Source organism: Callionymus lyra, chromosome 19, assembly GCF_982586985.1.
Source record: "Callionymus lyra chromosome 19, fCalLyr1.hap1.1, whole genome shotgun sequence".
In the NCBI taxonomy this organism is placed as follows: Eukaryota; Metazoa; Chordata; class Actinopteri; order Syngnathiformes; family Callionymidae; genus Callionymus; species Callionymus lyra.
The window spans coordinates 16,799,793-16,871,488 of NC_141836.1; the positions used below are offsets into that span (position 1 = coordinate 16,799,793).

Sequence of the window (71,696 nt, forward strand, 5' to 3'; positions counted from 1 at the left end):
TTCCTTAAAAGTATAATACATGCCAAAATATGTCAATGTACAACTTTCCTATCCAATTATCTCATCAAAAAAACATGGCGTTGTGCCTGTCTAGTGAAAAAGAGATTCTGGGTTTCCCAGTCATGCCTTAGGGGCCCTATATCTTACACTATATTATGTACATAAAAACTAACTTTAATATCCTTTTATTTACTCAACAAACCATGGTGCTGTGTCTTACCTGGTAAAATTGTCAAATGTGGCTCTTTTCAAAACTAGTTTCGACCCGGCTGAGTTACGACGCGGCTTTTGACAGTTGCATTGTGGGACAGTTTAATAGTGGCATTGAAATTCGTGGTAAATAAGGTAAAACAACCAAACCCATTGACTAAGTTGTTGCCAACTAATAATAAAGTTAATGCTGGTCCTTAAATAAATAATGCCTCAGAACACACTGTGGATTGTAGTAGCCGTGACCTTTGACATCACTGGTCGTCGTAATGATAAATTGGTGATTATGGATTACCAAAAACTGTTAAACCTGAATCAGTTTTATGAAAGAGTGTAACATTATTAAGTGGTGTCATGTGCATGAAAGGTGTAGCAACAATATATTAGTGTACAGCTTTAATATCCTTTTATTTACTAAACAAAACATGGCACTGTGGCTTTACTGGTCAGAGTGCCGGTCTCATAAACAGGAGATGCTGAGTTCAAATCCCAGCAGTGCCCTAGGAGCCCAGTGACTGCCAATATTATAAGTGCATAAAAACCTTGTCCAAAAAAAAGAATCAGTGTGAAACTTTACTATCCTTTTATTTAATCAGCAAAACATGGACCAGTGGCTTACTTGGACATGGTGCCTGTCTAGTAAACAGGAGATCATGGGTTCAATCCCAGCAGTGCCTTAGATCGCTTATATCTCGCAATATTTGACATGCATATAACTTTTTCAAAAAGCATAGAGTGAAAAACTCTACTTTCTTTTATTAAATTAACTGGTGCTGTGGCTCAGGTGTTTAGGTTCCTCCCTGGTAAACAGGACATTCTCAGTTCAAATCCCTGCAGTCTCTCACATCCCTTATATTTCTCAATACTTTATGTGCAAAATAACTTGAAAATGTTTCAATCTACAACTTAAATATACTTTTATCTGATAAAGAATACATGGCACCGAGGAAATTCTGAGTTCAAATCCCAGCACTGCCTTATTTTTTCTCATTAAAAATAACTGTACAAGTTGACCTAACTATAAATCTTTTCACTAGAAGGCAAACATTGCACTGTGGCTTAGCTGGTCAAAGTGTCTGTTTAGTAAACAGGAAGCGTTGGGTTCAAATCCCAGCAGTGCCTTAGATAGTTTTTGTCTTATAATTTGTTAAGAATTTATCAAAAACAAACCGGTACACAACTTTACTATTCCTTTATGTACAATGAACTAACTATGGTTCTATGGTTAAGCAGGTCAAAGTGCCAGTCTTGTAAACAGGATTTCCTCAATAAAAATCCCATATTTTGCTAACCTTATTTTGAATAAGTAAAGTAGTCGCTCAGTACCTTAGAAAAATTGAAACCGAAACAGCAGTATTATCCTTCAACAACAAAACGCCTGCTGACATGCCAAGCTCTTTTCGGAATGCTAATTGACCAAAGGCTAAGTCTTAATTGTTCCCTTCTTAATCCACTTTTTATGTCCCAGTTTTTAAAGTGGTCCTCGTGTCATTGCGCTAATTTTGTGAACTTTTGTTTAAATTGCCACTCTCAAAACCACAGTAGTCTACCGGGAACCATAATAGCATAGACATGCTTTCTTCAGCCTTCTCTCTTCTCCTCCTCCTTCTCTTCACTCCATCCCAACAAAGAGGCTGGCCTGTCAACTTTTCGGGCTTTTCGGACCCCCCCCACTCCCGTCTCTCGCTCCTCAGTGTGGACTGAAACCAACACTTGTGCCCGGACAGTAAAGTAGCAGAGAGGTGGAGCGGCTGGATGTCAGAGGAGCGCAGGGGGAAATACTGTAATCATCCCTGAATGTGAGAAGCTCCACAGGGAAACCATATATTTTTTAAGCTTGGAATTAACTTCTTATTTTGTTCCAGAAGGTAGGAAACACGATTCTTATATTGCTTTTAAAAAAAAGAATCCAGTGTTTGTAACACTTTTCGATGTTTTAAAATCTTGAAATGTTGACTTTGCAGCGACAAAACCGGCTGCACCACTAGTGCACAGTTATTTATCAGAGTTGAATCTTATATGAATTCTAAAGTGCATCAATCAATATATATTTTAAATAAAAGTTAGATCTCTGCAAATCCTGCAGGATTTTAGCGTGTTGATGTGATAACCCTTGTGTTATCTCAGGGTCAAGTGGACCTGAAGGCCCGAAAAAAATGTGTTTAAGGCATCCCTTGTGTCGTCTTTGGGTCAAGGGGAACGACCTCCATGACTGCAAATGAATTTATGTATTTGGGCCTTCGGGTCACCTTGACCCTGAGATAACACAAGGGTTAAGTACTGATGGTAAGTTTCAAGTGGAATACAATTTAAAATTTAAAAAGAGTTACTAGAAATGTTCAAGTAGCCACTTGAAAATGATCAAAAACACAATAATGGTACAAAAAATGTTTGGTTAATTTTGTTTAAACTTTCAGTGGATATGAATGATTGGAGTTGATAATTTAACACATAGACTGCTTAATCATGGATTTTATTTATTATTTATTTGTAGCCTAAAGAAAATTTCATGAAGCTTGTCGTTAAAAAATATTTTTACCAGAGAATGTAAAATTTCAATTGTAAATAAAAAAAAAAAACTTCTTTATTACTGCTTAAAATATGTTTCCTGTTTGTCTGGAATTTTTTTTAAATTTTTTATTTATTCATATTGTTTAAGTTATTGGTGATTTATATTCATAAGTTACCTCTTATGATTACGCTGTTCACTCACCAATTTTCACATGATCAAATGTTTGCCTTTACAAAAGTTGTCAGGACAAGCAAGTGTTTAGGGTTTCAACAGTTGCAGTGCATTATGACAGTTCAATGGTATGAGTGTAAATCATGGTAAATGAGGTGAAAACCACCTGAAGGAGTAGTTTGCCACTCTAAGCAAAGAGGTGTGGACTAGTTGGTCAAAGTGCCTCCCTGGTGAACAGGAAACCTTGGGTTCAAATCCAACTTCTTTCCTTAAGAAAGAAGAACACTTTTCTTTGCCTGAAACTTGACGAGTTTGAACTAATGTGTTCAAGCAAGTTACTTACTATTTTGATTAGACACTTCTTTCTATCATGCTCTTTCAGAAGGTTTAATTGTGGAGGGTTAACATTAGGACCTCAGACATATATATCAGTGGAAATAAGGTGAGGTTTTCCACTCAAATGTGACTGTCTAAAGTGATGGTCACGTGTCAGGAGTGACTCAATGAAAGATGGTGAATCAGTGATATTTGTTGCCAAACCCGTTGATGTATTTGGGGCTGAGGTGCGGTCAAGTAATAATAAGTTCCTGCTGGTCCTTAAATAAAATAATGTCTCAGAACACAGGGTGGACATCAGTGGTGGTCATAATAATTTTTATGAAATTGTGTCACATTATTTAGAGATCGCAAGATTTACATTTCTAACAACAAATGGCTTGATTAGAAGCCTTTTTAGAACCGGGGTTATTGACTCAATCACACAACAATGTATGCTTCCTAAGCTGTCAGGTAGTGATATTTTATTTTCATTTTAGGAGACTCAATCTAACCTTATATTTATAATCTAATCGACGTTCTTTGACAACATTTCTTACTTTTAATAATTGTTGAAGTCCTTAATTTGTTAGTTAGCCCAACCTAATATTTAAAATGTACTTTGTTTTAGAGCCATGGGCCACATTAAATGACTCTGTGTGCCAGATTTGGCCCACAGGCCTTACTAGAGGTCTGCCATATTTTTTAAACACCCGTTCTTGCTATTCTGTCCTTCCTTAAATCTTTTTTTGACCTCAATTTGTCCTGCATGATGTCATCACGCCATTTTAACCGTTGTCTCCTTGCTGTGGTCAAACGCGTTAATGGAAGCGATGACTTCCTGACTAACTGTCCCTCATTCACAAACAGATTGTCTTTCAGTAAAGTTGTTGTTTGTATCCAAACCTCAATTATAGCCAGCTCAGTTGGATTTAAAGCCACTTATCTTTTTTTCTCTTGACTGATATAGTGTTTTCCTGTCTCTTTTCCTCGGGTTAATCCCGTTCTTTGCCCTGTTGAGCGGACTGTTACCACATCTAAGCCAAGCGGCAACAGAGAAGCTGCCAAATGGTTGCTTTTTTAGAGACGGTAGTCACCAAATTACAGCTGCCGGGGCAGTTAACTCCACCCGAGCGCTTCCACAGGACCCGCCTATGGCAGCCTGAGAGGATATTACGCTAAGTTGTGAGTTGGAATCTGTCTGATTCATTTGCAGGAAGAAGAGATATTCGGCAGTGAATATATCAAGAAACAATGATGACTTTTGCTGTAATAAATAACCAATGTAAACATCTCTAATATTTTAGATAATAAAGACTCTGTATTATTATTACAATACATTTGCATTTACAACTGAGTTTCAAATAAAAAAAATGCTAGAATGTCAATTCATATGAAAGAAACAAAAAGCTTAAAACAACTACAGCAATTAAATAAATAAAATGTCTCGCCATGGGTTCGTCTTCCACCGTTTATTCGGAGTCAGGTTTTGGTCTGCTGACTTTAAATTGCTTAGATATATATAATAACATGTATCAAAATATTGTATTGTGTAAAAACAGATTCTAAAGCCTTAAAATTGAAAAAATACAAAATAAAAAAAAAAAACAGAAGATCATTACGTGCAGACCTCTGCCAAGCAGCTCAATTACTATTTAGCGACTTGAATATCAAACTTAGTTTACTATATTATGCAATACTTTTTAATCATTTGAAATCCTGTTGATAGAAATTAGCTCAATGGGACAGCAGGTGGTAGTAGAGTTCAGAAACTGATCAGAACATGCTAGGAAAAACAGCAGCTAAGCTTCTTAGCTTTTCTACACCACAGTGAGTGACAAATATCCCCAAACTTAGATCAGGGTTGGTCATTTCCATTTCCACAGGGGCCACACAGTAAAAAATAAAGGAGTGAAAATCCTTAATATAGTGGTAGAACAAAACTAGTTAAATGAAAATTTGTTAAAAATAAAGTCATGCTAAATATGCTAAAAATTATTATTTGATGGTATTTTTTAATCCTTTTTATAATTGTTCAAACCTGATATAAAAGCATTTACTTTTGAAATACGTTCAATCAGATACTCACAAAATGTCAAAAATGAAAGAAAAATGTCTCTAAAAACCCTATAGTCATATTTCTAGTTGAGCTAGGAATGGATCATTTAAATATATATATACAAATACAATTGTGTGTTTCTACATGATTTTGACCTCATAAGGGCCACATAAATACAATGAAAGGGCCACATCTGGCCCCGGTGTCGCACTTTTCATAGTATCTGATTTTTCTTTTCATTTCTGTATAGTATATATTTACAAATTTATATGGAAAACGAAATAAACCAAGAAACTGGCAATTTTAGCCGATTTGTTTATTTGAATGTGTCTGACCTTTTCAAGAGACGGTGACCACAGAAAGTATCATTTAAGAAACGACACCAGCCAGGATTTATTTTCTGCAACACAATACTTTTTAAAAACATATATATTTTTAACAAACTTCTGCACACTCAGCAGAAGGATTGCCTTCAGAGCTCGGGGCCATGTTGACGTGGCTGCTGCCTGCCAGCACCCGAGCGCTGATGCCAGCTGGCAGTTTAGGAACCCACTGTGCTCCACCTAAGCTGCCCTGCTCAGACTTGGACGGTGACAGCGATCACAGAGCCGGGGCCCGATCACATGACGTGAGCGATCGGCGGTTTGTGAAAGGCAGTAGCCGCAATAGAACAGGTTGTGTTTTGTCACCACGGTGAGCAGTTCATGTGGTGGAAATGATGGTTGCTTTTCTTGTGGTGCCCGTGGTGACGGGAGACCGAACCCTGAAATTGTATACCTTAAATTTATTTGTCTAGCTGGAAGGGGGCGAAGGCAGACCTCCAGCCAGGGGAGGGTTGCCGGTCTGACAAGGATGGATGACTGCATGAGAACCCAGAACTCTGTCAGGAAGTGTGGGAAACTCAAACAAGCACCGGATGATGGGCTTGGATTATGTGTATGATCTAGGTTTTAATTCATCACGACCAACATCAACTTTACTAAAATAATTTAAAAAAGAGTCTGTATGTAATGGTATAGCTAGCAAGATGACCCAGGAGCGGAGGGTAATAAATTACCAGGCAGAAGGTTGAAAAAAGACAGTCTAATCATCACACAAAAGAGTCCAAATCTCAGTATATATCCAATTAAAAACCAGAAGTCCAAGAAGACAAGGCAAAGGGTGGTTGCAAGGCGTAAGATCCACGATGGTCCAGAGAAAACGTGTTGACGTTGACTCAGGCCAGGATCAGACTTTTTGTGCAGCACAGCTAATTGGCCTGATATTCGACAGCCATGGATCTTGCCAAGCACGGCCCTCACCGACTATCAAGAGAGCAGCAAAAAAAAGGAATTCCAGGAAAGGATTGTAGAAAATTAAAGCCCCAGGAAGGGGAACGTGACACTGTAGTCTTAAAGTGAAGGATCACCCAAAATTCACTCATTTTCTAATCACCTAAATGTCGAAGAAGGGTTGGGATTATTTTATAGATATAGGCGAAAATGAATGTCCTTATGAGAGTCGGGAATCAGGCTCTTTTTTCTTTATTCAAAATGACACACTTAAAATATCTAATTCCATACTGCTCATCTATAATGTCCATCTTGTATTGAAGATACAATATATTCTGAAGAAGAAAAAATGTGTCTATTTTTTAAGCTTGTTGTGAATTTCATTTGATGGCAATACCAGTGTCAGTGAGCAAAATTTACCCTGACGCTACAAATAAGACTTGTTTAATATTTTTTAAAACAATTTCTCATGTTGAGGCTTCAATACAACGTTGCAGACGAGCAAAAAACTTTGAAAATAATCCCAACCCTTTGTCGACATAATGTTGAGTAGAAGATTAGAAATTTGGGTGAACTATCCCTTTAAGAGGCTCACGTCCATGACCTTAGGAGCAAATTCCAAAAAACACAATAAACAAGAAACTAAGTGGAATTCTCAAGCTTTATTGCGTCACTCCACTTTGGCTAATGAACCCTTATGGGAAATTACAGATAATCCTACAGATGTTTAGCATTGGATTAGGATCTCTCCGTGAGTTTGACTAATGAGCTGAAGGGTGACTTATCCAAATAAATGAGAATTCCAATTAGAAACACTCTCTCTATCCTTGTCTACTCTTGAAATATCAGCCTCTCCTGTCTCCCTTTCAACCACCCCTTGGCTTTAGGATTGATCTGAAGCAACAGTTGAGATTGAAGCCTTCGCACTCTTTGTCTCCGACCGGATGTTTTAACTGAAGGGTGACTCGTGGAATTTAGACACTCATGCAACACATAGTTATTACAGCTGGAGCAACACTTAGCGGCGGGATCACGTTAAAACAATGCTGTGTTTGCACTTGGTGTGGGTTTATTTTGTCTTTGTCTCTTTACTGTACGACTCCTTTTGTCAGGTCCACTGTTCCCTTCAGTCGCGTGTCATTGAGGCGACTCTAGCCCTCATTTTGTCCCGACCCAGCCAAGCACTGTTTTCTTTCTCCTCTCGAAATAAAGATATAATTTGGGTGTCTATTTACGGGCGAAATAAAAAAAGCTGCAGGAGATATTTATCCTTCTGCAGCGGCTCGACATAACACACACTTGTGTTTCCATGTCAAATCATAATACCGTAACTTTATACCAGTTTACGTTTTTCTTTTCGGCCAAAAAGAGGAGAAACACTTCTTTGTTCGGTGGCCAATTGGAAGCAGAACCCAAAAATATTTTGAAACAAAGAGAACGTCTTGTCAGTTGATAAACAAAGTGAGAGACATATAAGACAAATAATTGCACCAAGGAAAGATGAGACAAGTTACTGTGTTAGAAAAAAGGTGCAAAAAAAAATAGTCAAGTTCACTCCAGGTATGATGTTCTTGTCCAAAAAGTATATTAACCAAGTGAGGACTAGGATGCTACCTAGCTATCAAGTAGAAATATTTCTAAAAACACATTATAAAATGGATTTTCTTTTCTTGTGTCTTGATTAAGGCATAGTAAACCATGAGATGACATGATAGTGATTAAGCAGTGAGGACCTGAAAGCTACATAACTTTAATAAACGATAAAATTAACAAACTAGAACATCACATGGAGCCTTAAATTGGGAATGTTCATAAAAAAAAGCACTGAGACAGAGTATACCTCCACCGAGGAACTAATATCCCATTATTTATTAACAAATAATGTTAAATTTGAATAAAATCTGACAACAAACAATACATATTAAAATGGTTTCACAGGGTTAAATTGTGTTTATCGGTTGTCCAAAAAAACACTAGCACAATTGTTGGTTGAAGGAGAGAGAGAAGAACGCTGACTGTCCACACTTTCAGTTTAAGATAACAATTGCCATTTATGTTTCCTTTGCCCTTTAATTTTGTGGCTTTTGTGGCCATACTTATAGCTAAAAAAAAATAGTTGTTGGCTAACGATAAAAACAAAGCTGTTAAATGAAATTCATGCAACGCCACTTTCAACCAGTAGAACCAACAGATAACCTGCGACAATTTCTAAATTTTAACGCCCATCGTGTGCAAGTCTTATATAAGATTTATGTAAGTCATTCGATTGTAGGCATTGAGTTGAGCAGAGGAGCAGCTGCAGTGAGAGGCCATACAAGAAATGACATCACCTAAATCCAATCATTTGCAAATTGGTCCTTTCCCTAAGCAATTTGGAGTTTTTCGAGTAATGATGTTAAAAACAAAGAAACACGCAAATGCAGAACAATACGCATCAAGCCAGGATAATTTGAGAAAACTAAATCAAACAGGGATGTTGGCTCACTTTAAAGAGTAAGTGACGTTTATTGTTTCCAAAGTTTCCAGATCTTGCCATGCTGTTCTTTTTAGCCTCATTGGTCTTAAAAATTCTGGTCTTATGTTGAACATTTCTAAGAATCACCTCTTGGGAATCTTTGCTTAAAAGCCCATTTTCATGCAACATGTTCTTATCCTCTTGTCGGATTATACAGCGCAGGATAAAGAAGAGGAATTACAACAAGAAGGTTAGAGATTAGAGGGGTTTAGTTCACTCTACCGTCCGGATTGGATTGAGCCTAACTTTGTTGGGATTAGCCTCTTGTTTTAGGTCAAGGATCAATTGGTCTGAGCGGGAAAATGTCAAGTGTCATGGAGCACTAGTTCGGGTCGTTCTGAGTCATATAAACAGAACAACGTCAGCAGAGTGCATGCAGCAGCAATGACACCATTAAGCCCATGTTTTATGACATCGGGTCGCACTCGAACAGCCTTCACACTTTTCCCTGCAAATGAATGAATGGTGGATTTGTTTGTTGGACACCACGTCTGCCAAAGTCTGGTTTTCCACAAGTAAGGCGACTTCTTTAAACCATCTGTCCATTTGGGAGCTGACAGGAAAATGAAAGAAGCAGACAGTGACGTTAAGTGGCATTAGTCACTTTCATTTCTCGAGTTGGGAAACTACCAGGTGGATTTACCAGAACTGGCAGTTCACCGATGAATGTACAGCTCTTGAATTTGCTTGCAACCTACATTTTCACCCGTCTTGATGAAGAATCGAAGGGATAAAAAATGTTAAATATGTGATATATATGTTTCCCAGGTTTAGAAAAAATTGAAAGATAAAATAAAAGGGGAAGGAGAGTAGAGAATACTTTAAGAGTTTAAGGGTTATGGTTAGGTTATGGTTAGGTTACAATTACCAAAACCAGCTGAAATCATCCTTATGCATTATGTAATAAATCCTCTTTCTCTCCATTTTGGCAAATTGAGCTAAATTACAGAAACGTTCTAACTTAATATGTAAGAAATATCGTTCAGATTTCATCAAAATGTTATGTATTTGGAATTTCATGGGGGTTGTATGCCCCCCTTTAGGTTGTCTTAAATTGGTGAAAGGAGCTTAAAATCTAGAAGTTTTTCTTATGTACTTAGTCATTTATACCGTATATGCAAAATGTAATCAATATCGGACGTATCTTAATTTCCATGGGGGTCTTCAGCCCTCCTTATACCCCCTTTATCATTGACCTCCCCCTCAAGCCTTCACTGAGAGGACAGCAGTCTACATTTTGAAGCAATTTTGTCGTGCGGTTTGGAAGTTAATAAACATTAATATGAGACACAGACAGACACGCCCACTATTTTATTGGTCGATAAATAGTGAACAATAATTATCATGTTAAATCAAATAAAAAGTTTGAGAGTGTGAAACATTAATAGTAAAGAAAATCTTGTGAACTGGGATTGTCTCTCTTTCAAGTTTTATAACTCAATAATTGCTGTCTGCTGCTCAGATCCAGACGGCATAAACTTTTATTTGCCTTGCATTGGAAAAAAAGATTTCGACACCAGAGCGGGTGAAAAAAGAGAAACAAGTTAATCCCTGGTTTCTTTTCATCAACAGGTAAAAAGATGCTGCCACACTATTTCCTCCCACTGATGCTGTGCATGGCCCGGCTGCTCGCCCCTTCCTCTGCCCTTCCCTTTGAGCAAAAAGGCTTCTGGGACTTCGCCATGGACAGTATGGACGGTGACCACATGATGATGATGAAGGACGAAGAAGAAGGTTCAGCCACTGATGACTTCCTGATGCCCAACGTACCCGTCTGTCCTTTCGGTTGCCACTGTCGACTCAGAGTCGTCCAGTGTTCTGACCTCGGTAAGTATGAGATCACATCAGTGCCCTTCAGGATTATTTTGAATCTCTTCTGGAGTTTGTAGGGTATTTTTTACAAGGGATGGAATGTCTTTGAGGTCTCAGATTTGTATAGCTACCTGCCAGGGAAGGAGGAGAATCGGCAGAAAGAAAAGAAAACCTCAGAGAAGAATCAATTGTTCATTGTTACCCAAGACGACAAGAATATGGAACGTGTTTGGTAAATACTGACAGTGAAATACAGTGTCAAACTGAACAGGCAACTCTTTGTTGTCCCAGTCTGGGTGCGCTCTGCATGGTGTCAGAAGTAGGATGATAGAGGAGGCGACCAAAGTCTACAAGCAAGCAGCGTCAGACCTATTTTGACTGATATTAAATTTAGTGTATGGATTTGAAAATATGAATTTTGCGTCGTGGCCGCTTTAACCAAACTTTTAAAATCAATTATATGTTTTTAGTTAGTTTGAGGTCAAATAAGGCCCATAAAACATTGATAAAATGATTTCAAAAACATTAAACATAATTAACCATTAACACATACACATTTTTTAAACAAACTTTTTCATTTTGTGGTGTTGGGTTTTGAATAACAGGATAAAAAAAATATGTTTCCCCTGAAAATCAGTTAAAAAACAACTTCTTATGGAACAAGTTTCTCGGTACTACATCTTTAAAATGTACGTCATTTAAACAACAAAAAACGAATATGGTATAAGATCAATGTTAATGCACTCATCAGTTATCTAGAACCAAAAAAGAAACAGAGCCACATGCCTGGCATGTGTAAGAATTAGTGTTTGAAGCAGTTTATTCCCAATTTTTTGTTTTCCTTGACATGGTTTGAAAGAAAATGTCTTCAAAATCGAGAAAATCGGCAAATCAAGTATCAAACAATTTACAACTGCTATCAATCAAACATACCTTTTCTAGAGATTGAAAGAGCAGAGAGGTGAACATTTCTTATTATTTTTTGCACATTATTGAACAGAATATTAACTTCATACTTAATTGATGTTATTATGTAAAACATCAAAGAGGAAAACCGTCCTTTTTCAGGCCGAGTTAAGACAACTGAAAGCTACAATTCACAGTATTTCAGTGAGTCAGATGTGAGCCCAAATTAACTTGACATATTGTCCTTGGTGGCTGGCCCACCACAGAACACATTTCCTACCGTGGTGGTGTACCATGACCAGCTTCTGGTTGAAAAAGATGGCTGGCATCCTCTTCGCCATGTACTTCACGAAAATCCCCCCAAATCCCCGTAGAGGGTGCCAATGTAAGCTTAAACGAAAAGTATTTCTGACTTCTTGAATTCATTTATTTTTCTTTCCGGGTGTAAGTTATAAGCCTACCCCAGAAGGCATGTAAAACAAAGAATTGTCTGTATCACTCTGATCCATTTACACAATCGTTTTGTTGTATTTTTGAACCATCTATCTTCCGTCTGTCTGCAGACGATGAATATGGAAGCGTATAATTAGAAAGTGCTTATTTAGAACAGATGTACTTTGGCGGTGGCGTCTGTCTCCTCTGCATGTGCATCTCTGCGTGATCCTGAGCGTTCCTGTCGGGAAGAGATCTTTGGTAATTAAGAGTTAAAGTTCTGTGGTTTTCGGGAGAAGGATTCAGTTGATGTAGGTGTTCAGGGAAGTTTTTACTGGGCCTGTTGAGAAAGGGTTCTGGGGGGGCTACTGCCTGCATGAATGTTTGCCGGCTGGCAGGAGGGCGTAAGGGAAACCGCAGGTGTCGGCCTGCCTGAATAAATATTTCTCACTATTCGAATCCACTTTACAACCCCTACAATGGAGCTATTTTGCTCTTTAGCTGCAACTGATACCAGAGAATTCCACTCATGATCCCAAGGTTAAGTTGTCACTCAATCCCTCCAAATTAATTTGTCTCGACTCCCTGTCATCTGCTGAACAAGTCCCTTTTGTGAAGTCTCCTTCGTCATTACTGTACCGGTCCCGACAAGTCATCATACAATTACCGCTGGATCATTTGAAACTGTTTAAAGTTTGATCCTGTGTGGTGACGTCGAGGGTGTGGCGCAGTTCGACCAGAGTTTCCAAACTATACTGGACGACTCCGAGCGGAGTGGGTCAGTTGTGGTCGGGCGGCTCGCAGGATCCCAGTGGGACGTCTGGCTCTCGCTCCGCAGTTGACCCATTTGCATCATGGGTACTGGCCTTCACAGCACTGGCCGCATCCCTCGTCCACGTGGCCCCAGTGATGTGGTCCTGGTAATGACCACTGGTTCTTTTTCTGTTGGTGAGTGTGCCCGGTCGTTTTCTTCGAAACAGGTGGATTTTTCTGCTTTGATAAAGTTCAAAAGTAAAAAAGGATCTACATTTAAAAACATATTTTCTAGTAATCCATGTTAAACACTTTATCTGTACTATTCCTTACCTCATTTTTGTTTCTTCCTCTCAACCTCCAACATTCTTTGCCCAACAACGTGTCTCTTATTATGTGGTCAACCTGTTTAGGGTCCATAAATGTGTCTTTAGATGTATTTAACTTTACTTTTTTGTCAGTTATCTGCGGTCATCCTGGAAGTTAGCCAGACTGAGATCAAGAGGAGGGGTTTGGCTGGTCCGAGTTATGATTGGGCGACAAAGTTTGTGCTGATATCAGTTAAATTAGGGGTTAAGGCTGTGAATGTTAATGTTAAAAATATATTTTTTCTGGGTGTGTATGTGACTCTTCTTTTTAGAACTGTCTTGTAAAATTTTCTTCATCACTATCCTAAAAAGATTCCCTTCCACCCTGATGTTTATCTGAACCCATCACACCCTGCCTGCACTTTCCTCTTCACTGTAAATTACCCTTGATGACAAGTTTGTTAATCTCTTCAACACAGTTTTCTCCATCAATCTGAGGAATAAAACCAAGATTTATATAACAGATGATAAGTTTGGTTCTCCTTGTGATATTTACAACTTTTTCCCAGATTGTCTAAGACATAACTTATCTTTCATCTTTAAATTCCGGTTAAATACAAATATTCCAAACAAAAAACAGTTGACTTCATTCTTGACTTCATCTGTTTTTGAAAGAATCTGGTTTCTTTATTTGTATCTTGGTGACCTAGTGGTGCCGATGTCTATGTGACCTCCATGGTTGTGTCTATGTCCGTCTCTCATTACACTAATAGCAGAGGAACCAAGTTAAACATTGTGTTTGGACTGCTGATGGTTTTAGTCTCAGGTGAGGGTTGAGGGTTGAATATTTATTCCTCAGAGTTTACGTCTGAGAAGAGGCAGCTCCCTGGTTTTCAGGGTGTTGGTTGACAGTCACCCATGGAGGTGTCAAACGATGCGTGACATCCTTGTGTGTTTTTGTGGGTTTGTCTTCAGGTCTGACGGAGGTTCCCAAGAATATTCCACCCGACACAAAGTTCCTGGACCTGCAGAACAACCGCATCTTTGAGCTAAAAGAAAATGACTTTAAAGGTCTAACTAGTCTTTATGTAAGTGCTTCTTCTAAATCCCTTTTTTTTCACAGGACATCAAACTCAATGTCTCGTTTGTGGCCATGTCTTTGTGACGCTCCACTCATCTAAGGATTTAGACCTTAATTTCCTTTCTCATCCCCTCATCCAACACCATTCGCTCTGAGGGCTTCGATTGTGTGTCAGTTGAAGCCTGAAGCCAGTTGGCCTCTTTAAGCAAAAAGTCTTTCTGGCATTCAAAGCCACCGACCAAGAGCAATATTGAGGCTGGCGGAGTTGGAAAAACCAGACATGACATTAACACAATAACACGTTTATGAAGACTTGTTTACTCCAGCCCCCGCACTTTTCCAAGCTTCACTCACTTCTGGCAGAAAGACCATCTTCTAATTAATGGCCGACTGCGAATTCAGTGTGTCAAAAACAAACTTTTGCGTTCTGTGTTGTGCTGGTGATAATACAGTTCTGGGCGAAGAAGCTGGACCACCCTGGAATAACTATCTGGATGACCTCATTTTTCAGTGTTGGATCTTATAGTTAACTTAAAATATTGTTTTATTCTTGGCATTCAGTACTTTTACGAGTATTTCCAAATTAATACAGCTTGTCATCAAAAAAAAAAGAAGTTTTCTTTTTTATTTAAATTTTATTGATTAAACCACAATGGTTGAAAAACGTCTGAGCTCAAGTGATTAAATAAACTATCAAACATGAACATAAATAAAACTCATAAAGCATGTCAAAGTGCGGCCAAGGGGGCATTTAGAGGTCCTGTAGATTTCACGTGGACAACGGCCCAGTTTTTTTAATCAACCAGAGAATAAACAACATCACAAGCTGTAATAACGTTCATCTTGACCCAGAGACAACACAAGGGATACGTCAAACACATTTGTTTTCAGGCCACCGGGTCATCTTCACCCACAGATAACAGGTTGGAAAATAAGTTAGAAATGTGTTATAATACAAAACGAACAAATTATCCATATGTAATAATCACAAAGATTAAAAAGAAAAAAATTGTGTAATATATGCAAAAGGGATTATAGCTAGTGATATACATATTGTAAGAAACTGAAATTGATACTATAAGGAATCAAGACACTGTTTTCCAGCTTCTTACTTGTGGCATTTAAGCATTATCCCAATCATTCCCATAGTCCTTCCACTATTATGTTAAAATTATTGAGTCTAGTTTGGAGCTAAGGCTTTTTTTGTAGTGATTTAGTCGATCCATTCCTCCCTTTGGAGAAGCATATTTTCCAGTCACATCAATATGTTCAGACTATTCAAACATTCAATCATCCTGATTTATTTTTTGTTCTTTGCAGGGTCTTTCTCTGAGAAACAACCACATCTCCAAAGTCCACCCCAGGACCTTCGTCCCTTTGAAAAACATGCAGAAGCTGTATTTCTCCAAAAACATGCTGACCACTATCCCCAGGAACTTGCCTGTCTCTCTGGTCGAGATGAGGATCCATGAAAACCGTATCAAAAGGGTGGAATCTGGCGCCTTCTCCGGACTGGTCAACATGAACTGCATAGGTCAGGGAAAAACCAGACGGTATTCTCTGGCTATGCTCCCCCCAAAACAGTCTGAGATCAGACGATTAAAATGTTTGTTTTTGACATTCCATGGATATTTTGTCTGTCTTTCAGAGATGGGAGCAAATCCAATCCATAACAGTGGTTTTGAGCCCGGAGCGTTTAAAGGACTCAAACTGAATTACCTGCGCATATCTGAAGCCAAACTGACTGGCGTTCCCAAAGGTAACAGCTGTCTCCGCTCAGAGAGGAAACCTTTGAAATCCTTAAATCATTGGCGTCAAAAAGCTACTGCCTGCTTTTTTTAAAAGACAGCGCAGGAAATTAAGTTTGCAAATTTATGAGCAAGTGTTTCCCAATTCCACATCCAACTTCCCACAAGGTGAGTTGAGAGAGGATTAGGAAAGCACCAGCGAGATTTACACTCAAAGGTTCAGAAGGATTTCTGAAGATCTTATAACTCAAGAAGAAGCAGCCGGTATGAAAATCAAACTCTTAAAGATCCTGGATCTCAGTAGGACAATAGTGGAATGCCATGTCTGTTACTTTTCCCCACAAGTCCTCTTAGTCTGTTGAGGTGAAGGAAGAGCTGAGCCAAAAGGCAAAGCTCTACATTTCTTCTCTCACCTTTGAAGAACAAGATCCGGCCGGAAGTTAGTTTGCTTCAACTGTCCCTTAGAGTTGGAGCTCAGGACTCTGTAGATTAGAGAAGCAGATGAAGTGCATGAATGCTCCTCCCCTGATGCAACACTAATAGACTAAGGGACTCATTCATTCCTCGTGCTATTAGACTGTATCATTCTGAATTTGGGGGAAGGAGTGGAATGAAAGGATGATGTTATTTTATTCTATAAAAATTGTTGTATCCTTTTTTCCTGTATTTCCTTTTCGTTGAGTTATTTCCTGTTGATCTATGTTCTTTATTTTGATCTATGTTCTCTATACTTGCACTTTGTTCTTTTGTTTACTCTTTGTTCTTGTTTTTATGATGTCTGCTATCTTGTCCACATGGAAGGAATACCACCAAGATACCTCTTTGGTTAGACATTTTGGGGAAGATTAGACAAAAGTTACCCAGGGTTGTGGTAAACAAAATAGATTTTTGATGCATGTTATGCATATAAGACGTATGTAAAAGAAAATTAAACACTTAAATAATGAGTACAACTTTAATTACCCATCATCTCTGTCGTCTAGATCTCCCCGAGAGTCTCCATGAGCTCCATCTGGACCACAACCAAATTCAGGCCGTTGAACTGGAAGACCTGAAGCGCTACAAAAATCTCTACAGGTTTGCTCACCAGCATCTGTCTTTTTATGTAACAAATAAGAGTTGAAGCCAACCCGCCACTGCTATAATTCAGATGCAGGACAGATCAAAAAAATGTTTATTCAACATGTGTTACACTTGTGATTCAACTCAAAGTTGAAATAAAATGATCATCATCAAGGACTAGTTAAGGCTAGCTAATAAATCCTTCACCCTCTTCTTTTCTTTCCCCCAGACTGGGCCTTGGCTACAACCACATCCGTCACTTAGAGAACGGCAGCCTGTCCTTTCTACCCAGACTGAGGGAGCTGCATCTGGACAACAACCGCCTCAGTCGGATCCCTAAAGGTCTTCCAGATATGAAATATCTCCAGGTGCGAACATCCCATTCCGTTCCCTTCTCCGATCACATGTTAACTGTTTGTTCCCCACTGAAGGTGGTGTACCTTCACTCCAACTACATCAGCCAAGTGGGTATGGACGACTTCTGCCCTCGAGGTTTCGGAGTAAAGAGAGCGTTCTACAACGGCATCAGCCTGTTTGGTAACCCTGTCAACTACTGGGAGGTTCAGCCCGCCACGTTCCGCTGTGTCAGCGACCGACTCTCTATTCAGTTTGGAAACTACAAAAAGTAGATGGTGCACCATGAACGAGCGAAACGAAAGAGGGGAAAGAAAGGGAAGAGTTGCATTATGTGGAGAGAAGGCTGTTTTCTATTATTATTTTATTTGTAGGCTGATAATGATCAGCTGTGTATAAAGGGGGCGTACAATAGATTCTGCAGTCAAATGCTCTAAATCCATTTATCTGTCTTCAGCAAAGGTTTTGGATCATCCCGCATTTGACTGAACCAATGAGATCGAAACTGAATCTGCATTACTTCATTAAAAGTTTGGTTCCTCTAATATGCCTTCTTTGTGAGGTACTCTGGGTATTAATTGTCACCAAGGTTAAGGAGAGCTTTTCCTTTTTGTCTTCAATAATAAAATAAAATATAAAAGCTACTAGGATGAGGATCAGCTTCACTTCAGTCCAAGCCTGAGATGGTTGGAATGTCCTGTTGAGAGCCATTACGAATAGGGATTGCAATAAAGTTTTAGCCTTATGTTGAAAAAGTAATTTTCACTACTGAGTAAAGACAGAAAAAACTCCCCAAAATGCTTTGTTACAGTTAAAAAGGTTGAAATGGATTTAATGTCTCGTAGTTGACAGTTAAATCCACCATATTGATCCAACAAGATCCGTTTGAAGCGGGGTGATCCTGAACCTTTATTCAAGACCGAATTTTCTAGATTTATTTGGCCTTCATTTGACTCAACACTAACAAAAATGATGTAACAATAACACATCACAGGTGAGGAATCTGGGGGGAAAAATAAAGTGTTTATAGGCTTTATCTGAAATTTAAAACAATGTTTTATATTGAACTTGAATGCTTTGCTCTGCTTGAGCTAACAACTACCAAATCTCGTTGTTTTTTTTATTCTTCAGAATGTCTGATTACTTATGATAGTTATTTTGATGTCTGATGGCAAGCAAATGGTAAATGTTTAAAGGTGCTGGATGAATGACGAAGGCCATCTTGTTGGCTCTTTAGTAATTTCTCTGTAGCGACGAATGCAATGTCACACTTTCTCGACAGAACCAAACGTCTTCATTTAACTTCAGCAGCTACAAAACTGGACTAAAACGTCACTAAACCAAACATGCTTTTAATAAATCAACGTGCCTTTACCAAATATCTTGCTGCAGGTACTTCTTCTACTTCTTCATCGGACACTCCTAGGTGCTTGTCTCTGGTGTTAACAGATGTACTGGAGACATAAAAGTAGTGTGTTCGCTTATGTTCTGACATAGTGTTGATGCATAGTTTTGCACATTTTTGCTCACGCTTGTTGTGCTTGGGTACTTTTTGAGGACAAGTGGAACCTAAAAGTCTTTTCTGTACACTAATGAGCTGCATGTGAATAAATACATTTTCATTCTAAGTCAGAGAATGACTGATACTCCTGGGTGGGAACGCAATGAATAAAGAAGTGATTGGAAAAACCAAAGTGTCTTCATGAATGGAATCGATGAAAGGAAATGGAGCCAAATCTAAAGCTGTGTGAAACACTAAAGTGCCATTAAAACTAGCATCAAACAGCCAAGAGGTTTTATGTGGACTGCTCAATGGTTGGCTTAAAAAAAAACAAGATAAATGTTCTACTTTATATTAAGACTTTTTTTTACCCAAGATATGTAACAGATTATTGATGTCAAAATATATGCTGAGAATTTCAATAACCGTGAAACTTCGATGGGAGGGTTTGGTGAACGAGAACCAAAATAGATAGATTCAGGATATGTCATCTTTAGACTATAAAAACAATATTACAATCTGACTCACATTTACTGTTACTAAAACTGCAGCAAACATACATTTTGTTTAGGCTTCGACCACTGAATTCATCTATTTTAAATCGATTTTATCCTCTGTTGCATTGTCTATCTATAGTCTATGTACGTTTTTTTATGCCCAGGTGACATTAACATTCATGAAGTTTATTCAAGTGATTTAATTTGGTCAACCTTGCAAGAAAACACCAACACATACATCTTACCTAAATGTGTGTCACCGAAAAATGCACCCTTATCTATTAGGATGTGTATTGGCAAGAATCTAGTGATATCATGCGTGTCACAATACAAGAGCAATGACATAATATTTAGAAATACTGTAGGAAGAAAGATATATTTGTAGTATTTTACCAGTACTTGCTTCTGGTTTTGCAGGATTTAAAAACTGCATGACCCTGGACAAAGTCATAACTGCTTTTATTTGTTTGGAAACCAAAATATGTCCAAAACAGCAGCTTTGAAAGGTAAAAAAAAGATGCTGGAGTCGACTGTATCCTCTGGTCCTCAGATGGGATCTTAAGGTATTTCATTCTTCCTTTAGCTGTGGACATAATGAATGCTGCCATCTAGCGGCCGGAAGTTTAATTGAAACACAAAAATGAGCTTAAATTTGTAAGCAAATACATTTTTTAAATTATTTTAAACACACATTATAGAAATATAAACAATACAGGAACTATGATACAAATAGTATTAGGATAGTAATAGGATTTGAAAGCCCCCCACCAAAAAGAAAAAAGAAAAGGAAAATCGATACAGTATCATGAGAGAAAATTGCAATATAAGTAAGTGAGAAAGTAATTTATATTTATAGAGCGCTTTTCCAGACCAGGGTCACAAAGCGCTTAAACAATCAAAACAATATTCAATAAAATATATACTTAAAAGGTTCAGAGTTCCAGAAAATCAAGGAAAGCCTGCACGAATAAAAACGTCTTAAGATGTTTCTTGAAAAAGTCAGTAGATCCATCAAACACAGAGGGAGAGGAAGATCGTTCCAAAGCTTAGGAGCAACAGCCTGGAAGGATTTCTCTCCTCTGGTCCTGAAGCGTGTCCGAGGGATTCTGATCCACAGACCTAAGAGCCCGAGCTGGGGTGTAAGGCTGGATCAGATCACTGATCTAAGGAGGAGCCTGACCATGAATATATATGTATCAGTGTATAATAATGTTCATTACAATAACTTGATTAGCAAAATTATACTAGTTTATACACATACACATTTATTAATATTTTTATATTATTATATTTGTTATATTCTTTTTATAAGTAATGTTTTAATTGTATTTTGTTTCTCTTTAATGAATTAAACACGCAGATTTACAAATGTTTTAGTACGGGCTGCTTCAAGTGCCCTTCTCAAAGATGGCGCCCGTGACGTCACCGCGGCGCGCCGGCGTCACCCCCGACAGCGGAGGACGTCGCGGCGGCAGCGGCAGCAGCTCGCCCGTCTGTGTTGACACTTGCTCGGCGATGCTGCCATGACCCTGCGCGCCATCGCAGCCCGAAGCGGTTCACACGAGCAGGACGAGCCCGCGGCGATCCGTCTTCGGTGCCAGACGTGAGGAGGAGACGTTAAAGCTTTTGTTTTCGCTCCAGAAGCTCGTGTTCGGATTGCAATGGTTGCAGGGATGTGCTGGTGAGTCGACAGCTGCAACATATCGCGATACAGGCCAGGAAAAAAAAGCGTTTAAATAAAATTTAAAAAAACGGAGCATTTTTAATATCTAAAAAAATTTTGTCAATCAACTAATGGACGCTTGAGGGGAAATGTTGTCATCTCTCTGTTTTTTTTAAAAATGTGATCCGATTATTATTGTCGCTCAGGAGAGATTTCCCTGCATGAAGAACCGCCCAGAATTGATCCAGGACACAAGAGAAAGTCGATCCTGGACCAGGTCCAGTCTTGAGCATCGTTTCTCTCTTTTTGCAGAACAGAAGAGGATGAAAGGCGACAGAGGAGGAGAGAGGTGGAGTGATCCCGTGACCAGGAGCTCCGTTTGATGACGTCTCCTCCCAGAAGGTTGGTGTTTTTTTTGTTGTTGAAAAGGTGGTGGTTCTAATGCAACTGTGTTGGAGGTGGAACTTCCTCTAGGAACTCTGGTTTCCTCCCACTGTCACAGAAGTCATTGGATGACGCAGACTGGAAACGTATACACTGTGCCCTTTACCCCGTGTAGCTGGGACAGATCCAGAACAGTGACCTTATAAGAGTAAAGAGGTGAAAAGTTTGGAAAAGTCTGATGGAGATATAAGCTACGGTGGCTGTGAGGTGCAAAACGGATAAACCAATACATGAAACCAAACAAAGAATCAATTAAACAAAACGCACAATAGCAGAAATAATGACAAATACACAAAACAAAACACACAATCACTTTGTTTAATTTCTTTTTCAGCTTTTGTTTTGTGTTTTTTTTTCTCTAGATTTTGTGAATTTGTGATTTGGCTCAGTGATGTTTTGGGAATTCGTAATTTGTTTGAACGCTTGTTTGTTTTGCGCTTCCTGGTCACTGTCCTAAGAACCTCCACCTGAAAAAGTAATTAGTAAACAAAACAAAAACAGGTTAGAAAAGAAAGACAATGTGTTTCATTATAAAACTGGTCCTAAATTGTTATGTTTACACATATAAGGATCTAACATTTTGATATAAAATGTGATATTCTTAACCGAATTTTCCTTATTATCATTATTAAATGATTCTCCTAATTATTTGGATGAATAATAATAAATAATAATGTATATAATGTATATTGGGGCAAGTATTGGCAAGAACTTCACAATACTTGTAATTATAATGTATACATATATATTATTTTTAGTATAATCTGGATGTTCTGTTCTATGTTAGTCTTTGTATCCTTTGTCTTTTTACCTTACCTTACCTTACCTTATATAATATACTTTTAAACAATAAGATATTATTAAAACATTGTAGAATATTGTGATATTCTAGTCACAGGTGGACCTGGATTTACATGTAAAAAACTGTTACTCTTATCTTGATTTTGTATTTTCGGAGGCAAAATCTGTTTTTGTTATTTCTTAGCTGTCATTAGCTTAACTTTATACATAGAGAATGACTTGGAGGGCCAGATTCAGACCCGGGCTTTTAGTTTGAAAAGAGAGAAAAAAATCCTACACAATTCAAAGGAGACATAATGTCAACACATTTAGATTAAAAACAACTTGTCATTTTATAAATTTCTTTGGCACCATCTACTGTGGTGGAGGTACTGAAGTTGTAATAAACTCCGAACTTGTGTGTATATATATATATATATATATATATATATATAATGTATATGTTTATTTTTACTGATAATCCAAATATCGCAATGTATTGCTAAATCAATGTGTTTTCCACAACTGTAATATACTTTATATTACATGCTGGACAAGTTAATATGTATTTTCTGGGTTAATGCATGAAACAATAACTTGTTTATTATTTATTTATTTATTAACGCATGATGTTCGAATGTGAGATCATTGATGCATTTACTGAGGAAAATCCCCCTTTTTATTTTTGATGCACTAATAATGATGAAAGTTCATGTGTTCATAAATTATGTTTAAACTAAATAAGTGTTACTAAAAGATGTAAAGTGGTACACACGACACATTTAATGGCACTTGAGTTCATAGGAGGAAATGGTAAACAGTAATGAAAAAACAACACCTTTCGGCCTCAAAAGCAGCATTACACTGTGGTGTGCAGTACAGGAGCACCTCAGGGGACAGTACTGGCCCCTCTCCTCTTCACCATATGGATGCATCAGGGAAAACAGCAAAGACAAATATAGGAGTCTGATACATGACTTTGTGGACTGGAGTGAGAGGAACCACTTGCAGCTGAACACCTCAAAGAACAAGGAGCTGGTCTTGGACTTCGGGAGGTCCAGGACAAAGCCACGTCCAGTGTCCATCAGAGGCGACGAGGTGGAGATAGTTGATAACTATAAGTACCTCGGTGTGTGGCTGGACAGTAAACTCGACTGGTCCTGCAACACAGACCATGTGTATAAGAAAGTTCAGAGTAGACTGTACTGTCTGAGGAGGCTTCGATCATTTAACATCTGCAAGAAGCTCCTCTGTATGTTCTACCAGTCTGTGGTGGCCAGTGTCCTGTTCTATGCTGTGGTGTGTTGGGGTGGAAATGTGTCCAAGAGGAGTGTCAACAGGTTAGACAGATTGATCAGGAGGGCTGGCTCTGTGGTTGGCATGAAGCTGGTGACAGTTGCTGAGAGGAGATCACTCGACAAACTGCTGTCCATCATGAACACTGTCATCAGTGAGCAGAGAAGCAGAATGAGTGCATTAATGCTTCTTCCCATGATGCAACACTAATAGACTCAGGGACTCATTCATTCCTTGTGCTATTAGACTCCATAATTCTGAATTTGGGGGCAGGAGTGGAGCGAAAAGATGATAGTCTATATGTTAGTCTTTGTATTATTTTTATTTGAGTTATTTCCTTTTGATATTTGTTCTTTATTTTGATCTATGTTCTTTATACTTGCATTAGTTCTTTTAGATAGATATATACTTTATTCATTTCACAGAGTTGTTTTCTTGTTTTGTTTTTATAAACCTCCATTAACTGGAACCTAATTTTCCCTAAGGAGACCTCCAGATGGATTAATAATTAATAAAGTCCATCTAATCTAATATTTTCTTCCTCCCCAGCTGGTCTGTGGTCAGACGGTGATGGCAGTGCCCACTGAGCTTCACCACTACTTCCAGCCGTTCCTACTGATGGACAGCCTCCTCCTTCACGCCTGAGCTCTCTGGACGCCACCCGTCTCCCCCCTCCTTCCTTCTGCCTCTCCTTCATCACTCCCCTCATCATCCTGCTTCCACTCACCCCCCTCGCCCTCCCTTCTCCCTCCCGATCACTTTCCTCTCGCCAGGCTATTCCTTCTCTGTATTATGGCGTGTTGTGGACGCTCCCTGGACTCGCCGTGCACGTTAGCCTTGCTCATGGGCTTCCAGTTTGCCTTTGTGCTCTACTTCTCCCTCGGGGGCTTCAGAGGCCTAGTGTCCGTCCTGGTTCACACCACAGAGCCAGAGTTCGATTACTCACGACCCCATGACGTGTACACCAACCTCAGTCATCTGGGCGCACCCCCTCCCCCGCCACGCAACTCTGGCACCGGACCCCCCACCACCGGGCAACCCCTGAGAGAGTGCCAGATCCCCTCGCCACTGCTGGGTGAGTTGAAGGGTTGTTTTGCCCAACATCTTCCAACCCTTCAACTTTTTCTTTTTGGGATTCTAGTGGGACCGGTGTCGGTTCAGCTGTACTCACCTTTGACCCTGGACGAGATCAGACGCAGGAACCCTCTGGTGACGGCGGGCGGACGCTACAGACCTCCAGACTGTGAACCACGTCATCACACCGCCATCGTGGTTCCGTACCGAAATCGTCAGACGCACCTGCGAGCCCTCCTGTACCACCTCCACCCTTTCCTGCAGCGGCAGCAGATCCATTACAGCATCTACATCGTGCAGCAGGTATAGACTCCGCCCGCGACTCACGTTCTGTGTTTGACCAGATCTTCGCCTTACAAATAAAATCTGACATCAGAGGAGCAATTGAGAGTCTCTGGGCAAAGTGCAGCCCTTTGACTGTCATTATAAGGTCAAAGATCATGTAAAACCTTGCTATTTTACTTTGTATTTAGTCGCTAAATATGACTTTAGGGTTTTCAATTTCATTTTGAATTTTTTGTCTACGCTTTTAGTAATTTATTTCCCCTCAAAGTTATTTCGGGTAAATATTCATTTTATTGAAAAAAAGGTGCTTTTATATCAGTATATATGTAAAATAATAATTATATCATATTAAGCTTTAGTCATTACTTTCCTTTTATTTGTGCTTGATGGCCCCTCACAACAGACACTGTATGAAATGTGGCCCCTGAAGAAATGTCATTTTGAAAGTTTTACCATGTTGTTTTTTAATTCAAAATTATGTTATTATAGGTTATTTAGTTTTAGATTTACAGCATTTAGGTTTGCAAATGGTTATGGGGGTGATACATTTCACCTTTCATTTTTATTTATTTATCCATTTTATGCAATCTTTTAGGATTAAAAATATTATATAGAGCAGAAAAATCTTTACATTGTGTGGTAAATTGCATGCTTGAGACCTTGGCTCCCGCAAGGGTTTGTTATAGCCTTAATCTATAATCGTTCTAGGATGGTTTGTAAAACTGCAAAGTTAGGGGGAATAATGATTATTATTCAACTGTTTTGTATGAGGGGGATCATTTTAATAATTACAATTTTTAACATTTTTAAATGTTAAAAATGCCCTTATTTGTGTTATTATTTATTGGATAAAAAAGATCTCAACATAAGTTATTTAAATGGAGATTTACAGAATTCAAGATACAAATGGTTACATGGTGGACAATTTCACCCAAGCTAGCTAGTTATTGACGAGTTGTTATTATTATTATTATATATAAAAATTAAATTAATAATTTTTAATTTTTTTAAATTTTAATAAATTTTTCCATTATACTTAATCTTGGGGGAAAGAAGTGGACCGTTGAGTGGGAACTTGACTGCTTTAGACATTGGCTCCTGCAAGGGGTTTCAATGATGTCAGAAACAGTGTCTTTTCATATACTGTATTTGTAAATATGCCAAATTAGGGTGTAAAAAAGAAAATTGTATTTTTTGGGGTGTTTATTTAATTATTTGGCATGAAGGAGATCATTTGAATAATACAAAAAAAACATTTGAATGATTATGTGCTAATTCTATGTAAAAATGATCTTTTTATTTCATTAAAATATTAATTTGTAACTAGAAGGACAACTTCATCAGACTCATCGACTGGACAAGAGTATTTCAAATCCTTTTTTTTTCATCCATTATTAATAAAAACAAGTCTTCATGATCACACACTCGACAGGAACAAAGCTGAAAGTGTGTTCTTGTCGAACAGAAGTGTTAGAATCTCACCGTTCAAGTTGTAACTCCACCATTACACTCTAGTGGGGTAACGGCACTTTCAACCGAGCCAAGCTGCTGAACATCGGCGTGCGTGAAGCTCTCAGAGATGAAGACTGGAGCTGCATCTTCCTCCACGACGTGGACCTCCTCCCCGAGAACGACCACAACACCTACAGCTGCAACAAGCAGTTCCCCACACACCTGTCCGTGGCCATGGACAAGTTCAGATACAGGTGAGCCTTGACTGCACAACAGTCCGAACGCTCTTATGAATCCTCTTCTGCCTCACAGGCTCCCTTACCCGCAGTATTTTGGCGGCGTGTCGGCGGTCACGCCGGACCAGTATATGAAGATGAACGGCTTCCCCAACCTGTACTGGGGTTGGGGGGGAGAAGATGATGACATCGCTGCCAGGTAAGAACCGTTGCCTTTTTTTCCCTTTTTAACTTACTTTTCTCATCCGTTCTGTTTTCATTTCAGTTCATCTTTTTTCCGCCTTTCATTTTCTTTAACTCACTAATCTTCTGTTTCCATTCCACTGCTGGCCACTTGTGAGTGAGTTCATGTGTAATCTCTTGATCAGTTAACATGAATTTAACTTTGATATTTACTTTTGTATAACCCTGAAATTTCCCACTAAAATACTGAATTTATTTCCTTTTCAACATTTTATTTTCTTAATGTAACTTGTGCATTAGTAAATTAATCATGATTTCTCATTATACTGCTCTAAATACCAAGTCAAAAGTATATTTTTGTTTATTGTTTATTCTCTTGCTGCGACAACAGAGTGCGTCTGTCAGGCATGAAGATTGTGCGCCCCCCAGTGGCCATCGGCCATTATAAAATGATCAAGCATAGAGGAGACCGAGGCAACGAGCAAAATCCACGCAGGTACGTTGTGTACTGAACACCTAAGATGATTTATCCCTTCAAAGAGAATTTATTTAAACATAATATTTAAGCACGAATCATGTTTCATTCTTTTTTATTGAGATAAAACGAATCTGTAATGTAATGTTTGCTTTTAATGTCAATAGTTAATAATATTTTAAACACAATTTTACAGAAGATTGCACAAAGAAACATGTTGAAAGGGAAATGTACTATGATCATTTATTTGAAATTTCTATTATATTTAGCTAAAAACTGGCATTGTTACCGGCTTGTTAAAGCTTGTGGCTATAGATGAAAGTAGGAATAAGTATCGACCAATTTCACAAAAACGTTTCTCTTTCTTCACCATAATATATAAACAAACTGTCAAATAACTTTTAAAATGTATTAGGATCTATAATGTGTGCCAAAATGAAACATGTTGTAGATTGTGGTGTGACTAGAGAAACAAACATACGCTGTTTGTACGTACAAACTTCCCAAAACAAACTGAAAATGAACAAATGAAACAAATGTACAGAATATGCAACACAATTAAAAATGTACAAGCAAATTTAGTAACTTTGAAAGTTTGTAAATGTTCTTGTACATTGGTTTTAAAATTGAAAATGTTAGATTAGATTAAATAAACTTTTTTAATCCCTATGGAGATCTCCTTTGGAAAATTAGGTTCCAGTTCACAGTAGATGATACTTTTATAAAAACAAGAACAAAGTGCAAATAAAAGAACTGATGACAGTGTTCCACAAAATGTACTTTTAAACACATTCACTAACTCACAAAACTTTAAATTAAACTCAAAAGATCTTTAACCAAAAATATAAACAACTGTACAAACTCACAGAACAAACTATTAAAACTAAACCTGCAACAAATTAACAAAAAGGTGAACCAAATTTATGAACTGAACTGAAATTTATTTGCTCAGATCTTTAAAACTAATTTACAAATGTTCACAGAGAAGTTATGAATATCTTTTCATTGTGACATTGTGAATTAAATTAATAACGTTGTGAACTTTTTTCATACTACTCAGCCACTTTACCAAATGCCTGCATCTTAAATATAACACATCCTGCTTGTGGAAAACTCTTACTCGTCCAAACGCTCGTCTATTTTAGATTCGACCTTTTGAAAAGGACCAGGCTCAACTGGCGCTCCGACGGCCTGAGCTCTCTGACGTACGAGCTGCTGTCCAAAGAGCTGGAGCCGCTCTACGTCAACCTGACCGTCAACATCGGCGAGGATCCTCGTCTGCCTCGGGGGAAATCGCCTCCGAGAGCGGCGCCCCCTGTCCTCCAAAACACTGCCCACAAGACTGACGCGAAGCAGGTCACGCCGAAAACCGTGAGTCACAGCTCCGAAGTGAAAAATAGTACTTTGTCCAGACCTCAAGACGTGGAAGTGGAAAAGACTAAGAACCGAACAACGGTGAAGAATCCGCCGTGATACTGTAGACGTGGAGAAGCTGGGCTTTTTTCATGCCCCGGCTTCTGGGTGTCGCCTCTAGACAGTGGAAAAAACATTGAAAGAAACATCTAAACCGTCTCATCTGCTGACCTGCAGCTTCTGCTCCACTGCTGTCGGTCACTCGTGGGCTTGTATTTCTGTGCCTTTTCATCACTGCGTATTCAACAGACTTCTACAGACTAGTGTAGTCGCTTGCAGACTCTATTCTGGGCTTAACCGTCTTTCTTTTTCTCCTCAATGTTACAGAGCATTTCCTATTGACCTGTGTGTGGGACAAATGTTTGCCAGACTAGAGTTTATATTTATATAGACCTTTCCGTTAATTGATTTACTTCACTCGGTGTCAGTATAGTGCCTGTCTGGGTTAGTCGACAATCAAAACAAAGCAAATATTTATTCTTTTAACAGCTAACATGCCCCCCGAGTTCATGTCCATCACCGCTTGAGTTTATCCTCAAGGTGGCCGCAAATGCATCACATTTATAGCCAGCATTACATTTCGTGCTCATTTGTTTTTAATGATACAAGTGAGATCTTTCACTCACGTTAAGAGTTTTTATTATACATTATAATAAGTCACAATATTCATTATTTAATGTCTCAAAATGAACGTCCAAATGCTCGCTCACTTAACCATTCAACGTGGAATATTAACTTCATTTAATAATATAAATTCAGCTCATTGTGTATTTTCTTAAACGTGTGAACCCCCTAAAGAAGTCCCTATACGTGTGAAAAATAGTTTCTTATTATGACGTACTTTTAGTTAAAAAATGATTTGACATTAAAACCATTTTATTGACAACATTATGAGAACATCGTTTTAGTTGCCTAAATCTCCAAACGACATTTATTTTAAGATAGATGCTACAGATGTCAACGCTAACCGTTGCTAATATGATTTTTATGTCTGTTGATAATAATTGATTGATTATTGCAAACTTTTAAAAATGTGTATCCAAGATTCGTCAGATCGCTTCGGTCACGTACAAAATGACGTCATAGTTAAAGATGGAGTCGGTTAATGTATGAACGCTGAATGTCGTTATTTTATGTCTCCGTTTACTTCTTTAGCTGCGTGTGTGCGTGCGTGCGCGTGAGTGAGAGTGTGACGTCCACACTGTGCCTCATGATAGAATCCGATTCAGGACCGACGCGCGCCCCCCAGTGGCCATGTCGGGAATCACTCCGGTTGAGAGGCTCCACGGTCTGAATGAAACTGCAGTGTTTGTGACTTGAATGTAAATGATCAATGTTGCCCATTCACAGCTCTCAGCCAATCAAACTGTTGCAGTACTATTTTTTTTTCTTTCTCTCTCTCTCTCTACGTGTGTCTATGGATCCTTAAAGATACAGTCCTGGCCAGAAGTACTTATTTATGGACGGATTTCTAAAGTTTATTTAATGAGATTATAATGTGTGTTTGTTTTTTTTGCAGTACTAATTGTGTTATCATTTTTTTTAGATGAATTTAAAATATGAGTCGTCGTGGATAATGCCTGTATACATGACACGAGGTGCTGACACATCGAAAGCTTTTAAGGACGTTATGTAATCTCAGCAGATTAATCAGCAAATTGTGGGCTTACCTGGAGATTGTTCTATATTTAATAAATAGGATAGTTTTATATGAGATGATTCATATACTGTGTACTCCGGAATTATACACGTGTAGTGGAATGCAATTTCTTATCAAAAAAATGAGGTTTCTCGGAAATGCTTGCTAACTTGAAGTAGTGGGATTATTTTATCAGCTTTAATCGTGGAGGTTCATGTCTACATACGATCGGAACAATAACCAAACTAGTGTCGAAGGAGGAGGTTTTGCAGGAAATAAACTCCTGGATGACTTTGACGGACAGTCTTGTAAGAGACCACAAATGAATGAACCAATAAATGACATTATTAAAGTGTCTGTCTGTACCTCTTTTTGTCAAAGTCTCTCGCTCTGGGATTTTTCATTTTCACGAGCTTAAACACATCGGATGTCGACGACGTCACATTCTGTGTTCATCCAATTCAACAACAACAACAACAACAACACAAACCGTACTAACCTGTTACATCACCCTGGAATTGCGACGTTCTGTGTGGATATAAAGAGCGGGATTAAAAAAAAAAGTTGGATATGAGATCATACCTATAAATAGACAGTGACCCCCCAGCTCTTCATGTTCGATCTGTTTCATAATGCTCCAAAGCCGTATGAGTCACCAGAAGAGGGCCAAACAAAAAAAAAAAAATATCATGCAAACGGCTGCACAAATGCTCAACAACACTTTCGAGCGACCGTTCGTCCCGGCAGCCCTCTTCCTCGTCGCTGTATCACGCTAACCATTATTACTCTTGTCACGGGCGTCACGTCTGACGCTGTCACCGTCTCCGGCGTCGCATGTCAATCATCGTGATCGTCCCCGTTGAGGCATGACTGCCATGATTATCGTCACTTAATGGAGATTATCTCCGTTATGACTTCCATGTACATCGTTGGCAATTAATTTAGCATTTTTTAAATCAATTCTAATTGTTAAACCTTTATTTTTGCAGGAGCCAAGGTGGTTTTTGTCATCTACTGTCAGTGATGTTACTCAGATAAACTGTGTCTTTGTAAAAGCAGGAACATGTGAGCATTACAGGCCTGTAGAAAAAGAATTAAGAAGTATGAAGATCATAAGCTAGCACGGTTCTCTACTAGCTAAGCTATCAAGTATTGTATTCAGCTTAAGGTTGACTTCATTAAACGGTTGAAACTCTTAATTCTAATAATAAAGATAGTTAGTTTAGGTTTAACGGATGCTATTTAACTGTTTAAAAGAGAAAGTAGATCATATCAAATGATGAGTTATGAGATTTTTAGTTAATCAGAAATAAAAAATATAAATATATTTGTGAAAGCTGAAACAAGTTAGTATTATGGGGTGAGTTGAAAACATGTATTGTAATTTTAACATAATAATTACACTTTTAATAAAATAAAACAAGAATCAATATCAAAGGGAAAGTATTAATAATGACATTCATTTATTTTATTTGTTTTTTTAAAAAGGCCTTTTTGTTTGAACTCGATAAGTACTCATTTTATTTGGGATTTTCTGTTTTTTTTTTTAATGACTAAAATGTGGAGATTCATGTTTACTGTGCCATTGACCTCGATTAATGGTTCTATTAAATACATTTTGACGTGTCTTCTAAGCTCATGAAACGAGAGGATGGCACCATTATTATGAGCCTCGTCCTATTATTGTCATCCACTTGACTCACTTCCAAACAACTGTCAACATCCATCCTCGCACTCATCACATCATCCTGACTCCCCCCTCAGAACCAACCGCTACAGTCGACACAGCAGTCGTCGCCGGTCCAGTCCGTGCTGGTAACACGTCAGCGACACGTGTCAATCACACGTGTACCTGGACGCTCTGAGATGTGGCCACTCTCCGCTGACACACTGAACTGCTGCAGCGACTGTGGCGGCGCTGAGGCAGCTTTAGTCACCTCAGGTCTGCTCCGGGAGAAGTGCTTGACCTCCTGTGGTCTCCGGCTACTTAGCAGCCGGACACTTTTCAAGACCGCTGACCTTTTGAAAATGTACATTTACAAGAGCGGACGTGTAATGCTCTCCACACGAGCGTATCTAAGAATCAATCTGATAGCTTTTGAACCCTCACCTTCTTTCAGGCTTCATGAACTGCTAGCTTAAAGTGCTTGTATTTATTCTCCATTTTCTTTTTGCTTTTTTAAAAAGTTCTTATTGTTATTTTTACATCTCTTTGAGTGTGAATATTTCACACATTTTCACGCAACTTATTTTCTGTAAGGGGAGGTCAAAGGTCAGCTATTCTTTGAACCGTTAAGTGGTTGTTATGGTAATAGAATGAGTGTTATGTAAGTAAGTAAGTAAGTAAATTATATTTGTAGAGCAAGTCTTTTTTCAGACCGGAGTCACAAAGCGCTTAAACAATCAAAACAAAAGCCAATAAAATATACATAAAAGATCAAGATAATACTGAGAACAACACAGGAGTCTGCACAAATTAGAATGTCTTAAGATGTTTCTTGAAGGAGTCAGTAGATCCATCAAACACAGAGGGAGAGGAAGATCGTTCCGGAGTTTAGGAGAGACTGGAAGGATTTCTCTCCTCTGGTCCTGAAACGTGTTCAGGAACCATCAGTAGATTCTGATCCACTGACCTCATATTAACCCTTGACCTTATTATAACCAATGCAAATATTGATCATAGATACTGACTTTTTAATAATTTTACACAAAGTTATTATTTCTAAATTTACTTTAAAGCAACTTTAAATTGAGATTCTATTGTCTGATTTTATTAATGTTTGCTTATAGAGTTACGTTTCTAGTTCTTCTTTTACTTTTATTTAATAGATTAAAATGTAATAATAATAATAACTTTTCATTAGTTAGATTCCACTTTTTTAATCTGATTTTCTAGCTGAGTCCGAGCTTTGTTGTTCTTCTATGTTCCTCTTGATCAGGTGTTACTGTATCTTGAAGAGTCTTTGTAGAGTTAAGATTCTTCTATACAACGTTGTAATTCTCATTCCTATATTCAATTCAAGTGTAAACGATGGTGTCAGAAGTGGGATGTGAGAAGCTAGTTTTTGTTTGTGGGTATCGACCAAGGTGTGCAGGATTTTCCCAGCAGTTTTTCAGGTCAGCAAAAAAAACAAATACATTTCTGGACATTATAACTTGTGAGTTTAACTCTCCAATAGCATTTAATTCACAAAATAATTTCTTTTCATTCTTTTTTAGTGAATCTTTTTGTATTAAACTAACGGTTCAGGGGTCCAATCCCTTCTACCATTTTTCAAAACCCACGAAAGTTTTCTTAAAAAATGGCTTGATGGCAGGTAACTTGTTTCCGTAATTGGGCGACAAATACTATCTTTTTGAACTCCTACTTCCTGTCACTTTCCAGAGTCACGATCATCCCTTTTGTTATTGAACCATATTGTCTTGATGTTTGACCTTTGACTCGTACAAGTGACTGATCTGAGACAAATTCATGGCGGGACACAGGGCTGAGATTCCACACACGGTGGTCGCTCGTTCTGTAACGGACACAGGCGGATGTGACCTCGGGTTGTCTGCCTCTAAAAGCGCTGAGCTGTTTGGCAAAGCTCTTTATGTTCTGATCCATTTAGTTCCCACCCTCACCTTTAACCAGCTAATCCCGTGTAATTGTCTGGGAGCAAAAAAGCGTTTCTTCTCATAGGTACGTTCCATTGGTTCACCTTTTTTTATTTCCGAAATCATGGTGACTCAAGCAGGAGCTAATCTATATACTGTATATATGACTGATCTTAATGTCTTATAGACTCACAAACCCATGGACAAAATACCGTGGAAATTATAATTTATACTACTGACCTCTTGATAGAGGTTTGAGGGGAAATCAAATAAATCTGTTCTATGAAAATGGAGTTCAAGGGGGACAAAAGACCCCCAAGAAAATGTCCATTTTGATGACATGTAAACCATATTTATAACATAATAATTAAGGCTATTTTTGACAATTGTAAGGGCGCAAAAGACCCACATTTAAATTGAAACACACAAATTCACACCATACTAAATAAGGATGATCTAATTTTGGAAAATTGTAAGTTTGGGGTGGTTATACTTTTCAAATGTCTGTTTTATACCTGGGCAAAGTGGGGTTTCATTTGTGTGACTCTCTAGTTTTAGTGGGAGATTATCACATGGTTTTATTTTCATATCAACAGCTTAGGTGCCGAAGTCCTTCCTCCAACAGTCACCACTGAAGTGTGACTCATCGTCATGCATCCATGTGAACATCCATCATGATAGTAGGTCGCAACATGTGCTTACGTAACCCCATCTACTATTCCGAATAATCACTTGATTGGAAGCGGAAGTGTGGAGGAGATGAAGGGGAAACAGGATGTGTCAAGCCCCCTCGAGGCATGTGTTGTGAGATGAACAATGAATGGGAGAAGAGATGAGGCTGACGGGGGGTTGGTCCGGGTCGGACCCCTGGATCCGGTCTCGTCCCCTCTGTCGTCTGCAGCCTCAGTGGACAATTTCCCGCCGGCTCCTGGAGGTGCTCGCAAACAATGCATGGGATCAAGTGAATTAATTCAACTCTTGTGGCAGCCCTCTGAAGATCTAGGTCACGCCCGTCACGGCTCTTCATTTTCCGCCGCCCCACCTGGGAGCCGTCCTGACCTTGACCTTCCCCAGGTGATTCCTGGAGGGGGTCGAAGGTTCGTAAGGTGTCGTTTTGACGAGTTAGCGGAAAGAAAAAAGGGTCTATATGTGGGTTCCGCCTGCAGCTATGTGTCTACGGAGGGGTGAATAAAGGGAGGGTGAGCCGAGTGAAAGAGGATAACACAGAGACGGGGGGGGGGGGGGGCGGGAGGAAGGAGGGAGGAAGACGGTGACGCACGCTCGTCGCCTCTGCTTTGTCTGGATTGGTCGCCGGCGACTGCCAGTCAGGCGAGCCCAGCGTCGAGGAGAGCAGATTATGAAGCGGAGCTCGACCAGCGGCAGTCTCCTCTTGTCGTCCCAATGGCTGCACACACGCTCCTCCTGTGCTCCCTCGCCTTGCTGTCCGCTCTGAGCCGGCCCGGACGCTCCTTCCAGGAGGAGGAGTGGATGGAAGGGCTCACCTACGAAGAAGTGCCTGAAATCCTGGACAGAAGGTAAAAAAACGTGTGCAGTGATGGTATGTGCTTTCTATTGTGTTGGGTCTCACCTTGAGTGGCGGCGGCGGCGTTGCAAAAAAAAAAAAAGGAGGCTTTGTTTGTTGGGGGGGGGGGGACTGCATCAGACGGCGCTTAATCGATCACGGACGGGGCTGTTGTCTCAGCACAAGAGGATGCTAAATAAGGTTGGGTCAGTGGGCCTGTGGGAGGGGAGGGGGGTGTGTGGTGTGGAGGAAGGTGGGGGGGGGGGCAGGAGAGGAAGGTAAACAAGAGAGAGGTGCATCAGGGATGGTCTACCGGGGTCCGCTTACCGATGCAGTCATTGAGGAGGAGGAGAGTCGGAAGGAGATTGGACAGCCCGGCGGTGTGTCTACGTAATGCGGTTTCTGCGGGTGAAAAATCTGGATGAAATATTCAAACTGTAGCCATGGGCTCTCGCCTGAGAAGGGCAGCGGCACAACTCCGATGTTAAGACTCTTGAACCCGTGCCACGCTCGGGGGGGCCTCGCTCGCTTTGTCTATAGCGCAGGATGCTGTCGCACAAAACCATCAACGGCGGATGAGCAACTTTGTGTCGAAGTTCGACGCTTCCTTTACGTCGGAGCGCTCGGTCCATTGATGCGTGGCGTAGCGTAACGGAGCGAGTGGTGGTGTTTGCAGAAAAAAGAGCTGAGTCGAATGATATTTGTCAGACGCAGATGTGGGTCATTTTTTTGGGGGAAACAGTGTCAGAGAAACAAGTGGACGGGTTCAAAGAGTGAAATTAGATCCTTGGCAGGGGTATGTGCTGTCTTAGTGCTTATCTTGTTTACCTGCTACAATCACGTTTTGATTATTGATTATTTTCAAAAAATGTAACAATAAAACATTTATCGAAATGAATACAGACACACAACTTTATCAATCATCATTATAAAAGAGTAATAATAATTGTATTGCCTTTTAAAATGATTATTTTTGTCAATCTTTTGATCATTTTAATGTTTCATGTTCTTTAAAAAAGTAGCAGCTTTCTACAAGATATAAAAGTTGATATTATTTAATTGAAAAAGGTTTTAATTTAAGATCACCTGTTCTAATCCCTATAGTTAGTTAATTCTGACATTAAACTTCATGAAAATGAAACTTTTTTAAATTTAGTTATCCTGACTGAAGCATTTGCACCCATTAAAAAAAAAAAAAAAGATTAAATCATTAATTAATGTCTTACAAAATTATTATTCTCAGCAAACATCTTCTAAATGATTTAAAACACTATTATATACTTTTGTTAAGCTTTAAATTTGTGAAAAAAACAAACTAATCTCTGTCAAGTCAACGTGAGCGCAAACATATCTTAAACTTGTTAAACAGAGTCCAACTCCACCTAAATATAAACCTGGATTAGTAATAAAAGAAGTGGCTTTAGGGTTCACCATTTAAAAAAAGAAGAGAGATTAGAGGATTAAAATTGCTCTTCTTTTATTATATTTTACTCGTCGGGGGGGAATTTGACAAGTGCAACAAAGGTTCAGCCAAAAGACTCGATGACGACATGTTTTGTATTTATTGCCTCCGAGAGGTTAGAGCGAGATTAAAAAGTAACTCCTGATATCAGGTGAGATTACAGGCTGCAATCAAAGCTACACTGTCATGGCTGTCGTGACACGTTGGTAATCACCTCAGGCTTAATCTCAACTAATCAAACTAAAAATACTTTGACACCAGCGGAGCGAGGGATTAGGATCGGTGCTCAAACTCTCGGGAGACGAATGTTTACCCAACTTTGTTTGTATTTTTATCACAAGTAAACATGGGATTATTTTGGAGGAACTTGATTTTACAGAAAGTTATTTTATTCAAAGTCTGTGTGGAAGAAGTTTCATTGGTATTGTGTATTTTCTGTGAAAGAAAATACTATATTTAATAATATTGTTTTTTCTATCTTGGAGTCTTGATCCATCTGAAGTTTTACTCCTTTAGAAGTCTCAAGGAATGTGCTTCGGGACTGTATATGTCATATATTTATATAATTTGATATACAATTTTATATATTGTTTTTAAAAAACACATAATAAAATAAAATAAAAGATATGGAAATAAAACTTAAATCAACATTATGACTTCTTCATTTCTTTTAATATGTATAAACATACATTTTTACACAACTTTTTCTTTACAAAAATAAAAATATACAGTATTCATATATTCATTTATTAGAGCTCTTTTCCTGATTATTTGTTGGTTTGTTTTTTGCATTTTTATGCTGAGTTTGACTTTTTATATCACATTTTTAACTAAAAAATACAACTTAAATGGCTAAAAATAAGCCTTATTTGTATCTCATCACAGCTATGAATCTAAAATCTATATGTTTATATAGTGCATATGTTTAAATGGTAAACTTTGGTCATCGCTTTGACTATTACCAGTTTCCAGTTGGATGTTTTCTCCCTTAAAAATAAACAAAAGTAAGTAAGTAAGTAATTTTTATTTGTATAGCGCTTTTCCAGACCAGGTTCACAAAGCGCTTAAACAATCAAAACAATATTCAATAAAGTATATACTTTAAAGATCAAGATAAAACTGATAACACAACAGGAGTTCCAGAAAATCAAGGAAAAGTGAAAATCAATGTATGTTTTTTAACAGAAAATGGGCTCAAGTGATAAAATGATTACTCACTCATGTGCTTTCAAACACTTATAACAAGTCACCAAATAACAAACAAACTCAAGTGTGACACAAAACATTCGACACAGGCTCATTTTTCCATCAAGAAAACATGATCAATTTGCACTTGGAATCGCTAAAAAAAACCCTCAGGTAGCTCCGACGAACACGACTTGTTTACAAGTTGGGGAAAAAGCTGGCGCTGCATTTCCTGAGAGCTTGGCAGCTCAATTAGGCCAAACAAGCACCGAGACCCACCGACGCGCTCCTTTAAAGACAGACGCCACGAAAATGTGAGCCTGTTCGTGAATCTACGGTGGCTTTAACATCGCCCCGTGTTTACATCGTGGAGCATATTTAGGGATGTACTCGGGGCGGGGCCCGAGCCAGGAGTGGCTCTTGTGCGGTGTTGATTATATAAAAAGGGCCTGTTCAGCACCATGCGACAGCCTGAGCCAATGACGGGGGCCGCAGCAGTTCTGGGCTGCTGACCTCGCGAAACTGGCACAAGAACAAACGCTTGGACTTTAGTTAGCACTCGCACTCCGGCAGCTGAGGCCTGTCGGTGCAAGGGAGGATGCTCCCCCCCTAGTGAGGGAGGGAGGGGGGGCTACTAGTTTGTCAACTTGCATGAGATCACTTTGTGTTGTTTGCACACATTTTTTGCCAAAATGGTTGGAACGTTGAGGCGCAACTAATCTGAGAATCAAGGCTTCTTCTTGCTTGAATAAGAACCGACCGAAGATGATTTCATTCCTGCAGCAACATGCTGATCCACTCGTAGACAAACAAAAGCGAGTCAAAAATAATAACGAAAAAAAAAAGAAGATGCTTCAGAAGATTCTGCAGGGAAAGGTAATGATTTTACACTTCCACCGCCGTCATTTTTATGGACAACCATTACATGTCCGACTGGGCCGAAGCCTAATTAAATTTGTCGAAGCAAACCATCAGATTAGACTGCAGCAGGCAATTCGGAAGAAAAAAAAAAGCAATGATGTTGAACACTTGAGGGGTATCTGGGAGATCAGACGCAGAGCGTTGGTTTAGGTAATGGCTTTTTTAGAGATTTGCTCCATCCAAACAAAACAAAAACAACTTTGATTATTGCATGTCGGTTCGCCGATGTAGCCCTGGAGCCTCAGGCCCTGGAGATCCATGATCTCACCTGTGCAGATTAAAACATGCTGAAAGAACTTTGAGACTTCCATATGACGTTATAGGTTCCTTCACTGGAGCGTGAAATCAATATTTATGCCGCACTCAGCATCTATACCAGTGTACCTCCAGAGGCTTTTGTAGTTCGCTTGCTCTGAGTTTGCACCGGGACTGAAAAACAAATGGACTGAAAAAACAAAAAACGAGTTTGTTCTCCGAACATAACAACATCAATAAACATAAAACAAGAAGTATGAGTTCTGTTCAGTGAAATAAGAAACTATGATAAGAAATGTTATTTTCTTGCACCTTTTCAATCTCTTAAAAATATTGTTTGATCAACTGAAAAAAGTTTTCCTGACGGTAGTAAATTGTTTGATTATAACTTGAAAAATGTTGATAAGTTAGAGCTCAAAATAGTTTGTTGACAGTTGAAAATTGTTGGATTAAAGTTGAAAATTGTTTGATTATAGTTGAAAATTGTTGGATTAAAGTTGAAAATTGTTTTATTAAAGTAGGAAATAGTTTGATTTCAGTTAAAGATTGTTTGATTAAAGTTGGAAATAGTTTGATTACAGTTGAAAATATTTTGATTACAGTTGGAAATTGTTGGGTAACAGTTGAAAAATGTTTGATTAAAGTTGGAAATAGTTTGATTACAGTTGGAAATAGTTTGAATAATGTTGAAAATTGTTGGATTACAGTTCAAAATAGTTTGATTACTGTTGAAAATTGTTTGTTTACAGTAGAAAATTGTTTGTTTACAGTTGAAATAGTTTGTTTACAGTTGAAATAGTTTGATTTCAGTTGAAAATTGTTGGATTACAGTTGGAAATAGTTTGAATAATGTTGAAAATTGTTGTATTACAGTTCAAAATAGTTTGATTACTGTTGAAAATTGTTTGTTTACAGTTGAAAATTGTTTGTTTACAGTTGAAATAGTTTGTTTACAGTTGAAATAGTTTGATTTCAGTTGAAAATTGTTGGATTACAGTTGAAAATTGTTTGATTAAAGTTGGAAATAGTTTTATAACAGTTGAAAATTGTTGGATTACAGTTGAAAATTGTTTGTTTACAATGAAATAGTTTGATTTTTTGGAAAATTGTTGGATAACAGTGGAAAACAGTTTGATTACAGTTCACAGTTTAATTGATTAGAGCTTGAATTTAGTGGGAAATCCGAGGATTGAACTTGCTTCATGGCATTTAAAATTGTATAAAATCTACCAATATACTTATGTAAAGGACAACATGAGAATAAATAAAAAATAACAAATACATTTCTATTTCCAGATAGAGGTTGGGGGTCATGTTGGAAGTTTCTAGATAAAATGTTGCATAAACAAAAATGTGCTGCTTACGTAGTTAAAATATGGAATTATCCAGAGAACAAAATGCTCCCCTTCAAACTACAGCCATGAGTGTTTCCAATAATAAGGATAATCAAGTGGGAATAGAATGTTCTGTTCCTCGAAGTGACATAACTATCCAACATGATGGCCTGAATTGTCAGAAAATGCAGCAGACGCACAATAATAATAAAAAAAAAAACGAGCCTCGATCTCTTTATCTTGTTGACGGCCTGCGTCGCTCCATTGTTGTGCTCTGGTGGACCCAGCCTATGTTTATCACTAATCCTAATCCATCTGGCACTAAACTACGCAATATTGCCTTGGTGGAAATTGCAGCAGATGGTTAAATACCTGCTCCAGACTGACGGCACTTTAATTTCTGCCAACAAACTAAAACCCGGTGCTGTGGGGAAAAAAGGAAAACATGCTGCTTTATTCGTCATGTTCCGCCAAAGGCTGAATTTTGAGTCGCCGGATGGACAACATTAAGATGCATGAAAATAAACAAACGGACGACAGCGTTCGTTTATTTAATCTGTAAGAAGTCAGTCAGCTGTGTCGGAGATATGGCGCATGACACATGGATGAATAATCCCGGGATCAAGCCTTTGGGCCGATGAATGAAAGTATCGCGCTGACGGGAAACCGTCGCTCATTTCCTTGAATCTCATCAAAATCTGCTCCGGCTGTCTGGTAATTTGGAGGCGAAGAACAAAAAAAAAAAAAGGGCCTCGTCGACGTCTCGAGAAGCACAGAAGAGACATCGGTGGAGGACGGATTGAATATTGAACGATTACGAGTATAGCAACTTCAATTATTATTATTTTTCTCAAAATATGGCCTTCGATGCCTCAGGATATCTTTATTTTGGGAAAAATCTCACAAGTTTTCCCTTCAAAATGCACTTAACTTTTATCCAAATATTTCTATTATTTAACATTTTTTCCCACAAATCTTGAATCATGAATAATAGCCAGATAAAATCAGGCAAACTTTTGAATTAGATTGACGTTTAAAGCTTGCGATTTTGTCTAGATTTACAGCTAAAAAAGGCTTTAAAAATTCAAAATGCATATCATAATATGATCATTTTTGACTATTTAACAAATACATTTTTGTGTCTTAACAAACGCCTTTTTGCTGCCGCGAAACACACACTCACGCTGAAGATGCATGTGCATCCATGTCCTTGTTGTGTTAAAGATTAGGAGTTAAGATTAAGTGATGTCTGGGTCAGAGTCATCCCAGAGTGACTTTAAATAACAGTTGGTTTTGACTTGAAATATTGATATGTATTGAGATTTTCCATCTTTATGAGGACATGTTTATTTTATTTCATATATTGTTGTCGTGTTAGCAACGTGGTGATGGTGAAAATTGTGAAATGCTGATTAAACTACTTTTTCTTAAAACATGAATAGCAGGTTAAATGTAAAATACACATTTATAAAGAATGTTCACTGATATCGTTTGGAGAACATTCCAGAAGAAAAAAAAAGTGAATCAATGGCGTGTAACCTTAACCTTAAGTCTTGAAATGTGTATCTTGACTCAAAGAATCAGGGAAGCAGTAGTTAGCTAAAGCTTTACGTTGCAAAAATACTTTTAGTGATCGCAGACCTCTGCCAAGCATGAGCGAAATGTTCTCCATCTTGGACAACAAACACCACTGGACCATGCTTTGGTTTTTCCACTATGAATGATTTTCCTTGATTCAAAATGTTTCAGTTAAAATTCATACATCACATTTAGAGTTCATTTTCCAAAAAAGATAACATTTTTAAATGCGTTGCAAATACATTTACGAAAGTCGAATATACCACCTAGATAAACTTCTATTTTTTATAAATGATTTCAAAACTGTTCTGTATTTTTAAGCTAGTACAACCTTAACATTAAGTAGTATACTTTTATCAAGTATACCTAAGAACAAGTAAATTAAGTACACTTGGTTATATGTACTTATAGTGTATAAAAAGTGTACTATTTCAGTACTTCCAGGGAATCATTTTAAAGTTACAGAAGTATACTTTCAAATATACCAATCTCTTAAATTCCACTGTACTCAGTATATATTTCCAGTACTTATTTTGGTAAAATTTTGGCACTCATATGGTACGGAAACTGTAAACCTCAAGTTTATATACATATATACATATACTCTGGTTCTGACCACTTCCCCACAGTATATCGCACAGTATAGATTTTGGTCATAAATAACATATTTAGTCTCACCAGATGCATCAAGCATCAAAGGTAAGACTGACAAGGACACGGTCATGTTATCTATTTCTATTGACACTAGGAGTTACATTTTTTTCTTTTTTGTGTGCATGTCTTAAGGTACATCAAGGTACATGAGCAAATATACTATTTGCTTTAACCCTGAACTACAGCACTACATGATAATACACATGTATTTTATTGAGTATTGTTTTGATTGTTTAAGCGCTTTGTGACCCTGGTCTGGAGAAGCACTCTATAAATATAAATTACTTACTTACTTACTTACTTACATGCATAATTGGGGTAATACCTCAAAACAAATATGGCGATTTAACACCAAAAGTTGCCCACTCCCATAATCTTTCACAGAGTTTACTTCTGGATAACCACAATACTACAGTAGTATACTTTACTTGAAGTACATTTCATGAAGCTGACTTGAGTATATGTATAAATAATTGTACTTTTTTGGAAAATAGTATGACAAAAGTGAACTTCAATAATAATAATACTTCAATTTTTGTATAAAATAAATATACTCATAGTACACTTAAATACAATTACTGTATTTTTGCCAGTAGTAGCTAAAACATTTATCTTGCTAGCCTGATGGTGAGCGTCAGATTTAACCCTTTTTTCTTTTTCGCTTCAAGACTTGTGTTAACTTAGTAACCGACTTCAATATTGTTCAATAAAAAACATAAGGGGGTCAAAGTATAGCACCCAAGACAGGGACATAAAATGGACTTAAAAGTTAACCCGCACAAACCAATTATAACTGGCTATTGTGCTGAGATTATCTGGATAACCCAGATGGTTTGTGGAAAAGACGGCCCCGTAAGGATCGAGAGCAACAGAAGGAGCCGTGACCGCGAAAAAAAAGAATCGGCTAAGTTAGCGACGATCAGCAAAGCCCATTGCCGCTGTGTGACGTCTTTGATTAGACAGTTAAAAGGATGAGGATTAAGTTGAACAAGTCCAAGGCCATAACAAGGTTTAGTGCGACTGAGTCCGAGGCATCTGGCCTCGCAGAGCACACGAAGCAGAAGGAAACGGCTCGGCCACTTCCTTCTGCGCTATGTAGGTCAGTCCGCCTGCCACCAGGGCTGTTAGCGCTGACACGGAAGATGATACAACGATTACTGGGGATGCATTTCAAACCTAATAACATGGTTTGTGTCCACATATCGAGTCGCACGGCGGAGTTCGCTCGCCAGTGCTAGCCGAGCGGATCGTCAAAAGTAGCCTATTTTCTCGTTATTTAGCAATAATAATGAAGATTAAAATTAAAAAAACGGTGAATCAACCAGTCGTGATGTTCTGACTCAAAATATAATGATAAAAAAAACTTTTTTTTTTAACTGTGTTTTCTCTTCTTCCACAGCAAAGATGATCCCAAACAAGCCACGAGAGTCACATCAAGTAAGTGACAAACGCGGAGTGATAGCAGGCCTAATTCCATCAAAAGCCGACGCGCTCATTCTGACGTGTCGGACGGACGGTTAGTCCCGAAAACGAGTCGGTTGTCAATCTTGTTTGGACGGTGTGCGTGTGGTGCGTGGAGAGACGGAATTCAATATTTTTCGGAGGCTTTTCCTGTGGCTTATATAATTCAGAGAGCATATTTAAAAATCAACACTCGCAGCGACGATTGAACAAAGCGCTGATGAGTCACTGCAGTGACGCAAGATAACTGGAAATAGAGGGGAAACGGATGAGTGCATGCATGAGGCCGAACTTCTACGATTATGTTTTGCGATCTGCGGCGTGGGAATCAGCTTAATATGTATACTGATATAATCTTTTTCCTGGTCTCTGACGTGCCCGTGTGTTTCCAGGTCAAGATGGTGGCTACGGTTTAGAGAGTGAAGAGGTTATTTTGGCGCCTGAAGATGAAAACCCACTCAGGAGAATACTGCAGGTACACATTTCTGGCTATTTTCATCGCCGTGCCTTGCTTTTTTTTTTTTTTCCGTGGGCACACACACCCACACACGCACAAGCACACTCTCGACCTTGAATGAGGTGTCACATTCACCAGAGGTAAAACATCTTCGCCACCCACACACCCGCTGAAAAGACCCCTTCAGAGGCCGATACATCAAAGCCTACCCGACCCGTTCTCTTCTTTGTTTCCGTCGCCGCCTGACGCGTGGAAATGTGTTTTTACTGCAGGAGGTAACTGGCCAGCCATGTCTTGTGAAGTACTGGTGGATTAGCCCAAATGCCCTCCAATCAGATAGAGCCTCGGGAATGAAGAGATTAAAAAGCTAGAGGAAGCGGCTACATCATCCCAGGACGGTCGGCGCCGGTTAATAGCTAGAAAGTGTCCATATGTACCGGATTACATACATGTGTCCGTCTATTTTGATGCCGCGTCATCCTCAAGGAAAGTGAAGGCGGCGTGTCAGGGTTGGAGGGGAAGTTACCGTGAGGCTTTTGTTGACCGTCGCGGTGACATCATGCCTTGTTGTTGAAACTTGAGCTGCATATCTAACGTGACTCATAATGCAATTTCACACCATTGTTATTGGAAATCCTAAAATACCCTCATAAGTTGTGTCTGGCTTTCTTCTTTGTGCTCACATTTTATGAGTGTATGAATATTTGTCTCTCTTTTAAATGATCTAATTATTTATTCTATAGTACCTACTTTATATTGTCCTTGTTTTATGCATCTCAAAATAAATAAAAAATACATCTATGCATCTATCTTAGCACTGTTTAAAAAGAAAAACCTATTAATATTTAAATCTCATGACGAAACACATAGTCAACCATCTGAAGTTATACAGTTATAAATAAATAAATAATTAAACAATAGATAGGATCAAGGGTAGGTTTTTGTAAATGTTATTATTATTATTATTAATCTGTTGCTAATTCTATATAGAATTTCCCAGAAAGTTTCCCCAGAAAAAAATGTCTTTGTTTAAATGATAAAAAGATGTTATTTTATATTAATATTCTCATCAAAACATGCAGTATCATCCACTTTAATTTAGAGTTTTTTTTAAACACGATTTTGCATTTTCAAAGCAATACATTCAGTATTGTACACAACATTAATTCATATATATATTTATATATCAAATAAAGAAAACTACATTGAATTAAAAATAACATTCTCAAACAAGACAGGTTCCAACCTGACTATGTTTCAACTGATTAGTAATATAAATAGTATAGTATCTAGGTTTTATATTTTCTGATTCTGTTAATTTCATCTTCATTTTAAAACATCTCTTCTGAGGAATTCATGTTCGTGCAGATTCTGTTCCATGGTCTTTATTTCGACCAGAAAAGATCTAGTACCTTCACAATAGAGCGTGATGCAAACCATCTCTGCTTCTTCTTGCTGCCACAGCCTGGGGAGGCATTATTTGGCATCAATAAATTGCACTACAAAACACTTTTGAAGACTGTCGAGTGTGTGGGCGTCCTGTGAAAACCCACCATTTTCAACTCTTACAGTCGACTGGAAAGATTCAGTCCAGAGCTGTATTAATGTGTTGTACTCGAGAGGTTTTCATGGTTGGTCAGTAAACTTTTGACCCATTCATTGTCATAAATCACAACTTTCTAACTCACAGAAATGATCCTCAAACTGCATACTACATAACTGAGAATAAAAGATGGCTTAGAAATGTTTAAATCTATGAAGGAGAAATATCTGATTAATTTTAAATCTTATTTTTCTATATTTCTATTTTATGATAAAAAAAATATATACAAGGGGGGATATCAGATTAACTTTAAGCTCTGAAGCGTGTCATTGTAGATAAAAGAATAAACGCATGATAGTAGTGAGAGAATAAAAGATGATCACAGAAAATGCCATCGTGTCACTTACAGCTTAGCCATACAACTGGTCTGCCATCTAGTGGGTGTTTTCAGAATTGCACCCTGTTTCATCTCTGATTTCCCTCTTATGTTCTGCAGCCTTTTAACTGGCATCAACCAGGGATGTCCACCAGCAAGAGGAAGCTGCTCCAGTCCCTGATGGGCCCCTACGGTCCCTTAAGTGTGTCTTACAACGGGAAGACCTGCATCCTCTTCAAGGCCAAGCGTTTGGCAATCCGCTACAGGAACCACACGTTCATCGACCTGACCGAGAAAGTTTTCAACACCAACTCGCCCGTGGACACCAAGGGTTCCATCTGCACAAAGGAGAAAGCAACGTATGTGTTTATGGGATGTCAGCTCTCATCTCTGATTTTCATTTTGCTAGAATTAAGTTGTGCCTGATTTAAGAAGGTGCCTTTTTTATGCACCTGTTTTTAAAATAAATTATTATTATTAAAAGTACAACTAAATCTTGGAAACCATTTTCTATTTGCAGACTTTATCTTTGATAGCATCTTAAAAAAAATACTTTTCCTCAAACCTTCTTTTTTTCCCAATATACTTTCTCAAATTGTGAACCAGATGTTTTTGTTTTTTTTGGATTAACTGAAGTACCCATCATAGTACCATAGAATTATTTACATGACCACTTTGCTTTTATTATTCTTACTCTTATACTTATTCTTCTTCTAATTCTTAGCCTTAATATTAATTGTATTCTTATTCTAATTATTATTATGAGTCTTAATTGTATTCTTATTTTAATTCTAATTCTAATTCTAATTCTTAGTCTTAGTCTTAGTCTTAGTATTAGTCTTAGTCTTTGTCTTATTCTAATTGTTATCCTTATTATAACAAAATAATACTAATTATTATGAATTATGAATATGATTTGTATTATAATCTTTTGTATAACATAAAAATAAACATCTTAATTCAAAGGGAAAAACAAACACTTTTTGCTTTAAATAAAATAAAATAAACAACAAATTCCTGAGTATTTAACAAATCAAGCTGCTTGAAAAGGTTTAACCCTTTACCTAAATATTTTAGATCAACACAATATTTAATAAAGTGGATTATCTCATTGTACTCATGAACAACCATATATTCATTAGATAAAATAAACAAATATAGATGCAATTGCATTTTATTGATTGAGAAATAGTGATTTTAATTAGATGTATTATGTAAATATATACATATCTAAACATTGTACACATTATCTATTTATCTATTTATATTCCTTTTGCAATAAAAGCCTAGTTCTTTTTCACTTGTACTTAAATGACTCAATTAACCTAATACTTCACTGTCTACTAAAAGCATCAATTGCAAATCCAATTTTTATTATATTTGTGTTTTTTATCCACAGACTTTCCTTAAAGTTCGGAGACGTGGAGGACTTGCGAGGCTTAGTAATAAGGTACAGTTTCAAAAGTCTGTTCCTATATTCCCGTCAAATATTAACCCGACCTTCTCCCGACAGGCTTCAGATGTCCAACACTTTCTACGAGGCCGCGGGTCAGAACTGGTTCACTCTGGACAGCGTTCACATCCATTACAACTGGACCCAGGAGGCCACGTTCAACGCCAGCGAGGTCTACGCTCCGGCCACCTCCTCCTACCACTGTCAGCACGTCAGCAGCCTGCACAAGTACGACACGCTGCTGGTGCCCAGCTCGCACACAGACACGTCGGCCAACTGGCACATCACCTTCACCGACTTCCAGGTTAGACATCCTCACACCAGTGTCTTTTTCTTAAAGCAAAATGGATCTTATGGGACATGAGCTGCATTTATGGAAGAATATCAGTGACATCAGATTGAACCATTGAAATGTTGACTGATATTAAATTAAAATGTTGTTATTCTCTTCAATAACCACATCAATTAAATTCTATATTGAAGGGTTGAATTATTATTATTTTTAAATAATATCTTAGGTCAAAAATTTTCATATTGAAAGGAATTGTTTCTATTTTTTGTATTATTGTATACAGAATTTTGAAGTTTTTCATAATTATATTCTAATAAGAAAAAAGAAAATAATAATTTATATTTTAAATTCGTTTACTTTTTAAAATCAATAATTATCTGGTAGATATTATTATACCAACATTTAAAAAATTGAATCTAAAGGGCTAAAAAAAAAATGTAATCAAAAACGTCTTCATAACTCTATGTGTAAAAAAATAACGACATTCATTTAAAAAATATTTTAATTTATTTTTTATTCAATTATTAAAAGAAAAAATTCAAAAAAATTCAACCATTCAATAAAAAAATCATTAAATAATATATTTTTTAAAAGATTATAATAAATATTTGAATATGCAAATTAATTGAATTCAATGATTTTAAAGAAACAAATTCAGCCTTTCAATATAAAAATGATTAAATTGAATTATTATTTATTTATAAATGTAACAAAATGCTTAAAACAAATAATAAAACAATTCAAAGTTTCAATGTATAAGAATGTTAATATTCCAATAACACTGATTACTGATACTTCCATATACATTCACATGATATTAGATTAGATAAAAAAAAACACCTAAATTATCTATTTATAGTACAAAAAGAAATAAGAAAACCTTTTTTAATCAACATTTCTAAAACAAGAATAATGTCTTAATATAATAAACTAAACAAGTATTTTTTTCTTACCCTATTGTCAGATTGTTATTCAATTCAGACATTATTTTTGTCTTTCAATATCTTGAAACAAAGTATTTTTCTGGACTTTACATGTGGATGTGACTCGACTTTAGTCCAATCAGGCCGTTTTCCTTTGAAGAAAGACTTAAATACTTAGATTTCGGTGTTTACAATTCAGCGACTTTATATCCGCCTCCATTTCTCCGCTCGTCGTGCGGTCGCTCCTGTCGCCCGTCTGTTTGGCAATCTGTCAATATGTCTGTTTCCCCATATGCTCCATCTGTTCCCTCGTCTCCGTCTCGGTCGCCGCTAAGCTCCGGTTGTCCCTGATCGTCGGGGAAACGTAATCTCATTCTCTCCTCTCTTTCCAGATCCAAGCCTTCAACGTCCAGTCGGACAAGTTCGCCTCGGCGAGCGACTGCGCCACGTTCCTGACGCCGGCCATCCTGATGGGCCTGGTCACGTCGTTGATCCTGCTCCTGGTTCTGGCCTACGCCCTGCACATGGTGGTGCACCTCAAGCACATCGACCGCTACGAAGAGCACAAAGCCACCGTCTACTTCCCGCGAAGTCCAGAGGCCGAGTTGCCGGACAAAAACAGCCTGTGAACGGGGAAAAAAAGCTGGAGAATTTTCGGAGGAAGCTTTAAAAAAGAAATAGACAGATGGGAAAAATGTATCCTCCACGAAAAATCTACTGACGACAATTTGCCTGTTTCTGTGGGGAAAAAAAATCACCTTAAAAAAAACAAGGGGCCGTGGTCGGATACGATTTCATCTCACTTGCATCTTGGCGTCCATATTCTCTCGCAGAGAGACAACGTCCGAGGCCAGAGACAATCCTTTGAAGGGGCGACAGTGAAACGAGGAGCTTCGCCCCGACCAGCCATCGCGTCCTCGACAGGCTTTGCAACCCTAGAGCTTCAATCAGACCATTACGTGTATGTACTACATGGTCCATATTACGAGCTTCATTGTCTTCTCCAGCTTTTATTACAGTGAACTTTGTGGCCAGAAAATACTCCAAAAAAAAAGTCAGTTGAACGGCTGACGCGTTAGATGCATGCCCTGAGAAGGCTGGTCTGGGCTAGTACGGTGTTTCATCTGGATCCTGCATGAGCTCAAATAACATGTCACAATGTGAAAGAAGCTTGAAAAGCTTCTTGACAAAAAAATAAATAAAAATAAAAAATCTCCGGATTGGCTTCTGGCTGGAGAGATGGAACCAGCAATAGTGGCCCCCCTGAACAAGCCCTTGGACTGCTGCAGATGATGGCGGGGGTCGGTTTCAAAGGAACTAGCACAACATTAGTACGCTGTGAAAGAAAAAGCACTAATGACAGACTTTTAAAGACTTTACCATGAACTATGCTGCACACGATAGCCCCCTTCCCGGGGCGGGGGGCCGGACTTTGGATCTCGAAACAGGACTCTCTCTGAGGGTCTGAGGGGCCACAGGGTCTCACAATATTGACTGCCAAAGTGAAGCTACAGAGGAGATGCCATACATTGTGGTGAGGAAAAAGCTATGTACAAAGCAAAAACATGTCCGCAGAGGTCTTTTTTTGTTTTTTTTTTATAAACGATGTTGTAACCATCAAATACTAGTAGGTACAGGACGACTATGCTAATCCTCATAACCAGAAGGATACTCAAAACCGTAGGTACCTTTAGATCTCTATACGATCATAGGTGTTTTACTGTCTTTCAATATCGCACCACTTATAAACCTATAGGTACAAGCTAGACATGATGAGGGTTGGTATGAAGCTTCTTTTTTCTTTTTTTTTACTTCAGCGTCTGAACATGCAACACTGTCTATTTGTTGGCCAAACCGTTTCATAAAATTCAACAAATTCAATACGGAATGACTTCTAGACGCCATCATTACGCCACACCGGTGATGGAAACAGCATCTCCAAGTCGTTACTACCGATCTAAAAAAAAGACTCAGCATGACAGTAAGTAGATATCTTAACATTCGGTATGGCAGTTCTGTCAATCTGTAGCAGTGTGAAACGTGTTCTTTGGTCATAAATATATCCTGCAAACTATGAAGCAAGTGGAGGCGGTTTGTCCGAGGACCAACTGATGTAGATAAAAAATAAATGAAATTTGGAGGAAAAATGTTTTCAATGTGTCTGTTTCCAATTTTAACCAATTTCAAAGCATATTAGTATGACGTACTAGGTAAGGGTGATTTTCGGACTTCAAGCCTCTGTTTTTTGATTTGGAAAATTTCAATTTGGTTTGATTTTTGATAACATCTTGAAAAGCAGGTCGTAGACTACTGACCTCGTAATGATCTTTATCTCATAAAGGTTACCTAATGTCGATTTAAGTGTCTCCTAAATTGTTCTAGGACTTCTATTACACTCATCAGTATGTTTCTTTTTGCACAAAATTCTCATTTAATAAAGATATTTACATTAGAAAATACGATTAAGCCCCGCCAATTTAAAACGTGGGGAAGAAAGCTGTGTCTCAAATTGCATACTTGCGTACTCAAAGTTAGTATTTTTAGTATTCTTAGCGTGCGAAATTATTACGATTTCAGCGTACGAAATTATGACGTCAAGGTGTAGTTGATCTCCGATACGATGGAGGGCGATATATATCACTGTTGTGTTGTAGAAGAAGAAAGGTGTGGAGCCACCGCAGCTATTTTTTTTTTTTTTGTAAAATATGAGACAAATCCTGCACTCCCACACTACAGAGTGTTGTTGTTTATTTAAATCTCATCTTTGTCGGCTCATGTGATCAAACCCTAGTCCTCGAATGTTTATTTAGTTTGGATCGTGTCTTCAGTGATCAATAAGTGTGATGAAATGTCGCCCTCTGGTGGAGACAAGATGGAATTTCTCTATTATAAGCAGCACTCGTTTAGGCTTTTACAGCGTTCATTTATTTTTGCTTCTTGATAATAATATTACAGCAAAGTGTCGAAATTAATAAACTGAGTACGAATCAGAATATTACGAGTACGAATCAAAGTTACGAACACGAATCCCTTTCCTGTCAAATATGACGTCACAGGGTCATTCAACGGTCACAGGTGTTACTCATCGAACCAGGATTCAGGGATCAGGCCAGCACATTGCGCATGCGCAACCAATTCAGCGCATACTTTCGAAATGGTGGAAACAGCAATCGAACCAAACGCAGGTAAATAAAGCAAGACACTTATTTTTGTTTTGAGTCAAATACTAAAAAACTAGCAGTTTCTTTCAAACATTTTTTTCCACAAATAACTGACCTCCATATATATTCACTCCATTTTTTTTTTTTTTTTATACATTTAAGTGTATTGTTTTACATATTACCAGACGGTGGTCTTCTTGCTGGGCCTGAAGCCTGTCGCACCTCCACCTGTGGTGAACCGTGCATGGCAAGGGTGTCCTTTCCCTGAGCCAGGCCAAAGCCTGACCGCATACCTCCAAGCTTTTTTGCGACAGGGTCTTCAGCTGGGGACCTTTTTTATTCCAGAACATCTCCTGGTGGCGGGGCAGTGCACATGGGGGTCTCCCTGTCACCCCATGCGGCAAAAACCCCAGTTAGATGTCATGTGCTCCCGACACCTTTTCAAGCCTGAGCCAGTGGCTTGCTTTTTCGGATTCCTCTTTGATGGATCTGCCCAGTTTGGTTCCACGAGGTCCCAGGTCTTTGAGAAGGTGTGATGTTGATCTGCCCACGAAAGCCTCGACCGGGTAACCGCCTCGTACTCCAACCATATTTCCCTTTATTTTGCAACCAGATCTGAATACTTCTTTCTTTTCATAAGCAGCTTTCCAGTCCCTCCTCCCATGGAACTGTTAACATAATCCGTTTTGCTGATCTCAGGGCTGCAGACCAAAGCATTACATCTGGTCTTAAGGTACACAGCTAAATCTGTAGTGTTGCTTTTTTCAGCGTTAATCATTTTGAGTTAGTGGGTGTTGCTTTTGGTGTTTTTAACACTTGTAGTGATTAAAAATGATTTGTCTACACCTGTGACTGAGTTGCATTCACTCCTGGTGGAGTTGATCACGGTTCTTAAAGAAGGTAAGAACCGAATATATATATATATATATATATATATATACACGTCTACAGGATGGCGATCGCTGTATGAAGCCGTGATGACAACATATCATGGGGTGTAAAGTAACTGAATTATCATTGAAACTGGTCGAGGCAGAATTAAATTCAAATGTGCTGGCAACGAGTGACGGTTATCTATTGGTAACTTATTTATCCGGCCAAATATCAAGTGCTGAAATAAATGTTTTTAAATGTGTTAAGGTGACTTGAGGTTCGATTTAACTAACGTTAAAGGTGAGTGTTTTATCAAAATTAAAGTAGTAGTTTTGTCTCCGTTTAATCAGGCCCGGACATAACTCACTCGGCTATCGCTCAACACAAACGCACATCTAAGTTGCACATTATTATTCGCGTTCACGCTCACTGAAAAAATACAGTTTGAGTCGTGCATGGCAAGGCACATTCACCAGGCAGATGAGATGAGATTTAGGGCTCTTTGGAGGGAGTCTGTGTTCTAGCTATATAGTCAATGTAAAGAGGGTGAGATGTAGTGACTCGAATAAATCGGTTTCCCTAGTTCATAAGGTAAAGAATTTAGTCACTCACGTCATTTTTTGATGTTGAAACATGTGACTGACTGTTTTGCTAAAGTACTTCTTGTTGCATCCATTTCCCACAGGGATCACGCCCATCTCAGTCTCAAAAATTAAAACCTGATGAGGTCTGTTTAACACATTTCTTCACTTATTCTATGAGGTGCAATCTAAAGATGTGGCAATGTTGCTCAAGGTGAAGTGAAGGAATACCAAGAAGTGCACCCGATTACTGTCGGGGTTCACCTTTTTTGATTTCATTGCTCAAGGTGAGTGGCCATTTCAAAGTTGCCTTCACAGCAAATAAACACAAGGATTTATGTATTTAGTTTGGCTATTTAGTGTTTCAATTTGGGTATCAATTTTAGATCTGTTTTCATGGTTATCTTACAGTCAAATACAAGTTTGGGCTTCCTGATGCTACCGAACTTGATGCTTTTGATGAAACTAACACAGTAGTCGAGGAAGACCTATTTTCTGAACTGATCGAGGCCAGTCCGGATTTATGCCTGACCGTACGTGACAGAATTCCTGATTCAGGAATGTAAATTTATGTTACCCATAAATCAATAATGCCTTATAATCTATTATTTTCTTCATCTCATTTTAATAGTTGTGTAATTTTTTTGTCACTTGATTCTGATCACATGAAATCTATTAACCCTAACTTGCCAGCTCAGACACCGGAGCAAGACATCATTCTTGAGATACAGATTGTTCCTGGTCCAAGTCCAACAGCACAAGATGGAATTTCAGAGGAAGGTATAGAGTATAAAATGATTTGCAGTCAATGTTCAAGGTTTTTCTGCTTCATAAATATGAGTTGAGATGTCATGTCTCTGCTTTGGCTACTACAACGAAGTAGATTATCAAAAAAGAAAGATCTGTATCTAATTACAAAAACAGCTTAGTTTGACTGGGGAAACCACTAAATGCTAGATTTCTGGCATGTCACAGTTATGTTGTTTCTTTCAGACTTTTCTCCTTTAGATCATTACACACCGCACCCGGTTGTCAACATATTAACAATATGCCTTGGGTGAGTGCAAAGTGAAGTGTTGGATTGTAAAAATGATATTAAGAAAGATTATAAATGATTTTCAAAATACATTGCATTGGATTAACATGGCAAGTAGGTGACTGACTTGCAATGTTTCTAAAGGAGGATGCCTTCAAGGAAACATAAGGAGAAGTATGCTCTGGGAATTTTCTTCCCTTTACTAAAGGATCCCTTTTCCCCAAAGGGCTATGTAAGTTTTGTGTTGTATGTAGAAGAGAAAAAATGACTTCCAGAAAACACACCGGTTTTACTAACCGTGGGATTTTAATTCAAATGGTTGCTGATGAGTTTATCAAAATGGTGTTGACATTATCTACTGGTAGTTTTACAAAATGATTTACACCGCCTACAAAGTCTGGGGAAAAAAAAGTTTAAACTTGAGTTACATTTTCAACTATTGCTACTCTGTCTTGCTATTGGAATTAGTTCAGTCAATAGGACACATGAATTAGAAAATTGCAAACCTACTTTAAAGTGATTATCATTTTATTAATACTGTACTACTTTTCTTTTTGCAAAATCAATAAATGATGAGACTTTTATAATGTTTTATAAATATCTTAACAGGAGCACTTCTATGATGCAGAGAAAGGCACTGGCTATTTAGCATGGCGCCTTAAGACTATGTCCAGGAATACAGTAAAAAGACCAGCCAAGACGGCTACAGTGGCTCAAGCACAAGGACCGAGGCGCAAAAGAATGGCAGCCATTTTCCTGAGCAACTTGATGAAGATGACCTTTCAATATCACCAAGACCTAATGCATGACCCACAGAAAACCACAGATGTCTTAAACGTTTCCACGTTTTTAAGATGTCAAAAGGCTGGTGAGTTGTCCATTTAATTTATTTACTCTTGTGTTTTTTTTTGCTTGAATATAAGTACAATACTCTAACCTTTTTTGAATTTGTATTTATAATCTTATATGATCAACAGCTGAATCAAGACCTTCTTCTGCTGTTTGGAGCTGAAACGGCCTCCGAGATGCTTGAGAAGTGGGACACTACAGTTGAGCTAGGCCCACTTCTAAAAGCTGCTGAGAAACTGACAGAACGATGGCACCAGTAAGCCAATTGACATGATTTTATATATATAAATATTATATATTTGCACATTCTAACTTGATACTAGTGGTTTTTTTTTCTCCTAATTTTACTCCTCTAAGCCTGGGACAGTGACATGGCATCTCTGCTGCTCCTTCTCCATCTCCTGCCACCCTCAGCTGGATGGAAAAGGACCAAGATAAGCTCCAGTGGACAAAATGAGGAAATTTCACAAGGTACACATGTCTTTTATTTTGTATGCACTAACTCAATTTGAAATTACTTGGAAACGCAGAGGCAAGGTTAACGTCCAACTTCCATGCCGCTCCTGGTGTTAATAGCTTGGCGGGTGGTCTCTTGCTGGTCTGCATTGCAGGTTCCCCCTGCCTGAGGAAGATGATCCTTCCTTGGCTCTCTGGAGTTTGGTTGTTTTTCCTCCTGCCAAATATTCTCCAGCACCTCTGCCAGCTCCTGAGCACTTGGCGGTGCCGGAACCGACCTTGTGTCGCTGCTGTTGTGCCTTTGTGTGACCTACCCTTTCTTGGGAAGTGCAAGGTTGCATAAGGTTACCACCTCTGCATGTCTTCTTTCCCACGTGGATGAAGTGTAATAGTTTAAAAGTGTAATATTTTATTTAATATAAAAATTAAATTATAAATGGGATAAACACTTTATATTCAAAAAATTAAATTAAGACTCGTAAAAAGGACAAAGATTGGTCAAGTTTTATGTTGAGTTGAACTTGTAATATAATTGTTAGATAGATAATCTAAAAACATTTATAAATGGTCAATTTTATTTATTTATTTATTTTTTTTACTTCATTAAAATCCTTGAAGTTGAATTTAGTAATAAAAATATGTCGAACACTTAAATGTCATCATCTGATTTATTTTTTTCCCCCTGAAACTGTAACCAGTTAATGCAATATTATTCTGGTGAGTCTGGTTTTTGCGGTTCAAACGCTGCGATCGAGCCTGATGTGTTAGTTTCAGGGGAAGTGATGCCGACATGAATCAGAATCTCTGCTCAGATATTGACACAATGTTTTCTAGAACAGTCAGATACAAAGCAAGTCTGCGGGAGAAGAGTTGTTTTATAAGTACATTTAGAAAAGAATCCTAAAATGATGATGATGGGAAAGTCTTTGGCTAAAATAAACGATAATGACTCGTTCAAGGCTGTGTTTGGTGGAAACCTTGGGTGAGGGATCATTAGTTCGCCGTTATCTGACCTAATGACCTAACGGCTTTGTGCTTCGGAAAGCTGTGCTTTACACATGCATGTAAACTCTGTGCTATTCTCACTTGTACAAGCAAAATATGACTTTTGAACCAGATCTGATTCCTATTCTTTAAGTAAAAGCTTTAAGTCAAGAAGAAACATTTTCTTGGCATTTTCTTGTTTTCATGCCTTTTTTTTTTTTTTTTAATTTCCAGGTTTAGCTACAGACATACTTAGACATGTTTTCACAATATTATCAAATTTCCGTTTATGTTGCTCATTCTATCATGAAAAAATTGTGTTTGTATTTTTCCAACTTTTATTTATGATTTATTTCAGAGGTAAAAGTCCGGGCCGCGCCTTTATAGCGGTCATCTGTGTGGTTTTACTAGCTCTTGTGATCACAGGTATCATAATTTCTTATAAACTAATATTGTTTCTGTAGAATAGAACAAATTTGATGTTAATAGTTACTCAAATAAAAGGATTTAATTCAGTCGTATTTTGTCTTTTTTTAATTTTTTTTTTTAGGATCCGTCTGTTATCACAGGAGAGATTCGGGTGATATTTCATATAATAAATGGTTTATGATATGCATCAATAAGATAAGTAAAGTGACGTTTCCTTTTTTCGGAGCTACCAATTTCTAATCCTTCCTCGAAGGTTTAAAAAAAATAAATCGATTTAACTGTCAATCATGAACTGAGACACGTGTGTAACTCTTTTGTTGTTGAGAACTCAAGTAAATACTTGATCTATGTCAGTGTTTTTCAACCTTTTTCGCGCCAAGGTATACCTTTGCCATTAAAAAAAAAAAAAAAGTATATATATATATATCCCATTGCACAGTGTTTGAAAAACGGTGTAAACTATGTGAAACCACCTGTTTTTTGTTGTTTTTTTGTTTAAGTTTCTTAGTAAATGTTTGTTTGCACGAATTGACTTTTTCCTTTTTTTTCCAATTAAAATTGAATAACCACTTGTTTTTTGTAATGTCTTCTCTTTAACTGAAATTCCAATGAAAAATACAACACGATCAATAAGAGGCTCATTAAAGTTCTTTCAATCGTAACTAAGCCTTGAACCTCAGCACACCTTCTACCTGAGCTTGTGAAGATGTACTGTTTCCACAGAAATGTACTTTCTTTTAATGTGCCAATAAAGTATTCGTCCAATTTCTGTTTCATAAATGAATATTTTTAGGGGAAAATTACCTTAGATTTTGTTTCAGGATTGAATATAGAATCAATGCATGATATATATATATGTATACATATCTTTTTAATCCAGTCTCTTTGCAACAGGTTTGTATGAATGTTTTTTAAATCCAAACAATATTTTTTATAACTTTAAAGTCCAAGTAAACGATTTAAAGATTATTCAATTAAACGTCAACTTCCATCCAACAGAGGGCGCTCTAAGAACAAATCACATCCGGATGTGCACCTGTGCCGTCACAGTCACGTGACCAAACTAGCTGATGCGCTCCAGCTTGAACAACATTGAAGATGAAAACTTCCAAAATGCTCATGACCCTGGCTTACTGGGACATCTGCGGGTGAGAACGTTGTCTTTCTACACACAACTACAGCAGCTGAGAAACATGTTGTGAACTTAAACTCATATTAATTACGAAACTAGCGTTTATTAAAAGTCGTGATTCTATTTTGTTGAACTTTTATGTTCATTAACGTTTGTCCTGAAGTTTGTTTGTAAATAAAACAATAGAACTGAGTCTCGTTCATGCATGTGTTGAATTAAAGTCACTTTCAGTGCAACTGTAGTTGTTGTTGAAGCTAAAGCTAATGCTAAGAACACCTGACGCTAATGAGGTCAAAGGTCAGAAGCACATTATCCACACATGTGCAGAAGGTCAAATATTGTAAGGGAGAAGTTTATTCATTATTTAAGGTTTAAAGTTAGAAATATGTTTCAAGGGTTTTACGTTTGTTCACTTTATTTATCGCATTTACATGTTTTTAAATCTTAGATTAACTTTAGCAAATAAACTTGAATAAAAGAAACGCTCAGATATGATCATATATTACAACAATAAAAGTGATGTAAACAAATCCAATAAAATGAATTGGTTTTCTGTCGCGATCCTGAAATTTGGATCATTTGATCCATTAAATATTATCTAAAGTTAGTTAAGTGTTTAACATTGTTATGACCTAAACTAAACTTGTCATATATATATATATATATATATATATATATATATATAGTGTAGTTTATCATTGATTGCCATGAAGTCATTTTTATTTATTTAACCTGTATTAAACTCACTGTTTAGTGAATTAAAGCAGATTCTAGTGATGACAGGTGTCGTCTAAATCTTCCCCGTTTTTTTTATTTTGCTTCAATAAATTAATTTCAATGTATAGTGATTCTTTATTGTCTTATAAATCTTATTAATATTTTTATATTTTACTTTTAAAATTAAGAATACATCGGTCGTATCATTATGTAATACAAAATAATCTGATTTAAAAAATAATATTTTTAAAATCAAAATGAATGAATGAAAAGATGTTGAAACTATTGAAATACTTCCTTGTTGTTACGTGTCAATTCCGTTTGAGGGCGCTGTTGTTACTAAAGGCCTCGGAGCACTTTAAATGAAAAGCGAACAACAAACTCTAGAAACAGACTTTGATTTAAGTTGAATACAAGATGTTTTTGGTCCATGTTTTTTTGTTTCCCTCGTCTAAGTAAATATCTTTTTTGGGGGGGGACAACACTAGGATAACATGATCAAAGGTTTGGTAACAAACGTCTTAAAGATAGATAGATACTTTATTCATCTCACAGATAAATTCACAAAGTTGTGTTCAGTGTATTAGAAACACCTGCATGTATAGAAACTTCACTTATTCGATTCTGTTGTTGTGTAAACGTGTTCTTCATTGTTCTTCTCTTTAGTCTCCAGCCGGCTCAGCTCGTCCGCCCCCTGCTGGAGTTCACTGGTACTGGATACGAAGAGAAGAAGACTAGCTCTTGAGAAGATTGTTGAACATGTGTGATGGAGATTGTACCTTCAAGGTCATCATGAGATCCATGGCTCGCTAACAACACCTGCGTGAGTGTCTTCAGTCGTCCATCAACTCTGGTTTGGTCCTAATGTCTCCTTCCTGAACAGGAGAAGGTGAGCGAGGACATGATGGAGAAGCATGGCATGGACTCCAGGAACGTCTTGGTGAGGATCAACTGCTCTGACTGTTGTATTTGACCTTTGACCTGCAGAGTTTGACATCCTCTGTTCTCCACCACGTGAAGCGTCTGAAGCTGCTACATGGAGAACCTGAGGAGTCTCCATGCTTTTCTTCAACTTCCTGGGACGAGAGGAAGTGATTCACTTGATCTTCATCAAGCTACTGATCCTGTGTGCTTGTAGAGACATGTTTAAGACACTTGAAGACACTTGTTCAGCTGCAAAATAAAAACATAACTCCCTCCTCAAAGTTGTAGAACAAGATTTTTTTTTTTTAAACAGACCTTTAAGAAAATCAACACTTGTATAACCCTGTTGTTTGTCATGTTTTTTTTGTTGTCCTTTTGGTGTAACACCTACCACAAGAGTTATGTTCATGCTAATATTAAAAACAAAAGGTTAACTGCTCAGTGGGTGCAACACCTGATCACTGACCGAGGGGTCGTGTACCTTTTACTATTTCCGAATAAGCTACTTGTCTACATCTATTTAACAATTGCATACCTTCAAGAGACATCTGAGGCGTCAGACAACTATTTTACTACCTTTACTGGATGTTTATCTTCTACCCACTTTAACTTATTTACTTTTATCTTTTTAACGTAATGTTTTTCAACAAACTCTATGGAGGGGGGAAGGACAAACCCCCCTCCTTGACCTGGGGTCACTTCCCATCCGCTTTTTGGTGTCAATACCTCGTCCCCCCCTATCCAGCAGCACCCGATCACTGACTCTGTACTCACTGGGACTCGAACCCACGATCCTTCGGTCAGTAACCAGGTGTTGCACCCACTGAGCCATCAACACACATATTAGTCAATGAGATCTAGAGACTCTTTGAACCTCAGGTTGATCCACCTGCTTTAAAAGGATAAGTGACTATGTAGCAACATGTCCATGTGGGAATTGAACCAACAACCACTCAGTTACTAACCCAGTGCTCAGCTGACTGAGCCACTAACAGACGTTAGTTCATCTGATCAAGAGACCTGAGGTCTTGGGTTCAAGTTCCTGCTGTTACTTTAGTCTTGCGATTTTGACTAAGAGTGAAGGTCAAATAAAACAAACGAAAACATTTTTGGTGTGAAGGTGATCTAGTGTAGTGGTGAGATCAACCGACTGGCGGTTCTCTGAGCCTCACAAGCTCAGGGTTCGAATCCCACCCTTCACTCGGGGAGCTGGATCAAACCATACCGGGCGTGAGTCGGGGTAGTAGAGCCGTGTCCTCCCCCGAAAGATGAAGAGAGCAAAAGTAGGGGGTTATACTTTTATTTTGCAGCGCAAAACCTGGCACAACAATTTTGTCTCTCCTCCCATCGGAAGTGGTTCAACGGGGATCAAGTCAGGAACACTTCATCAAACCACTTCCTGTCACCCAGGAAGTTGACGAAGACATCTCACGTTCTCCATGTAGCAGCTTCATACGCTCCTATGTTGGAAAACAGAGGGCGTCAAAGGTCAAATACAACAGTCAGAGCAGCAGATTCTCACCAAGACATTCCTGAAGTCCATCACGTCCTCACACACCTTCTCCTCTGCAGTCTCACCACCTGTTCAGGAAGGAGACATGAGGACCAAACCAGAGTTGTTGGACGACTGAAGACACTCACACGGGTGGTGTTAGCGAGCGCTGGATCTCATGACCTTTAGGTGTCCGTGGATCACGTCAGCAGCTGCACAGAGAGAGAAGTTCATCTGATGCTCGACTCATGTTCATCGCAATATCTTTGTCATCGAGCAGAAGCTCTGGATGATTTGTCACACGATGTGTATAAATGAACAGCTATAGAACTCATTACTGAAATAAATCAAATAAATCAAATATATTATTCTGACACTTATACTTCCTGTTCCTTCATTATGTCTTCAAAATGTTATAAACATCTCATTCTGTAGAAACTATTTAATTTTCAACATACTCATACGTTAGCGTCCAGGTTTTTATTTCTCAGCATTTAAAGCTGTTTGACAGATTTAAGGCTAGATTTAAATAATTTTTTAAACTATCAACAAAGTAAACAAAATAGTTAAACTTCTAAAATAAACTTTTTTCTAATTTAACTCTGAGTTTGAATGAATAAAAGTAAGACCTTTTACGATATTTTACCACATTTTCTTGACTAATATCTTATCCTCTGACCTTTGACCTCATTAGTGTCAGGTGTTCGTAGCATTAGCTTTAGCTTCAACAACAACTACAGTTGCACTGAAAGTGACTTTAATTCAACACATGCATGAACGAGACTCAGTTCTATTGTTTTATTTACAAACAAACTTCAGGACAAACGTTAATGAACATAAAAGTTCAACAAAATAGTATCACGACTTTTAATAAACGCTAGTTTCGTCATTAATATGAGTTTAAGTTCACAACATGGTTCTCAGCTGCTGTAGTTGTGTGAAGAAAAACAACGTTCTCACCCGCAGATGTCCCAGTAAGCCAGGGTCATGAGCATGTTGGAAGTTTTCATCTTCAATGTTGTTCAGCTAGTTTGGTCACATGACTGTGACGGCGCAGGTGCACTTCCGGATGTGATTTCTTGTCCTTAGGGCGCCCTCCAGTGGATGGAAGTTGACGTTTCATTTAATAATCTTTGAATTGTTTACGTGGACTTTAAAGTTACTAAAATCGTCTGTAGAAAATGTAGTTGATCTCCTTCAATCTACTCCTTTTTTCTTTAAGATCCAGACGTTTTATTATTTAGACTAAATAACCATTTGAGTTATTGTAGGTTTTAAAAAGCATGCATATAAACCTGTTGCAAAGAGACTGGATTAAATATATATATATATATATACAGTATACATATCATGCATCTACCCGTGTTCCATTGATTCTATATTCAATTCTGAAACAAAATATAAGGTCATTTTCCCCTAACAATTTTCGTTTATGAAACAGAAATTGGACAAATACTTTATTGGCACATTAAAAGAAAGTACATTTCCGTTGAAATGCTTTAAATTTTTACATTCCCAACGTTTACATCTTCACAAGCTCAGGTAGAAGGTGTGCTGAGGTTCAAGGCTTAGTTACAATTGTAAGAACTTTAAAGAGCATCTTATTGATCGTGTTGTATTTCCATTGGAATTTTAGTTAAAGAGCAGACATTACAAAAAACAAGTGGTTATTCAATTTTCATTGAAAAAAAAAAGAGGTAAATTCGTGCAAGACTTGACCTCTTGACCTCTTGATAGAGCCACCCTTCACACACGCTGATACACACCCAAGTTAATTTCTCACAATTCAGCAACAACAATAGAAAAAAAATGACAATAAGTTTCAAAAGGTGGTCTTATTCTGGTCTGGGCTGCAGGTCTAGTGTTCACAGCCCACTTGTCCAAGAATCTAAATCAAAGCCTGTCGCACCTCCAACGGCGCCTGTGGTGGACCGTGGAAAGTTATTACATTATCCATTATGTAATAACTCCTATTAGTTACAACTGTTATGGGCAACACATTTTTGTCACAGTCATCGATATCATATCACTTTAGTCTTTAGTTTTTAAAATTTCCTCCAAATCCTTTCATATCTATATTTAAATGGAATTTTGAATGAACATTTTGTAATATAAACAGATTGAAAGAGCTGATGGTCACCAAATGCATGTCACTTATTGAGTACCTTTATATCAAGTTACTACACTCGTTAGTTTTTCAAATCTTTCATCTGGATTTCCTAAAATCACAATTTTTATGCAGATTTTCATAAACATTTTGTAATAACGTTGTAATTACAACTCTGACGGTCACACAATTCATGCCACTTATGGAGTACATTCATATAAAGTTAATACACTCATTAGTTAAAAAAGAAATCCTGTAAATTATTTTATATCAATATTTCTATGCAATTTTTTTTTTACATACATTTTTTAATAACTTTGTAACTACAACTCTGATGGTAGTGAGTGTAGTAACTTGATATGATGGTACTCCATAAGTGAAATGAATTTGGTGATCATCCGAGTCGTAATTACAAAGTTATTAGAAAATTGATGTGAAATATTGCATGAAAACTTTGATATATAAGAATTTTGAGGACATTTCTAAAAACTGATGAGTGTAGAAACTTGAAACGCTTTACTTTACTGCAATAAAATTACTAATACTAATATTTATTGATGCTTTACAGCCACAGGTGGTCAATGCATTGTTATTTCAAAAAGAACACACAATCATTTTCCTCTCGTGAAAATAAAAAATAAAAGATAACACCACGGATTCAATTATTTTTACATTTTTTGTTTTCATTTTAGAAAACTTAAAAACACTAACTAAAAACAGCTTATGAAAAAAAAGATGTGCACTGGATTAAGGTCCAATACATGAGACAAGGGAGACCTCTGCTGGACAAAGTGGTTAACTTTCACTTTAGAGCAGCCACGCGAAAGTGTTTTTTTGTTTAGATGTCCTAGCCTATATGATAACTTTGTTTTAGTTTTTAATTGTATTTAATTTTTAAGAATTGTTTAGTTATAACAAAAACAACAATACTTACCTATTCCTCTTAGAACCATGAATAAAATATTCTTCATTAGAATTAGGACTTATCTTAAGATAGTTATAACATATTGATTGTTCAAACTAGATGGAGAAGACGAGCAAAGAAACCCAACACAAGACAGTATGAACAAGATTAATGCTTTATTCAGATGTTGTTACAGGTGAAGCAACATTACAAGGGTAGAATGTGACGTATAATGTCATGCTTTGAAGACTCAGTTTAGGTTAAATAATCTTGATATTACAATATGTAAGTAAGTAAAGGTTATTTGTAAAGAACCTATCTAGAACAGGGTCACAAAGTGCTTTAACAAACAAAAACAAAAAAAAGTTAAAATACATTCTTTTAAGATCAAGACACATAAGACAAACACAGGAGTCCCAGGAAGTCAGCTGAAAAGCCTGCACAAATAATAATGTGACAGTGTATTGTGTCTCACTACAAAACAGCTCAAAAAAGTAAGGGAGGTTTAAGCACTACTTGAAGCCTGAATGATCACCTTTCTATGTTGGAGGTGCACTTATGCCAAAGATGCATTTGACGCATCAGCCTGAAGCAGCTGGAGGAGGAACCTGTTGATTTCACGACACATTGGATGTCTGCCTTTATCCCGAACCTTCTGCAGGGTCTTGATGCTGCTCTTCCGGTAGAAGGATTGTACTGGTATCTCGGCCGCTTTCATGTGGTACTTTAAGGACCCTCGAAGATCCTTACAATTAAAGAATAAATGCTTTGCATAATTGTTGAAAACCACTTGTTTTTCTGGTGGCTCCAGTTCCATGGCCATCAGATCCCTGTAGATCCCATTAGCTTCAGCCAGTCGATTTGCATTTGCGAATATATTTGCGAGGTTGATTTTCTTGACAAGGTTGGCTTGAGGGTAAAGAGCAATGACATCCTGGTGGAGGCTGATCCCTTGGTCAATGATTCTCGGTGACGCACGCCTCTCTGAACCGAAAGTTATTCTCCAACAGTAGCAGAGAGCGGCGCATCTCTTCACGTAACGTTCACCTGGATTTTCACTCAAGGCTTGATCCGCAAGTTCAACGGCCTCTTCGATAGATAGGTGTTCCCGGTATAGTCTTAAGATTGATTTCAGACCGTTGTGGACACCTACGGGACTTCTCAGAACCCTTTGAGCCAATTCTCGAGCTTCATCTTCAACACTCTCTCCTCTCACACCACGTTGGTGAAGGTACTTGACGGCAACGCACAGGTTTTCTGGATCTTCTTCTTTTGCATCCTGTAACTTCTCCCAGATCTCTTGATCCAGAGGCTGGTCGTCATGTTTGTGAGCCTTTGTCAGGTGTAGGACTAGAGTGCTCTTCCACTCCACCCTCTGAGGCCGTTTCTCAATGGCCCCAACGAGGAGAACTTTAGCTTGCTCGCCTTGGTTGGTGTGGAACCACATCAGGGCCCAAGCCTTTTCAGCAGCAACTTCTGGAAGGAGCTCATCTGTGGATGGACTTGTGTCAAGCAGATCTTCAACCATTGAAAAGAATCTCTGACTCTCTTTTTCATCTCCCATATGATGATGCAGCCAAGCAAGGTTCCCGTAATTTACCAACAACCAAAGGCCATCAGAGTCTTTTGCCTTTTTTAAGACCCCGGTGGCCCTGTTGAGCAACTCCAGTGCCTCAGCATCTGCGCCTTGACAGAATCGAATGAAGCCCAAGGCATTGTAGATGTGACCATGCCAGGGGTTTTGGTCATCATCACCAAAGTCCTCCATCTTGTATCTCCCTCTAGAGAGTGCAAAGTGATCATCCTGTTGAATCTCCGTCCAGTTAAAGTGACACTGCAGTTTCTTCAGTTTTGACTCCATGCTTTGCTTCACGCTGTGAAGAAAGCACATCAACACACACCGTCACAATACATGAAAATCAAGCTCACAGTTAGTTATTTAAAACCTTGGACTGACATAAAAACACACACAAACCTTAATACATGTTGATTTTGTCTAAAACATCACCCCTTTAAATGAGTGTACTCGTTATCCAATACATATATAAAATACATATATGTTTTGGATTTCTCAATGAGAGGCAAAACAATTCTTATATTTAAGTTTTCTTCATATTAGTTGTTGAAAAGCAGTCAACATACCTCAAGTCCAGTTGTTCTCTGTCTGTTAAAAGGTTCAACGGAACTTCTTCCAGACTTTAAAGTGAAAAAGAATGGAGTCTGATGGGTAATAACTGCGCAGCTCCGCATATGTCAGCCAAGGGTGTATCCGGACGCTTTATAGGAGCAGTCGCGCCTGCGCAGAAGCAGCAGAAAGTGCAAAGATTTATTTTCCCAAATACGAAACCGAAACTAACCGAGGATGGAGAAAACGGAACCTATAAATTCGTTTGTTGTCTCATTTACTCGGAAATACTGCACTTGTGAAACCTACACACTGGATAAATATCAATTGTTTTGTTCGACCCAAATGCTTAGAAGACAAAACGACCAAATTATCAACAACAATAGTGCCCGTGTAATATGCGTGGTTGTGAACCGAAAAGTGTAACTAAATCACATTTTAGGACAAGTGTATTTGTCGATTAAATTGGAGAACATTATCGACTTGTGGTTATGCAGTTATTATGCACTGTCCAGCTCCAACAGTTTAGGAGTAAAAAAAAGAAGACATTTCTAGATGCAGCCCAACTTATTCAGTTTAAGTTTTTTTTTTTTTGGAAAAGAAAGTCAAGTTCTGCCATATATACAGTATATATATATATATATATATATATATATATATAGAGAGAGAGAGAGAGAGAGAGAGAGAGAGAGAGAGATCTTGTTTGCCTCCTGGGATGTAGCTATTTAAAATAGTTAATTTTATTCCCTGACTGCTTAACTGTTTATCCCCAAACTTTAGAAAAAAGTTTTGGATTATGTGCACAAAAAAACTAAACAAAACATGAGATACATTAGATAATACATATATATATATATATATATATATGTAAACCAGCAAGAGAAAAATCAACCTTAAATTTCACGTTTGAATCACATTATTGCTTTACTTTACTGCAATAAAAGTAACATCATTACTTTTACTTAGAGTAAAGGTTTGAGATGTCATTATTAGTCACAAATAAACACAAGATGGCGCTAGTGTTCCACAACTGTATAAACCAACGGGCCAACTACTAAGAATTCCTAAAGTTCTAGTTACTTTAGCTTTTAGAATAGCAATGTCAATTCAGCATGTTAGAGGATCACTATCACTAGTTACTCACATTTATTGATGCACGAATCTCTTGACGAGATCAGTTCTGTTTGTAAGCATGTTATAAACAGTACATCTGGGCTTTACAGCCACAGATGGTCAATGCATTGTTATTTCAGAAGCAACACACAATCATTTTCTTCTCGGGAAAATAAAAAAATAAAAGATTATAACACCACGGATTCAATTAATTTTAATTTTTTTATTTAATTTTAGAAAACTTTAAAAACAGTTTATAAAAAAAGATGTGAACTGGATTAAGGTCCAATACATGAGACAAGGGAGACCTCTGCTGGACAAAGTGGTTAACTTTCACTTTAGAGCAGCTAAAGTGTTTTTTTTTATTTTAGATAACTTTGTTTTAGTTTTTAATTGTATTTAATTTTTAAGAATTGTTTAGTTATAACAAAAACAACAATACTTACCTATTCCTCTTAGAACCATGAATAAAATATTCTTCATTAGTATTAGGACTTATCTTAAGATAGTTATAACATATTGATTGTTCAAACTAGATGGAGAAGACGAGCAAAGAAACCCAACACAAGACAGTATGAACACGATTAATGCTTTATTCAGATGTTGTTACAGGTGAAGCAACATTACAAGGGTAGAATGTGACGTATAATGTCATGCTTTGAAGACTCAGTTTAGGTTAAATAATCTTGATATTACAATATGTAAGTAAGTAAAGGTTATTTGTAAATAACCTATCTAGAACAGGGTCACAAAGTGCTTTAACAAACAAAAACAAAAAAAAGTTAAAATACATGCTTTTAAGATCAAGACACATTAGACAAACACAGGAGTCCCAGGAAGTCAGCTGAAAAGCCTGCACAAATAATAATGTGACAGTGTATTGTGTCTCACTACAAAACAGCTCAAAAAAGTAAGGGAGGTTTAAGCACTACTTGAAGCCTGAATGATCACCTTTCTATGTTGGAGGTGCACTTATGCCAAAGATGCATTTGACGCATCAGCCTGAAGCAGCTGGAGGAGGAACCTGTTGATTTCACGACACATTGGATGTCTGCCTTTATCCCGAACCTTCTGCAGGGTCTTGATGCTGCTCTTCCGGTAGAAGGATTGTACTGGTATCTCGGCCGCTTTCATGTGGTACTTTAAGGACCATCGAAAATCCTTACAATTAAAGAATAAATGCATTGCATAATTGTTGAAAACCACTTGTTTTGCTGGTGGCTTCAGTTCCATGGCCATCAGATCACTGTAGATCCCATTAGCTTCAGCCAGTCGATTTGCATTTGCGAATATATTTGCGAGGTTGATTTTCTTGACAATGTTGGCTTGAGGGTAAAGAGCAATGACATCCTGTTGGAGGCTGATCCCTTGGTCAATGATTCTCGGTGACGCACGCCTCTCTGAACCGAAAGTTATTCTCAAACAGTAGGAGAGAGCGGCGCATCTCTTCACGTAACGTTCACCTGGATTTTCACTCAAGGCTTGATCCGCAAGTTCAACGGCCTCTTCGATAGATAGGTGTTCCCGGTATAGTCTTAAGATTGATTGAAGACCGTTGTGGATACCTACGGGACTTCTCAGAACCCTTTGAGCCAATTCTCGAGCTTCATCTTCAACACTCTCTCCTCTAACACCACGTTGGTGAAGGTGCTCGACGGCAACGTACAGGTTTTCTGGATCTTCTTCTTTTGCATCCTGTAACTTCTCCCAGATCTCTTGATCCAGAGGCTGGTCGTCATGTTTGTGAGCCTTTGTCAGGTGTAGGACTAGAGTGCTCTTCCACTCCAGCACATCAACACACACCGTCACAATCCATGAATGGTCAATGCATGTTATTTCAGAAGCAACACACGATCATTTTCTTCTCGGGAAAATAATAATAAAAATAAATTATAAAACCACGGATTAAATCAATTTTATGTTTTTAATTCAATATCAGAGTTGAATTACAAACAATATTACTACTGTTTTAATAGGAAACTCATCTTGTTTTGTTTTATATTTAGTACAACATACAAGGCTAAAGTTGTAGTTTATCATCGCATCGTACACCTGGAGTATGGTTAGTCCCTCCCAAAATCCCAAAATATATATAAATGTATTAAAACAGAAGGTATCATGTTGAGTTTTATAACTTTACTGTCGCAAATCTCTATTCTAGTGCGACTAACAGGTATTTCCACTGCCGTTACCGGACCAATACAGTTGGCCAGAAGGGTCGTCAGAAGACTCAGAGAGGCTTCTATATTTTTGAACCTGTTTCTTGCCTCTGGGTCAAGGTGAACAAGGACCATTAAAAGGGGGACCACATACACATTTGGGTCACCTTGACCCATGGACAACACGAAAATACAAACACAAAATATTTGATTATTAATATTCGATGATTCAATAGCAAAAAAATTGATTAAATTATTCAATAAAAATAAATTCAATGCTTTAAATATACAATTGATTGAATTCAATTATGAAAAACGAATTCAAATGTTAGGTTCATGTTAAAGAATTGATGTTGCTTTTATAGTATATATATATATATATATCTTATCACAATAAACATGTAGTCATGCTTGCTGCGGCTCACAATGAGCTGGAAGGAATGTCCCCAGTTAAAGTTTCGTTTCTCGAGAAACGACAGTTTGTGCATTAAGATAAAGTGACCGCAAGATATGCTATTTTATCTTCCCATGCAAGCTGTTATGCCGCGCCCACTGACAAATAAATAAAGCCTGTTTTTTGCTGGCTGCGTCCAGCAACACATGAACAAACTGTTTGTATTTAAGTGTGTCGTGCTCTGAGCTTTCGAATAAAAAGGCAGCAAGAAGCGGAGAACATCAGTGGTTTGGGACGAGCCGTAAGAAGCGCCTCGACTCCTTGCTGGTGGTAAAATCCGGATTCTCTGTTGTTAATCTAACAATTGTCTCTGTCCTCTTTCCGATTGTCCAGGAGAAAATCCCTGACATTAGTAAGGTAAGGTAAGGTAAAACTTTATTGATCCCTCAGGAGGTCTCCTTCGGGAAATTGTTTTTTTACCAATAGCCAATTAATTTTTCATAAACAATAAAAAATAATACATAAAAAATAAAATAATAAGAAGAACATAAAGAGGAAGAACAAGATGACACAATCTAAGTCTAAAGACAAAGACAAAGAACATAGGTCAAGGAAAGAAAAACAACAAAGACAAAGGATACAAAGACTAACTAACAGAATGAGCAGCCCAATGGAGGGCACAGCGGGCCCCACTAGTGCTGCTGGGGACAGTTTAGAGGTCCATAGACAGGCAATTTCGGCTCAAGGAGCCCTATTGGGCTCACACAATCAAACGCTATGCGCCATTGTGGAGCAACAGG

The 71,696-nt window shown here is 37.9% G+C and overlaps 4 protein-coding genes and 2 long non-coding RNA genes across 8 annotated transcripts; 4 read left to right on the forward strand and 2 right to left on the reverse strand.

Moving 5' to 3' along the window:
- The first annotated feature begins 1,911 nt into the window (after positions 1–1,911).
- Positions 1,912–19,190, forward strand: bgnb (biglycan b). The gene is made up of 8 exons (XM_087781585.1): positions 1,912–2,078; positions 10,626–10,880; positions 14,240–14,352; positions 15,666–15,879; positions 15,994–16,104; positions 17,077–17,170; positions 17,385–17,523; positions 17,587–19,190. Exons 2-8 carry the CDS (start codon positions 10,634–10,636, stop codon positions 17,782–17,784), a joined length of 1,116 nt encoding a protein of 371 aa, XP_087637711.1. The 5' UTR covers positions 1,912–2,078; positions 10,626–10,633; the 3' UTR covers positions 17,785–19,190.
- A 1,822-nt stretch (positions 19,191–21,012) lies between these two features.
- Positions 21,013–30,804, forward strand: b4galt3 (beta-1,4-galactosyltransferase 3). 2 transcript variants are annotated; one of them, XM_087780794.1, is made up of 8 exons: positions 21,013–21,188; positions 21,483–21,572; positions 24,240–24,765; positions 24,832–25,067; positions 26,565–26,755; positions 26,814–26,936; positions 27,312–27,416; positions 28,541–30,804. In XM_087780794.1, exons 3-8 carry the CDS (start codon positions 24,483–24,485, stop codon positions 28,866–28,868), a joined length of 1,266 nt encoding a protein of 421 aa, XP_087636920.1. In that variant the 5' UTR covers positions 21,013–21,188; positions 21,483–21,572; positions 24,240–24,482; the 3' UTR covers positions 28,869–30,804. The 2 variants fall into 2 exon arrangements, with proteins under 2 accessions (XP_087636920.1, XP_087636921.1); XM_087780795.1 differs by having other exon boundaries at positions 21,488–21,572.
- A 4,571-nt stretch (positions 30,805–35,375) lies between these two features.
- Positions 35,376–51,607, forward strand: atp6ap1lb (ATPase H+ transporting accessory protein 1 like b). The gene is made up of 7 exons (XM_087780802.1): positions 35,376–35,579; positions 44,355–44,392; positions 44,809–44,891; positions 46,913–47,151; positions 48,192–48,242; positions 48,306–48,549; positions 49,853–51,607. The coding sequence occupies exons 1-7, from the start codon at positions 35,446–35,448 to the stop codon at positions 50,087–50,089; spliced, it is 1,026 nt and encodes a 341-aa protein (XP_087636928.1). The 5' UTR covers positions 35,376–35,445; the 3' UTR covers positions 50,090–51,607.
- A 7,275-nt stretch (positions 51,608–58,882) lies between these two features.
- LOC148059750 (uncharacterized) lies at positions 58,883–60,854 on the forward strand. The gene is made up of 4 exons (XR_015709478.1): positions 58,883–58,977; positions 60,345–60,501; positions 60,562–60,618; positions 60,699–60,854. It is a non-coding gene; the product is annotated as an uncharacterized LOC148059750 (long non-coding RNA).
- A 1,032-nt stretch (positions 60,855–61,886) lies between these two features.
- Positions 61,887–63,151, reverse strand: LOC148059751 (uncharacterized). Of its 2 annotated transcripts, XR_015709443.1 has the most exons (4): positions 63,055–63,151; positions 62,244–62,306; positions 62,125–62,183; positions 61,887–62,062 (listed from the first exon to the last, which is right to left on the reverse strand). It is a non-coding gene; the product is annotated as an uncharacterized LOC148059751 (long non-coding RNA). The 2 variants fall into 2 exon arrangements; XR_015709442.1 differs by having other exon boundaries at positions 62,125–62,306.
- Positions 63,152–65,262: 2,111 nt separating this feature from the next.
- Positions 65,263–67,378, reverse strand: LOC148059752 (interferon-induced protein with tetratricopeptide repeats 2-like). The gene is made up of 2 exons (XM_087781388.1): positions 67,248–67,378; positions 65,263–66,979 (listed from the first exon to the last, which is right to left on the reverse strand). The coding sequence occupies exon 2, from the start codon at positions 66,964–66,966 to the stop codon at positions 65,662–65,664; it is 1,305 nt and encodes a 434-aa protein (XP_087637514.1). The 5' UTR covers positions 66,967–66,979; positions 67,248–67,378; the 3' UTR covers positions 65,263–65,661.
- Between the last annotated feature and the right edge of the window lie 4,318 nt (positions 67,379–71,696).

Coding starts and splice junctions, on each gene's coding strand:
- LOC148059752 (XM_087781388.1), bottom strand. CDS start 66,966: ATGGAGTCAAAACTGAAGAAACTGCAGTGTCACTTTAACTGGACGGAG.
- atp6ap1lb (XM_087780802.1), top strand. CDS start 35,446: ATGGCTGCACACACGCTCCTCCTGTGCTCCCTCGCCTTGCTGTCCGCT. Junction 35,580..44,354: donor CCTGAAATCCTGGACAGAAG/GTAAAAAAACGT, acceptor CTTCTTCCACAG/CAAAGATGATCCCAAACAAG. Junction 47,152..48,191: donor TGCACAAAGGAGAAAGCAAC/GTATGTGTTTAT, acceptor TTTTATCCACAG/ACTTTCCTTAAAGTTCGGAG.
- b4galt3 (XM_087780794.1), top strand. CDS start 24,483: ATGGCGTGTTGTGGACGCTCCCTGGACTCGCCGTGCACGTTAGCCTTG. Junction 25,068..26,564: donor GCATCTACATCGTGCAGCAG/GTATAGACTCCG, acceptor ATTACACTCTAG/TGGGGTAACGGCACTTTCAA. Junction 27,417..28,540: donor AACGAGCAAAATCCACGCAG/GTACGTTGTGTA, acceptor CGTCTATTTTAG/ATTCGACCTTTTGAAAAGGA.
- bgnb (XM_087781585.1), top strand. CDS start 10,634: ATGCTGCCACACTATTTCCTCCCACTGATGCTGTGCATGGCCCGGCTG. Junction 14,353..15,665: donor AAGGTCTAACTAGTCTTTAT/GTAAGTGCTTCT, acceptor TGTTCTTTGCAG/GGTCTTTCTCTGAGAAACAA. Junction 17,171..17,384: donor CGCTACAAAAATCTCTACAG/GTTTGCTCACCA, acceptor TCTTTCCCCCAG/ACTGGGCCTTGGCTACAACC.